A 72,089-nucleotide genomic window follows, 5' to 3' on the forward strand; every position below is an offset into this window, starting at 1 on the left:
AAAGAGGACTCTCAGTAGGACTGGCACAGCATGCTCACTGGTTTGTGACACAAGGGTGGCTTAGTGGGGGGCTTGATTCTGACACACTCCTGTTCTATTTGTGACATCCTGGCTTTGGACCGACATTGCACACTCTTTGTGTACTTAAGTGTACTCGGCTAAGACTAAGGCGATGATAGGTGGAAGGTCTGCTCTCTATTATGCAGGCTATAAATATTTGACTGAGTTATCTTTGAAATTTGGATCTGTGGTAGCATAATGGCTAAAAGCAAGAACATGCACAAAATAATCAAGATGTCAAAAGGTCACATTTCAATTGGTCAAAAGATACTTTTTGAGCTCTAGCAGGGTGAAAAAGTGGAGTACCTTTGTGAAATCCTAACTATGATACACCTTTTCTGAACCATTGTCGCGTACAGTCATAAGCAACAATCAGTGTGTAATTATATAGACAGGTACAGCTTAAGGTTTTTGGGGGGCTTTGGCCAAACGTATTATAAAGGCCCCTGCTCGGAACAGCTTTGAATTTATTTTCCAATTTCAGTTCTTTCCTGTCTTTTTTGGCCAGGTCACTGGCAGTGCACGTGCACACTCATCCACATTCTAAATGTGTTTACATCTAATATTCAGGGATAGTGATGCGTGTTTTCAATATTGTAACACAGCAGCAGCTCACTAATATTACTGCAAATAATCTCTTTGACACCGTCTCATTTCTCATATGTAAGGTCCTGTTTTAATCTAAAAAAACTTTTTGGGGGATGTTTCATTAACCATAAACACAACATTACTCTGCAAAATGTATGTAATAGAATCTCACACTTCACCCACATTAAAAATAAATTATAGGTAAACGGTATTTAAGAATTATTCAAGATCATCTAGGCAAGACTCTGTAAAACAGAGTTGGATCTATTAGGGGCCCCTTGAAAGGCTGGAGCCCTGGGCCAGAGCTCACTTTGCCCAGTCCTTAAAACGTCTCTGTATACAGACCTAGAGGTTGGTACCCCCAAGACTATGCATGTGAGGTCATATATTTGAACACAATAGAAGTAATAACAGTGTGTCCTAAAGGTGCATGAGCTAGCCAGAATAATATATCTTGTCCCCATTGATGTCGATGTAAACTTTCTACTTACTTCTGTAACCCACCATAACAAGACAGATGTCAGCTTGGGATAGAAAGCACATAAGACCATGCCAGGTGTAGGTCTTCTTACTGAGAAGGCAGCCCTTGTTTCATTTGTTGCCCATTTAAATTTCTAATTTAAGGCATGAGCTAATAGCCAAACATAGAGCATCCTGACAATAAACGCATCTTCTTTATATGCCCCCCTCATGTTAAGCAGGGATTTTGGATCATATTCCTTGCCCATTTCGCCCCACTAAATGTACTTTGAAGACCTTTTTGTGGTCAGACTGGGGACCACCTCGAAGGTAAAACAGAGACAGCCTTCATCTGTGCTAATCACTGATTTTCTTTTCCCTTCTTTCTCCATCCCAGACACATAATGAAGGCTAAGCGACAGGGACTGACTGCCTAGGGAATCAGAAAGCTAGATGAACAGGTCCAAGCATGGGGCCTTCTCACTCATGAGAAATACACCCATCTAATGAAATATTACAATCAACTTTGTAAATGATGTTTATCAACTTATTGACCAAGAGTGTGATTGCATGATAACAGGTAGGAGATTGAAGTCTGCTAGTAGAGCAAGTCTTTTTTTAATTCTATAGGTGTGATTCGTTTAGATGAATGAGTAGGATAGGCGCTGCCAGAGATGCCAAGCCCATGATTGCATTCAATTAACCCGGTTTGCTTTGATGCAACCAAGCCCAGAAATTCAAACAGATAAAAGGGCCGCGTCTATGGCTTAACAACAGAGGGGTTCAGTCTCCTTCAGTCTTTCCTCTGTCCCTGCACTTGCTTAAGGTTTCTTTCCACTCTACATCCCTTACAAATCAGCCATCATGAGCATGAGGCAGACCTCTCGTGGAGTTGGGAAAAACTATAGCGCCGCTTCTGTTGGAGGTGGTGGTGCAGGTGGTGCAGGGAAAATGAGCTACTCCTCTGCTTCTCACTCTGGAGCTGCTAGCGTCGGCAGCAGAAGCCTCTACAGCCTCGGTGGGAAAAAAAGGATCTCCATCCCCACAGGCAGCCATGCTATTCGTGGCAACCTGCTCGGTTTTGGTGCTGGTGCTGCCAAAGGGGGGGATCTTGGATTCCCAACGTGCCCTCCTGGTGGGATCCAGCAGGTCACTGTCAACCAAAGCCTCCTGGAACCACTCAACCTAGAGATTGACCCCTCCATCTCAAAGGTGCGCACAGAGGAGCGCGAGCAGATCAAGTCCCTGAACAACAAATTTGCCTCCTTCATTGACAAGGTAAGCTCCCAACTTTAATACCCTATCTTTGAAATGTTGAGCCCTTTGTAGACATACTGATGGGAGAGTGCTGTATTCCTCTCACTTCATCGCTTAAAATAATCTTAGAGCCCTGGACATATTATTTACAGCACTGAATGCAAGTTGCTGTTGGTTCATGCACCTTTTCAGTTCTGTAACTCGTATCGATCACATTAGTAAATCGCCTTTTTCTTCTTCTTAAGGTTCGATTCTTAGAACAACAGAACCAGGTGCTCGAGACCAAATGGCGCTATTTGCAGCAGCAAGAAAAAAGTGGTAGCAAGAGGGACATCATTGAACCCATGTTTGAGGCTTACATCAACGGCCTCAGAAGAAATGCAGATCATTTGGTCAATAGCAAAGTCCGTTTGGATAGCGACTTGAAGCAGATGCAGGATATGGTGGAAGATTACAAGAAAAAGTACGTAAAACAGCATTTGCCAAGTGAGACCCTACCTAGTGTCACCGATTAAACGTAAATGAGACCTATATAAACATTATTTCTATTTATTGTATGTTTACAAACCAAGGAACTTAAAACAATCTCCAAATAGAAGTTAAAATGTGTGTGAGCAAGTCAGTAGGCGCATGTGGTACAATACTGTGAGGCGGTGAGGCGCTTCTTGACTGAGACAGGGATAGACGGACAATAGAAAACGTATGTCTTCACTGTGGCACAGGTTGGTCACCCTAGATGGTATGTCAACATATTTACTGTAGCATTTAATTACTGATCAATATATATTATATTTCTAATACAAATTGCAAACCTTAATTGGCCATTTCTCATGAATAGCCCTTATTTATACAGCTCCCTCATTGTTATGTCTTGTTTGAGAACACTGCTGTCTCCAATACTTTTTGCTACCAATTGTTTAAACAATACATAAAGTGAGCATGAAGCGAGCTTTAGATGCATCTAGATGACTGTAACTCCTTCACCTCATGCTATTGGCTATTTGGTGTTACATTCTGCCTTCCAGGAAGTGCTTTCACTGACATTCACGACGGTCTGTTTCATACCTGAAAAGTAAACCTAGTCATCACACTGTTTGTAATATTTAGTTACTTTTGAGTCTACCAGATATTCTCTACATATACTGTTGGTTTTACGGTCAGACAATCATTGTATGCTGTGTAGATTTTACAGTCTGATCATCCCGATCTAATCTTTATAAATAGTCCAGATTGTTTAAATCGTATCTCCTGAGCCCATCTTCAAAGCCACCTTTGCCACAACGCTGTATTATAGGAGCGTGCTCACGGATTTAGGGGTTGGGCTTGTTTTGGGAATAAGAAACAGTATCTGGAGACTAAAACGACTTTCAGTATATAGAACCTAAGGTTTAATTAGAGCCCTTGCAAAGGCAGAGCAATGAATATATTACTTGCCTGCTTCTTAAACTCAAACATTGGACTTTTATATAAAAAACATCTACCTTGTGTAAGTGAAGGAGCTTCAGCGTGTTCTGCAAGAGTGCCCGAGGCAAGCATGGTACAGAGTTAGTGCCACAGATCATGCAGGCGTGGAAGTAGGCATGCTTCGCTCTCTGACCATCTTCAAGTCTTAGCTACTGTTTTTACCACTTACCTCCCTCTTCCTCATCCCGACAGGTACGAAACTGAAATCAACAAGCGAACAACGGCAGAGAACAATTTTGTGGTGCTCAAGAAGGTAAGCAATACATGCACAAGTGATGGGGTATGCTTCTTACGAAGCACACGAAGAGAAGCATGCAGAGCACAAGCCTGACAAAATAATAATAAACCTGGAGGAACATGAAATAGAGTCCAAGAGAAGAGACCATTTACAATAACCTTTCATATTCCCTTCGCAGGATGTGGACGCGGCCTACATGAAGAAGGTGGATCTGGAGGCCAAGGTGGACTCCTTGAGTTCAGAGATCCAATTCCTCGAGTCCATCTATGAGGCGGTAAGCTCTCTTATGTTGCATTACAACCTTCAGATATGCGGTTAACCTCCCACAACCAAGATACTAGATTGCCAAGACTCCTGACTGAGATTGGATTGACAGACGTCGCAACTCTCACTTTGAGTATTGATTTTAGATTGACAGGGTTTCTAAATGCACAATATCACTACTGACTGAGCTCCGACCAGTTGAAGTTCTAGGTTTCATCATATTGCTCTATTTCTTTTATTTTGGGTGGGTTCCAGGTTGCAGCATCTTTCTTTTTCCACACTCTTGGCATGAGTCCTAGGCTCTGTATCCCTACTCTGAACTCCCTTTGGCAGGAGGGCAAGCTCCAGTAATTCTAGCCAAGCCTCACTAATTAGTCTCTTTTTGGTTCTCATTTTCCTCTACTAAGGTTGCCTAGATAGCTACCCTACATCAGATATACATTTCTGGAATACACATTTCTGTGCCGAATTTTCACTGAGCAGAGTTCAGTCAGGGCCGCAAATGACTGGAGTTGGCTTCCAGTACAATGTTTCCTCTTTCAGTGTTTCTGCACTGAGTTTCGAATGGCTGAAGATTTGACTCCCATAAACCTGTGCTGTATAAACCTGTACCGAGCTTCCTGTGACAAGAGCCCATTTCCTGCATTCCAGTACTTCTGTACTGCTGTTCTGTCGGCAGGTGTTCTAGTTTCAGCCCAGCTGTACTGCGCTTCAGACAATAGTCCTGGCTCCAGTATTCACCTGCTGAGGGTTTGTTGACATAAGTCCTGCTCCCATAGGAATGTACTCAATTTCCAGTGACAAGAATCCAGTCACCTTTGTATTTGTTTATTTATTTATTTGAGAGTTATCTACAGCGCTCAGTCACTCTGGACTATGTGGGCGCTGCACGCATAGAACAACAATTCAATGTAGCAGTAGAAGTAACAATAACAACATTTAAAACAAGGAACATGACTCTAAAAAGTATCAGGGAGTGGGACCTAATACTGAAGGAGATCTAGCAGGCTTCATCTGGAGAGGAGAGGAACCACAAATATACATCACATTGAGCTTGCACTCAGTGGAGTCTTACCTCCTGTATTTCTGTACTGAGCTTCTGTACCAGGAATCATGTCTACAGCATTTGTGTACTGAGCTTACACATCTTGCATCCAGTATTGCTGTATCGCTCTTCCCGTAATAGGAATGCTCTCTGCAGTACTCCTGTAGAGTGTCTCCATTGCACACCCTGGCTCCAGTATACCTGTATCAAACTTCTATGTGCAGATATCTTGGATCCACTACTTCTGTACTTCCTAAGTCCTGAGCTCTTGTTCCCAGGAGTCTTGGCCCCAAAAATCCTATAATGAGTTTCTGTCGACAGTCCGGGCTCCAGTGTTCCTGCACTGAGGTTCTCTCGAATCAAATCCTGGTCACCATAACCCTGCACTGAGCTTGCTGTGACAAGAATGCATTCACCTGTACTCCTGGATAGATTTCCCATTCACAGGAGTCCTGTCTCCAGTACTTCTGTACTGAGCATGCAATGGCAGGAAACCATGCATTTCTATACTGATCTTCCACTCACAGGGCCTTTTGCACCATGTTTCTTCATCATGTTTCTGTCGATAGTTCTAGACCCAGTACTTTTGTACTATACAGTACTTCTGTACTGAATTGCTGTACGCAGAGTACATTCCCCAATTGTCGGTATCGTTCTGTCACTGAAATTGGTTTTGGATACCACTACCACCTGAACCAAGTTGGTGGCTTCAGGCATTGTGAACACATCCCTGTGCTGTATATCAGCTTGAACCATTATTTATTTAGATGTGAATTGAACTCAGATGTTTAGCAGTATGGCTGAGGTTGTCTATGTTGCTCAATGGGAACGTATAATGTTAGATGGGATTACACATAGATGGGTGCAGTGGTACTAGAAATCCTGGCATAGACGGTGAAGCATACACCATAATAAACATTGAGTTGGAATGACATCTTCATTTGATTTGCAGCAAATGGCCGAATTGCAATCACATATGTCAGACACGTCGGTCATCCTCTCAATGGATAACAACCGACAGCTGGACTTGAATGGCCTCCTGGCAGAAGTCAAAACTCAATACGAAGAGATTGCGAACAGGAGCAAACAAGAAGCGGAGCGTGAATTTGCAAACAAGGTATGAGACCTGGAAATAACAAAGTACGCTTACCCTACACTGTGGACCAATGATCAAGTATTTAGGACGCTCCCTAAATGAGAACAAATGTCACTTCATTAATTGTCATTGTCTTTCAAGGCAGAAGAGACATTCAGTTGACACAGGATAAAGGTAGAGGGTAGAGAGAAATTATATATTGGGAGTATGTGCCACAAAACCTAGGTTATGTATGTTTACACTACCTAAAACATCTCAGCCGTGGGATGGATCATAGGAAGCATGTCAATTGAAAAAGAGTGAGGAGACCTTACAAGCTGATGTAGTACAACTTTTCTCTTTTTAATTTTTAGCTTGTATTTTCCTGTGGTGTTTCCGAATCTGCACTTGGGGAGATCTAGAGATCTTGGGTTCCTTTCAAAAATTTGAAGTAGGTGAGGTTTTCCTTTGGCTCATTCCAATTTCATCTTGTTTATGACCCTCTAGTTCCAGAAGCTCAAGGAGGTGGCTGGACAACATGGTGATAGTCTGAAACACACCAAGAACGAGATCTCAGACCTGACCCGGCAAATACAGAGGCTGAAGGTTGAAATTGACAGTGTGAAAAAACAGGTATGGCATGGAATTTTAAAAACACTGGTCTACCTCTAATGCACATATTTTCAGGTTGGGCATCTGCAGACCTACTTTCTGAAGAGAAATTCTCATTAAGATAATATAAAAGAGCGACAAATCTCTACTAACCTTTGAAACACACCACAAGATCTCTCTTTTAGCTGACATGAAGCATTTTGATTTTTTCTTTCTTTCTGTAGACTACCCCTTCAGATGCGCATCTTTCACTTCTCACGTGATAAGCGCATGGTTAATTACTTTCTCTGCTCTGTTGCACTGGTTCTTACAATCTCAGCTGCTCAGACACAATTCTTTTTTCACTTAAACATGCATTGCATTGCATTGGGCATCACAGTAAGTCAATGATTTTTTTCTCAAACCGTCAGTTTCCTAGGCATGTTAGATACAATGAAAAGTGCAAAATTGCCCATAAGTTAACTACATGAGCAATGATGTTTCTAAATACTTGAACAAGATTTTCCTATTGCTTAGCTTGAAAACAGATATCTCTCAGGACATTAAGCACATCTCACCATGGCTATGTTTTCCGTTTCACAGATCGCAAGTCTGCAAAGTGCTATTGCAGAGGCAGAGGATCGTGGAGAGCTTGCCCTGAAAGATGCCAGGCAAAAGCTGGGTGGACTTGAGGCCGCTCTACAGAAGGCCAAGGAGGAGATGGCTCGCCAACTGAAGGAGTACCAGGAGCTGATGAATCTCAAGATGGGCTTGGATGTAGAAATTGCCACCTACAGGTCCCTGTTGGAGTGCGAAGAGAGCAGGTGAGTGCACAGATTGGAGTCACACGGGTACGCAAAGAAACAATCTAGTCCAATCCATGTAAGCACCCACTGCACATTAATGTGGAATTCAGTGTGTGAACCAGGTTTGTGAAACCCTCCCACTGTTGTCCTTTTTAGTAGGATTTTCAAAATAACAGAGTTGATGATTCTTTGCATACAGACTAGCCGGCAGCAGGGAATGTGATCAGGCAGCGGACTGTGCAGTACAGTGCGCCCTCGCTTCTGATAATTTTCAGACCCATATACAATGAACAAAGATTAGGTCTACAGCCAGACCATTCTATTCTGCACTTGATGCTGCACTCAAATTGAGGGCCCTTCCAGCATCTGCCCAGTGAATGCAGTAATAAGGGAAGGAGCAGCTACACAGAGGCACAATTGTAATGATGCAGTCCTTATAATGGCGGTCTTCGAAAAGGTGTCATATTCACAGAATAATATAAATCCAGAGAATCTTTGGCAGTCTAATCCAAAAGTAGTGAAGCCTTTAGGCCACACCCTCCAATGAATAAGCTTTACACCATGTCTGAAGAACGAGATTTGGTCTATGAGGCAATCAGTGCCCTTAGTAGCACTACAGCCATTGTAAATTTGTGGACAAATCTTTAGATGAAAGGAAAAAGGGATGCGGACAGACAGTACATTGTCACAGTGATTTCATTCCGATGCAAGATTATGTATAGTATTTGTCCCAAAAGTAAATTTCAGCCAGTATTTGGTAATTCAGAATTAGAGTGAATAGTAGTATTCATTTCCGAGTGAAAGGAGAAGGAGAAAGCATTATGGTGCACATTTGTGCTAAACAGAAAGGAATGGCAACTTTTTGCATAGGTACCTGAAGATATGAAACCATGGCCTTAATTTCTGTGCATTGGTGTGTGTATGCCTGACGTAATACAGCAATAGTCGAACACTATTTCTGCTTGCTGTTCCTGAGTGATCTTCTTATAAGTGAGAAAAACTAGAGCTGCAGTACCCTTAAACTAACTCTACTTTCTTTATTTTTCAGAATGTCTGGCGAGATTCAAAATTCTGTTAGCATCTGTAAGTGCATTTCACTATTGTTTGCACCTGTACCTCTATTCATATCCTTAAACTTGTGTCATGTTTGTTATGGTTGCAAATGCTAGAGCTCACCAGCTGATGAAAGAAGCTTGGATGGGGAATTGTATCCGCCTGCCCTTCAGCAGCTTCGTTTGACCATGGCTCTGCTTTCAGTGCAATGGTGTCCCATATAGCAAATCTTTCTATGTATAGAAATCGTGTTCACTTATTGTTTGAGCAAGGCATTGATATGTTCTCTAGAACCGATACCAGGGATCTCGAATATAGGATCAGACTCAGCATCAAGTTATCCTATTTGTTAATTCCCCGTTTTTAACCTGCAGCCAATGTCTAGGAAGGAGCCTTTATCCCTAAAGTTGTGACAGTCGATTGTGCAAGTGCCAGAGGAGCGTAGGCATTTAGGGGCATATTATCAAGGATGGCGTTAAAATTATCGCCGCTTTAGCGGTACGGAACTGCCGCTAAAGCGGCGAAAATGGGCTTGATAATATGCCCTTCAGAATTCCAATAGAAGTCCATGTTCTGGTGTCAAAATGGGCTTCTATTGGAATTCCCTGCGGCATATTATCAAGCCCATTATTGCCGCTTTAGCGGCAGTTTCCTACTGCTAAAGCGGCGTTAATTTTAACGCCGTCCTTGATAATATGCCCCCAAATTTGTAGATATGAAATAAAGCCAGCGCTCTCAAGATGTTGTTCTCTTTTAATAGAGGAGTTAATTTCAGACGGTTAACTGTGACTTGTTTTTCACTACAGCGGTAGTCAGCAGTGCTCACAATCCCACTCCAGGGGGTACCAGTGGACAAAGCTATGGACAAGGAGCCGGTGAACAAAGCCATGGACAAGGAGCCGGTGGACAAAGCCATGGACAAGGAGCCGGTGGATACAGCAAGCAGAGTCATAGCTCAGTGGCCGTGGCCTCAACAACCTCGACCTCCAAGAAGAAGTTTTATTAAGTCAGAAGGTTGCCAGACCCCACGTGAAAGAAGAGCTTTCCTGCCGTCTGACTGCAGCACTGATCCCCTGGAGTCCATCCAGCCCACCTCTCTTCCATATCTCCCTCATCAAAAAAGACTTTACTTGCAGACCTCAAGCTGCCAGTATCTGTGTTATCCCACGGTCATGCAAAGTATTTACACAAGCTAGTCCACCAAGCAGATATACATTCCTACTGACTTAACACCTCACCTGGGGGTCAGAAGTGGAGATAATCTTTATGTTGAGAAACTGCCAAGTGGTATTTGAGGGAAGGAGAGGGGGGGATTGCAGTGGGCTAACCCTTCCATCCCTGAGCTGTTATTCTTACATTTCCCTTTGCTGGTGGAGCCATGATGCCTTTAGGCTCTATGCCACAGAATTAGTTATTGCTGCACTTCTGTCTTTCCTTGAGCGTCTTCGCACTCTTTACACCAGGGAATCTTGTGCTCACCTGTTGCTCTACCTGCTGTATGTCAAGATCATAGTGGTGAAAGGACCCATTTAACAGCCACTTAGGAAGAATTTTTAGGATTGTCCATTGACAAAGAAACCAAAGGCCAAAATATATAATTGATTTGCCTTCCGTGGGGTGTAAAGTGCCAAAGACGGAAGAAAGATCTGGTCCTCTCTTCTTGAGTGATAGACCTTAAAATTCTGTTAAACTTTGTTATTTTCTTTCTAATAATATGAATTTATAGGATATGCACTTCATCCCCACAATCTACATTTAGACAACGGTTCATGATTCCTACATGTAACACTTGTGTAACTTCAATTTCTGAGTGTACCAGACCGGTGGGCTCCCTGGTGTCCTATGTGCATAGAAACTTCCTGGTATTGCTGGTTGTCGGTGCTCAGGGCTGGGAGCTCCCAACTCTCTTGTGTCTCTTATTAAACTGCTTGTCAAATTCAACCTGTGTTTTTAGTCTTTGTGTTTCAACTCTTGGTTTCGCTAATAGGGCAAAAGCAGCAATTGGAAAGTAGCAGAATCTGTGATGCACTGATAAAGCAAACTTATAAGAAATGTAACTTAGTCCTTCTCGTAGGGGGCCAACACCACCACCAGCAGTATAATACATTGACTTGTTGACAATGAGTATGGGAAAGGTGGAATACAAGCACTTCAAATAGATCAATGAATATCCAAAATAAGGCACCCCTCAAAAGTCCACACTTTTACCAGCTTGTTCGATAACTACTAAGAAAAGAGTTTACCTGACGGAGCCAAAGGTGTTGGAGATACGGCCACACTTTCCACCAGCCTCCTCCTGAGCGAAAGGGGTGTAGTTAAGGTCTGTTACTGAGTCGTTCATTTATAACACCTACCTATGGAGGCATGGTATGCTTTTGCTAAAGTTCACAACACTGTGGCATAATACGGTTCTGAAGGAATAGGACAAAGCTATTTCACAACTGTTCCCACTGAAGCGCTCCTTAACATATGCACCAATCTTGATAAGTTTTCTCTTGTCACCCATTATTCTCTCTTCAATTCTCAGTTTGAGCCATTTAAATCTTATCATGGCTGCAGCAAAAGTGGCATACTCACACTGTGTGAAGTGCAAACAACCAGTGATAACACATTGTAGTACATAAGAGTCTAAGACAATCTCACACAGAATGCACACAGCCTTCAACAGACTCTAGTTGACACAAAAAAGCATCATATAGCTTTCAAGAAACTACAGTGTTTTGGGCAGGAATGGCGAATCACCACACCCAGCCCTTATCTGAATGTCTCAAGTTTAGGAATCATTTTTCTGTAAAAATGTCTAGCATACTTCTCTCCCAGTGCTGATAGTCTGCACTTTGGACGCGACCGGGGGTAAGGGAGGGTAGAATCTGTTTTTGTGTATACAGTAGGGGTGTGGTACAAGGCAGTGTGCAAACATTTCCACACGCACAGCCAGGGCCAGCTCTTGGGCGGTGCGATCGGTGCCACTGCACTGGGTGCTGACTTGGGGTGGGGGCTCTATTTTAGTGTTTTAAAAGCACCAGATGCTACATTCCTTGTCCCAGCAATGTTCAAGCATCAATAAAAATGTCACGATACCTCCAGTGATTAATTTTCTTTGTGGGGAGAGACCGGAGCCTTGTCTGGTAGAGGACGTTTTGACTCATCATAGAGCAGAAGGCTAATTTGCCTGATGCAAAGAACGGGTCCCATGGAGATCACAAAGTGCATACACTTTGAATAGGTCAATGGGTTATTGCTTTTGTCAGAGTGATCCTTTTGGTACTTGCAGTTTTAAAGTTAAAATCCTAATATAGAGCAGTGTCTCAATTACTTACCAGTAATTGCATTGCTCTGAGTCCTACTCCCTCGCTTCCATTACTTACGCATTGAGGCATCCCTGCCTCACCAGACACCCATACCACATTATTTATCACACAGGGACTATAAGTAGCCCCCACCCCCCTCAAACTTCCTGTAATACCACATAGACCGAAACCATACCAAAAGGTTGGCCTTGACTACCAGGGAGGGAGGGAGGGATGTAAGGAATGGAAGCGAGGGAGTAGGACTCAGTTAATGCAATTACCGGTAAGTAATTGAGACATTACCTCCTCATCCCTCCCTCGCTTCCATTCCTTACGCATTGAGATGTACAAAGCCAAACAGGACAACCAAAGAAGGTATGCAAAAACAGGCTTATCAAAAGAAACACAGACAACAAGGAAAACCACTATACAGGAACCATAGCGGAAAGAACCTTGTACCCAAAAACATCAGCACGGTCAAGCTCCCGGGCAATCCAGTAACGAGAGGCAAAGGACAACGGCAAAGCCCAGGTGGCAGCCCGGCAAAACTCAGAAACGGAAGCCCCTTGGACCTTCGCACAGGACGCCGCCATGGACCGAGTGGAGCAACCCTGTACCCCCAAAGGAGAAAGGTGCCCCACCACCGTGCACGCCAAAGAAATCAGAGACCGAACCCAACGACTCAAAGAAGGAGTCGAAGGACGCAAACCCCGACACATAGGCCCAAAAGTAACAAAAAGCAAATCAGAGAGACGGAAAGGAGCGACCCGCTTCAAATAGACCAGGAGAGCCCTCCGAACATCCAGAGAGTGCAGCCGCAACCCAGACTCTGATGACGGGGAATCAAAACAAAAAGGAAGGAAGGACCAACTCCCGATCCCCACGGAACCGGGAAACCACCTTAGGACGAAAGGAAAGTACTGGTCTCAAAAAGATCCTGACCTCAAAAACCCGATAAAAAGGGAGTTTGGAAGAGAGAGCACCCAGCTCACCCAGGCGGCAAGCAGAGGAAATGGCCACCAAAAGAAGGTCATGAAGGATAAAAGGTGCAGGGCCACAGAAAGCAAGGGCTCAAAGGGATGGAACATCAAAGCATCCAAGACCAGAGACAGATCCCAGGTGGGAAAAAGCCACCGAAGGGTAGGAAGAACACAACCCAAACCCTCAAAAAGGCGATCAACCAACCCATCAGGATCCGAGAAAGTGTCCCAAGACCTCGAAACGCCTGAATCGCACCTCACTGCAAACGAAGGGAAGAAACCAGCAAGCCCAAGGCAGCACCATCCCGGAGAAACAGCATCACCTCAAACAAAGAAGAGGAAGCAGGGACCAAACCCTTGTCACGACACCACCGACTGAAAGAACGCCAGTGCCTCAGGTAAGACTTGTCGGGTGACGGGTGCCTAGCCGCCAGCAGAGTAGAGGTCATGCCAGCCGGAACCCCTTTACGTACCAGACCCGAGCGTCCAACCACCAGGCCGTCAAGCGCATCCTGGCCAGAACATCCCGCAGCAACACCGGGAATAACAAAGGGGATGGAGACAGAGGCAGCAACGACTCCACCCCCGACCCCATCTCCACCAGGAGAGGAAACCAGGAGGCACGAGGCCAAGCCAGAGCCACCAGAACCACCAGAGCCCCCAAGGATCGGACCCTCAGAAGGAAGCGGAGAAGAAGGGGGAAGGGAGGAAAAGCATACAGAAGCCCGCAAGGCCAAGTGCAGGAGAAAGCATCCACCACCCAGGCCGAACCCACCCGACTGCGGGAGACAAACCAGACCACCTTGGCATCGCCCACACATGCAAAGAGATCCACCACCGGAACACCCCATCGCACCGTCAGTACCACAAACAACTCCTGATGGAGGCACAAATCCACAGAGGACGGGATGGTCCTGCCAAGAGCATCCGCCAGGGAATTGGACACCTCCCGAAAATGAACAGCAGAGAGCACCACCAGATGAGACTCCGTCCAACTGAACAACTGCAACGCCACCAGAGCCAGAGATGAGGACCTGATCCCCCCCGCCAGTGCACGTAAGTCATGGCAGCGGCATTGTCCGTCCCGACAAGAACAACGGAGCCCAGCAGAAACCGAGAAATGGCCAACAGAGCCAACGGACCGCCTCCAACTGCCTCCAAATCGATGACTTCCTGCCCTGTGAGGTTGACCAGAAGCCCCAGGTCTGAAGAATCCCCAGCCAGGCCCCCCACCCCGAGAGGCTGGCATCCTTGGTGACCACCACGGGAGCCGGAGGAGAGAGAGAGAGAGACCCCTCACAGCAGATGATCCCGAACCATCCACCAACACAGAGCCATCCTGAACTGAGGGGACACCGGAATCGGAGAAGAGAGGGGGAGGCAACAGGGAGACCAATGTGCCAGAACATTAGCCAACAGTGTGTGCAAATGAAACTGGGCCCATGGAACCAGAAAGACCGCCCCCCTGCACCCGGAGCCAACGAGCCGCCACCTAAACCAGACTGGACAGAAGAGACAGGATGCGAGATTGAAACTAGACCACCCGAACCTCGGGTAGAGTGACCATCCCCAAATCTGTCCGAAACCGAGCCCCAGTGAAGAGACAATCTTGGGAAGGAACAAGAAACGACTTCTCCACATCGATAAGGAAGCCGTGCCCCCTCAAAACGGCCAGAACCATCCCCGGGTGACCCAATTGGAATGAGGGAGCATGAACCAACCAAATGTCCAGGCAAGGATGGAGGAAGAACCCCCGGGCGGGGACCAAGGCCACCAATGGAGCCAGAAGCATGGTGAAGACCCGCAGAGCGGACTTCAGTCCGAAAGGCAAAACCGCAAACCGGAAGAGTGAGTCGCCAATTGCAAAAATTCTGATGCACCCGAGCCACTGGAACAGGAAGATAGGCGTCCTGCAGAGCGAAAGACGCCATGAAGGCCAGGTCCCCACCAATGGAAGCATGGACTGCCAAGTCACCATTTCGAAGTGAACGGTCCGAACCCAACCATTCACCCTCTTGAGGACCAGAACCGGCCGGAAACCCTGACAAGTTCTGGACCAGAAATAAAATGGAATAACAACCCTGACCCCACTTCCCAAGGGGGACCAGTACGAATGCCTTCCGAGCCAGAAGATCCCGAACCCCCTCCAGAATAGCCTTCCGCGTTGCCGGGGACCTAGGGAGAGGCACACGTATGGAGTCCCAACTTTGTGTAACAGCGACAAAGTTGATAGGACAACCTCTCCTGACAATATTCAGCGCCCAGCGATCCCACACATCCAGCCACCAAGCATCTAGGAAAAACAACAGCCTCACACCCACAGGCCAAGAGGCCACGTCGCCGCCGTTGTCAGGACAACCGCGTGAAGGCAACCGACAGACCCTTGGGACCCACCACGGCAGATGCCTTTTTGGACAGGAACGTACGCCAACGACCTGAAAAGGATTGAAGGACCACCGGGAAGCCTGGAAGAAGAAGCAGAGAAAAGAGTCAGAATCCAGAAGTGGAGAGAGAGAGAAGCCGACGACTTGCCCTGGCAAGGCAGAGCAAGCCCACGGTCCTCGAAGGCATCCGTGATCCAACAGTCCAACTGCACACCAAAAAGCATCAAGCCAACAAATGGGATCTCAAGGAGAGAGGACTCCACCGAAGAATCTGCCTTCCAGTCACACATCCACAGGGACCCAGGAGCCAGGACCAAGGAACCAGAAGCCACGGCAGAAGAACAAAGCACATCCGAGGAGACGTCAGCCAGGAGTAGGGCCTGCTGCACCATGTGGACAAGCAAGCCTGAGCAGTCCGTCACCCCTTGAATAACAGTGGCAAGCCATCCAAAGACAGACAACAACAACTGCGCCGCAGAAGACGAATAAATGCCAGCCATAACAGAGTGAAGAAGAGAGACCCCCCCTCCACTAGGGAGTACAGTTATTGCCGTAACCCTCATGATCTTGCTTCCATGAAAGGGCATAGCGAGAACGGTGGGCCTAACACACAGCGGAAATACATCTTCGACCCCTCAGGAGCAGAGAAAGATGAAAACCCCAAGCAGTCCCTAAAGGGTCAGAGAATCGCAGGAACCCCTTCCCGATGAACAAACTGCCCGGAAGAGGTTGAAGGCCTGGCAGCTCCCGAGGAAGAAGAGCCCTCAGAGAGCTAGTCCACCTGACCCACCGCCGAACGAGAAGACTACCACTTAGCAAGGACCCTGGCTCACGGAACGCGAGCCACAGCAGCCTCAAACATGTCCAGTACCCCTGAAGACTGCGTCCGGAAGTACGCTTCGCCAGAACGAAACAACTTCACCAGAAGCACAGCAGAGCCATGGACCGAGTAGAAGATTTAAACAGGGAGCTGAATAACAGGGAGGTACAGAAATGAGGCAAAGCGGATTAAAGAACATAATCCAAGCAGCAAACCCACAATAAAGGATAAAAAACGGCCTCACAAGAGGCCCTTACTGTAATCAGGACCAGAAACAGCCAGCCGAGGATCCCTGCTGTCCCCACCACTGCCGCTTCCCCTTCCAGCCTCCAACCCGTAAAGACAGCCCCAGCCACACAGGACCGGTGACTCCGTCAGCTGGACCCTGCCCGTTCCGCCGTCAAGAGCGCACCGCTACTCCAGACGCGGCGAGGAAAGGCATCGCGCTGCCCAGGCCAGCATCGCCTGGCCCCGTAGGCAGAGAACAACGAGGGAGAGGACCTCCCACGAAGAATCCAAACGAAGAAATCCATTAGAAGAAGACCGCAGCACCTCAAACGGCCAGTGGTTGGTATGCGCGTGTCAACAGGTGAGACAAGAAGAAAACAGGAGGCTTGAGGGGGCTACTTATAGTCCCCGTGTGATAAATCAGGTGGTATGGGTGTCTGGTGAGGCAGGGGTGCCTCAATGCGTAAGTAATGGAAGCGAGGGAGGGACGTGGAGGTAATGAGCTATTAACTGTCCTCAAAAAGCTTCCTGAAAGCAAACTGCAAGGAATATATTACAGCTACATGTTTTTTGCCCAGTCTTTCCTTATCCTTATATTGCAAGAAGGGTTTATTTGGGTAGGAATCAATTCTTATTATCAAAGAAAATCCCTAACAATGGCGTTACATTTTAAATTCTGAATTTGTGCTTTACCAGACAAATGGCTCTTAAAATATACAGCCTACCAGTATGGATGACATGTGACTCCTACACCTTGTAGGACACTGTCTTATGTAACATTCTATAAACTGATTTCTACACGCATGATTGTCTCGGTGCAAGGTATGTGTGATGTAAAGTGTTCTGACACCTTAAATTAGTATGAGTGGCGCTATAAAACTAAATGAATCCAAGAGACAGTGGTTATGGAGACTTGTGAGCATTGTCAAATGGTGGTAGCGAGGGAATCCATGGCAAGGTGGTCATGGGGGGGCGCCAACAAACATTGTCGCACAGGGCGCCACCAGTACTAAAGCCAGCGCTGCGCACAGCCATCAACATGTCCACTACAAACTTACTCTGCTGCCCAAGCAACCAACGTGAATTTTACTTCTTAGTGCAACAAACGATGCAGTCACCGGAAGCGCGGTGAATTGGAGGACACCATTCGCCACTATGTCTTAGAAACATCGAGTTCTGACATAGGGTTTGTCTCACAATAGACTTAAGGCACCGATTCACACCGTAACAGAAAAAGATGTGAAACATTTGTAAACATTGTTTGCGGTGCGTGGTGCATTATTGTTTAAAATTAAAGATTGCTTCAGAAAACGTGTTCTTGATGGTCGATGGTGAAGAAAACATAAAAATGGAAGTTCCAAGGCTGAAATCGCTATAAAAAAAACACCACAATTACTGGATGTTTGAAAAGTATTGCTGAGAAAATCAGGGCGAGTCTAGAGAGTGCAGATGGTCCCAAATTATTTACAGCAGCTGGAAAAAAACAGAAAGCATTCGACCTGCTCAGAGCATATGGTAGCTCTTTAGAAATATCTCTCTTAAATGTAGTGTGCGCAGAGAGGTGTAAGAGCAGCTTTTCACTTGTGCATATTACGTCTTGCATAAGAAATGTTAATTAGTTTATGTCTCACAAAGTAATTAGTGCCTTATTATTCCACCTTCTTACGAGACTCTTCTCCTTACAACAGTTTGAAGGTTTGAAGGCATAAACATATGGAGAGAGTCCAACATAGTGCAAAGTGTCTGCCGCCACCAACCTGAAAGTCTGGAAAGCGGATAAGGAGTGCACCCACCAGGGGAACTGTGTTTACCAGTGTGCAGTGCCTGCTAAGCCGGACTGAGAGCCGAAACCAGCCCTGGCAAACTGCTCGGGCAGCACCACCCCGGACGATTTTGTTACAGGGGGCCGATATTGCCGGCCTCCGGTGACAAAAACGGGCTCCCAGGGATCCAAAACCAGCCCCCACCCTGGCGGCCCACCGGGGAAACGCCGGGTGCCCACTACGGCCAGTCCGGCCCTGACAACAGCTGTCTTCTCAGCATGCGAACCTTTAGGCCCAGAGGGTTATCGCTCAGTGCCGGGGTGGTAGTATCCAGGGCCGGGCTGGGGAACAGAGGCAGCTGGTGACATTTAAATAGTGTTGGGGTAAGCAAAGCGAATATTTGACCAATTGACAGTCACTGTGAGAAACCAGCAATGCTTTTAAGGTCAACGCCAAAGCTCTCCAACGTGGAGAGCTCTAGAGTGGAGGCTGAAGGCAAATGGGTGTTAAAATTAAAAATAAAATGGTCATTTACCCAGTGCACTGATTGTGTTGCTTCTGGTCCTAGGGGTTCTTCTCCAGTCTGTCCAAGTGCCGAGTCTCAAAGTCAACTCCCTTAACCAATACAAATGCTGCTCTTGTGCTGTTAATATTAACCAGCAGGTGAGAATTGCCAGGATTGGTTGGAGCGGGCTGGCTCGGTGCCCCGTCAGACACCTTGGACCTGTGTCTGCTGTCTAACACTGATCAGACAGGAGATCTTTAAAATGCGCATGTCAGGCTGGTCGTCGCAAGACCCTTCAAAATCTATCTATTTGGATCTAAGGATGCAAGAGAGGTAGATGACCAACCTGATGGTTTTCTGAGCAGAGGCTGACATGGAAACATACATTTTACCACACAGCTTGTACGGCGCAATGCAATGTTGCTCATGTTCACAAAGGATCCCTAATGGTCCTGTCACGCAGGCTGCACATAGGTATGAACATTAAAAGGTCTTAGTTCTGGCTAGTGCAGAACACGGCCTTTTTCATACCACGGCTGTGTTCTTAATATTTCCATAACCTCTGCAGCAAGGAGAGTATCCTCAGGGGCCTCGATCTTAGTGGGTTGCTTGCAGTGGAGGTTGAGGCATTTTAGACACTAGGTGTACTAAAAGTATCTGTTAGTGCGCCATGCATTAGTACTCAGTTAAACTGGTTTCTATAGGCAACATCTATATGCTAAGTACCCTCTTCAATGTAGGCACTGTGTTATTAGCCTAGGTGAGGAAAAATGTCTCCCCGTATATAGTAGACGCCTGGAGAGATTTGAGACTGCTTGCTCAACACAGGACTTCAAAGGGATACGGAAAAATTTCGTATTGTGTACAATACTGCGGGTAAGGGGTGGGTATAAAAGCAAGGTCTAGCCACATTTTGAGTCGTGAGGCAGGAGGTGATCGAGGAACCCTTAGAGTGAGCGAACTAGACTCTTCTTGTACAGATTTGTTTTCAGCTCCTTTCAGAAGTGATGGTTCACATCTCATCTACTGTGGCAGACGCTGTTGCTTCATATATTGAGGGGCAGATTTACAAGCCCCTTGCATGACTTTTGCGCTGCAGTTGTGTCACTTGTATGACGCAAGTGCGGCGCAAACAATGCGGCCTATTTACAATGTGACGCATCTAGGAAGATGCGTCACGTTGTAAAGCCCTGCGTCGCATTATACCTGCGTCAGGTATAATGTATGCAGGGTGGGCGTTCCCACGCAGGAAGGCCTCATAAAAGTAACTCAGTGAAATCTACAAGATTTCACTGCGCCACTTTTAGGACGCCACTGCGTCAAAACCTTACGCCTGCTTCAAGCAGGCGTAAGTAGTGACGTAGTGTAGTGGGAATAGGCCTCAGCATGCTGTGCTGGAGTTGCGTTGTGCTTGGGACACAACTCCAGCAATGCGTGACTTTTCCGCCAACAGATGCGTCAGAATTTCTGACGCATCTGTCAATCCTTGCGCCATAGTGCGCCGTATTGTAAATACGGCGGAGCAGATTTACAAGCCCCGTACGCCACATTTGTGCCGCCGTTGCTTCACTTTTGTGGCACAGCAGTGGTGCAAAGTCAGTGCCATGCTGCGGGGTATTTGCAACGTGACGCATCTAGGGAGATGCGTCACGTTGTAAAGCCCTGCGCCACTTGTGGGCGTTCCGGCACAGGGGGTGCGTTCCGGCGCAGGAACGCCTCCTAAAAGTGGCTGAGTGAAATCTACAAGATTTCACTCAGTCACTTTTACGGCCATGCTGCGTCAAAACCCTGCCCCTGCTTGAAGCAGGCGTAAGGATTGACACAGCATGTTAGGCATCAGGGCACCCTAAGCCTTGCTGGAGCTGTGTCGCGCTTGCAACGCGACTCCAGCAATGCGTCCCCTTTACGGCAGCAGATGCGTCACGCATCTGTCTATTCTTGCCCCATGGTGCGCCGCATTGTAAATGCGTCGCATCCATGGTGGCGCAAGAGGTGTCTGCCGTGATGCAAAATAACTGGCGCATCCCTGCTGATATGCAGGGATGCGCCAGTTATTGTAAATCTGCCCCGGCGCATCGATGGTGGCGCAAGGGTTTCTAAGTGTGGCGCAGGGAAAGTGACGCATCTGCACAGATACGTCACTTTCTCAGTGTCTAGCTATCACAATAGTGGACCCAATTCCAAGCAGAACATGTGAAAGATTGCAATAAAACGGAATAGATGCATTTGGGTTCAGGGAAAAAAAGTGGCAACTATTGTAATACTGTCAGGAAAAGATTACATATTTTTACTTGACTTTCTTTAATCGTGTTGAACAGAAAACTGAGACAGTGCTTACACCGTCGCATCAGCTACTGAATTGTGAACTGAGGCATTAGACTGCAAGCAGCAAGTGAATGATCTGAGCTTTTGCAGAACGCTCTGGCACAAGGCGAGAGAGAGTTCCAATGGAGGCCACAGAAACAGGAGCTTTGGAGCAAGGGATGGCTGAGGTTGTCTATACTATGCTTAAATAAACCACAGAGGATACCCTTTTGGATAATCTAATGTCATATTACACTGGCGAGGAGCAGAAGTACCAGGATTATAACATGTAACCTCAACATTACCTTATTTTCTTTCCCAGGAGGAGAATACAACTAGTGAATCTGGCCCATTGCTCTGGTCTTCAAGCAGAATAGAGTTTCTCTTGCAGCCAAAGCCAGGCGCAGTTACTAAAAGATGTAGTGCTCTTGTGGAGAATAAACTTTTTATAGAAAACTTACATTTTCAAATGTGCTGTCCTGGACCATACGTACATACTATACACAACTTTTCAAATGCATTGTGAGGTCTACACCACAGAGCAAACTGTGGGGAAGAGCAGCTTGGAAATGATGAGTAGGCACATTGCGCACACAATAGATTTTTGATGGGATCGACAGTCTGAATTCATTAGACTCTCATCGCATCTTTCAAAACACTCATCCGAGTCTTGGAACATCATGGTTGCATGAGAAGGCTTGAAGACCATCCACAACACAATTTGCAACAGAGAGCACTATTTAATAAACAATTGGCTCTCTGTTTCCATCCAGCCCACTGGAAGCATTAGCATGTTGAAGCTTGTCCATGCTAGCATTCTTACCTCATCTACGGATGTGCTTAGTTTGTAAAAGATAAGTGCCAGGGCGCTCTTCAGGTGCTCAGCACATTTTCCCCTAATGCTGCCAATGATAGTAACAATACAACTTCTAACCTTCACACTCCAACAAGTGTGACAATTCCGACTATTGCAGGCCCCAAAAGCTATTAGAATGGATTGGATAGCAGGTACTAGTCATTTTAATGTATATGGAATTAATAATTAACTGTTGTTGTGGTCATCTCTAAATTAGCCACGCCACGCCACCTTGTGCTAGACTGTTACAAGCACCGGTGTTGAAAATTAAGGGCCTGTGCGAGCACTGGGAACCACTGGCTCAAATTAAGCACTGATCTACAGTAGTTTGTTGTAATGCGTTGCACAGCAGTAAAAGAAGACCCCCATTTTGGACTGGGAAAAGTAGCACTGAAGTCAGAGTGGCTAGATAGAGCAGTATAAGCTTGTTCAATTGAACAAAGGATGAACAAAAGTTTGTGGTCTGAGATTAATACAAAGAATACTCTTGAGAACTTCTTCTTTAATTAGAGATCCAGTTTTGGTCATTAATACAATTTGGTAAACACATTGTTTATTTGTACATTTTTTGCAAACGTTGATATATGACAAAGATTAGCGTCACTAGTTACCAGAGGGTCTTGAGATAATTTCACCTGAAACGTTTTATGCAACTAACTTAAATTTGTTTCAGGATCGTGTGGGCAGCATGGGCATCGTTTGAGATACTGGATAAAAGAACTCTAGATCATTTTGTTAGAGGTTTTTGGGGGTGTATTTCTTTGAGTGCCGCTCGTTCTAATTTTCCCAAGAATTCAGAATGTTAATTCACCACCCTCTTTTTGTCTAGTCCTAGAGAACCAATCTTACAATGGGGTGAATGAAATAAAGTATTCAGCCACTATGGTAGGATTTGTGTACATCTTTGAACACTGGCAAAAAAAAACTTGTCATTGAAGCATAGTTTGGGGCCAGAGGGCAGAAGATATTTAAACATCTTCCACACAGCAGATGAAGCACTTCATTTGCAGTATCTTTCCAAGGTGAGTGCAGTATTAGAATTGTATTATTTGTGAACTGTATGCAGAAGGTTGGTGAAAAGGTTGAAGAATACATACCAGAATAAAAGTAACTTGCTTCAAAATGTAATTGTGGCACTAGCAGTGAAAACGTTTGAGCGCTCAGTTAATGTTAGGATGCAGTGTGGAGACAGAGGTGGAATATGTAACCATTGCCAAGACATGCAAACAAATTACAGTGTGTGTGCAAGAGATAAGTAAAAAATGCTCAAAGCTCCAAAAGAATTAGTAACAAGGTGCATGAGGTGAAAACAAGGATATTGGAAACAGAAAATGTGGGAGACATTTTAAAATTTCAAGGACTGTATTATAGAGGTGAAAAGACAAGAGGGAGACAGCTGGATATAAATAAACATGGGTTTATTTAACAGTGTCCTTACACAATCGCCCACTGGTGAGAAACACACAGCACGTCCCTTGTCCACCACCAGCTCAGCTCCATCTGACCCCCCAACATTCCACATTCCCTTAACTAAACCACAAGCTTCTACAATAATTAAACATACAACGTGCCATAAACTCAAAACTAAAAGAAGAAAAAGGGGATCAAGAAAATAAGGTAAAATGCATGAGCATATTATGCTCAATAACTAAGTTATTCTACTACATAATCCTCACAAAAGTACAATATGCTCAATAACCAAGGGGTTTATATGATGACGGACGCACTTCAAATGCAAAAGCATATTATGCTCAATAACTAAGTTATTCTACTACATAATCCTCACAAAAGTACAATATGCTCAATAACCAAGGTGTTTATATGATGGCGGACGCACTTCAGTCTGTCCGCCACCGTTGCGGTAGTGGGACTGGTGACCTACCCACTAACCACATTAGAATGCGACCGCCACAGCGGCAGTTGCATTGCCTATTTACTGTATTGGGGTGGGGATGCGGTTAGCAGACCCCACCGCAATACAAAAAAAAACGGCACTTGCATATCTCTGCACTACGTGGCAAGCACCATGCGGTGCCTGCCACATGGTGCAGGGTTATGTAGGGGGGGCACCATAGTGCCCTTGCAAAAGGCCCAGGTATTAAGGAGGGACAGCTATGTGCCCCCAAATATGTTTCCGCCAGCTGTTTCGTGGCCAGATGATCGCGCAAAACGCCCGGCGAAAAGGGATATCATTATCTTGAAGGTGGTGCCTGACAGGCACAGCCCCAATGCTGGGCAATGCAGCTGCTGCTATAGGCGGTCTGAAAATGTCCGCCTGCCGGAACTGTGGCAGGCGGTCTTTCCGACCTCCACGTTTCCGACCGCCATTGTAATCCGGCGGGTTGAAAACCGCAGTACGATGACAGAGGGCCCGCCACCGACAGGCTGTCAGTGGTGGGGCCTCCGTCATCGGAAGTACCCCCTAAGTTATTCTAACACATAATCCTCAAATTTCATAGGCATTTTGACAACTCTTTTAACCTGACATGAGTCAGTCTGATCTTTTGGAACATCAACACTTTCCTGAGAAAGATCCTCACACAGATCAGAAGAAAACTCCACCCCCTCAGGATCCCTCTGAGAACAACTCTTCTCTACATGTCCTTCTTTTACACTGAAGAATAAATCTTCCTCTTTCGAGACATCAAACATTTGCTCCTGTCCTGGTTTTAAAACCACAATGGAACTTTTATTCCACCAACTTTTCTCTCATAGTAAAACTGCACTTTCATTTGCTCTCTCTACGAGAACAGAACCAGATAGTTCAGATAGTCTCTTCCGATGCAAACCTGGTTTAACAATACGCACCCTTTCTCCCACACTGACATTCTTGTTTTTGACCCTATACATATCATGATACTCTGTGTTTACTGCATGTGCTTTTGTCAAGTTTCCTCTAGCCAACTCCACAACTTCTTCCATCTTTTTATGTTTTCTGGTATCTCAAAAAGAAGGAGTCAACAAAAGTGCAACTTTCCCTTCTCCTCATCAAAAAATAAAGAGTCACTCCTGTTGCAGAATGTGACGTGCTATGATACCACCACAATTTTTCCTTCAAAAAATCAAAAACATTCTTGTTACTGCTGCAAGCTACTGAAATGCCTTCCTTTATAAATCTATTTGCCTTTTCCATTTGACCATTTGCCCTAGGGCAATATAAAGGGCCTCTCTGAGTACTAACACCACACTTTGTAAGAAACGGTACCATTTTAGATTAAACAAATTGTACCCCATTGTCTGATATGAGCACTTTAGGAAAACCCTCAGGTCGAAAATTCCTTTCCAAAAATGTATTCACCTCATCAGTGGTGGGATTGACTACAAATGTGTGATATATTCATTTGGAAAAACAATTAATAATAACAATTAGAAATCTACTATGCTTTCCAAGAATGTCATAGGGGCCTGAAGATCAATAGAAACCTTTTCCCATGAACCCAGAGAACACTTCTGAGGATTGACTGGCTCACATGTTACCTTCAAATGTTTATCTGAACTCACACAAACTCTACATGCATCAATAAATCTTTCAACACACGCATCCATCCCTAGTCACCAATAATGCTGCCTACGAAGTTTCTTAATGCCAGTTACACCAGAATGTCCCATGTGAGCTAACTCAATGAGTTTCCTTCTAAGGCCAACTTGTGGAACAAACAAATCATGCCTTAAAATAATATCATTCTCCAAACTTAATTCACCTAGGCGAAACTTTGAATTGCAGGGTCAACACTTCTACTAGGTGGCCAACCATAAACAACACAATGTTTGACCTTTCACATCAGTTCATCTTCTTTAGAACATTCCAGCCACTTAGACTCTAAAATGGCTCCATCACATCTATTCAGCACATCCACCACAGCTACTACACATTCATGCTGATCCAGAATATTCTCTACCAAAACATCCTCAGGGGGCAACCTTGACAGACAATAAGCAACAATGTTCTAACCACCAGAAATATGCTGAATAACAAAATTAAACTCTTCCAATTTTGCAATAGTGGAGTGGTGTGGCTCACTGGTTAGAAGTGGCAGACCCGGAAGCAGAGGTCGGTCAGGGACCAGGGTTTGATTCCCGACGCGGCAGAGTCTTGGGCCAAGGTCAGCGGACTCGATAATTCTCGCCTCGGTGCCTACTCTAATCATGGATCACACTCAGCAACTCTGGGCAATAGCTTGCTTAATCTCCACTAACGGCCCCATCAGTGCCGGGGATGCTTGGTCTTCACCTTGGAGCTGCCCAGTAAGGGACCATCTCACAGGGAAAGCCAGGATGGGTTCCCCAGCAGTACACAGCGCCGGGACACTCTGCTTGAGTAGCTGAGCGCTCAATAAAACACCAGATAACATAACATAACATAACAAATAAGCCTAATAAGTTTTGAAGATGCTTTTCCTGACCTAACTCCATTCATCATATAATCCAATAGTTTGTGATCAGTGAACAATACAAACGGCTTTCTCCATAAAAAAAATTAAACTTCTCCAAAGCCCACACACCGGCTAAAGCCTCTCTCTCGATAGTACTATAATGCTGCTACGCACCCCTGACTGCTCTAGAAATAAAAGAAATGACTCTTTCCTTGCCATCAACCAACTGAATAAACACAGCCCCCAAACCTATGGAACTAGCATCCACCGTAAAATATGATTTCCCACTAGGATCAAAGGTGTTCAGAGCAGGAGCTTGTACAATCAACCCTTTCACTCGCTCAAAAGCCTCATCATGCTCCTCATTCCATTTAAAAGGAACCCCTTTTCTCAAAAGACTTCTCAACGGTTCAACCACTACCGTATATCCATGTACAAACCTGGAATGGCATTCCCCAAGTCCTACAATGGATCTCAAGGAGTCTTTGTTGTTTGATTGCATTACTAAGAGTTTCAACAAGTTCTTTTTTTGGAGAAATAACCTCACTAGAAATCGTATGACCTTAAGAGTCTATCTCTCTCACAAAAAAATTGCAATTGTCTTTAATTACAGTCTTGTCCCTGTGCACTAACATTCCTAGAACCTTGTCTAACAAATCATCATGTTCTTCAATAGTTTTGGCAAAATCTAGTATATTATCCTGGAACGCTTGTACTCCACTCACTCCCATAAACAACACATCAATAAGTTTCTGAAAAACATCAGCTGCCGTGGCTAAACCAAACGGCATCCTCAAAAAACTATACACCCCAAATGGAGTCACAAATGCAGTTAGATCTTTGGATGCACCATCCAATGTAACCTGATGATATGCAGACTTGAGGTCAATAACAGATAAATACTTGGCACCATTACCAGCTGCCAATAACTCTTGGATACATGACAGTGGGTGACTGTCAAACACAATGTTTTTATTTAACAACCTTATCAATACAGAGCTGCAAATCACTATATTTTTTTCAAGCAATAACAATAGCGAAACTCCGCTCAGAGCTATCAGTCATTTCCACAATTCTCTCAGCACACAACATATCCATATGATCCTTCAGTTTTTGCCAAACACTTAAAGGTACCATCCTAACCTTATGTTGAACTGGCATTGCAACCTTTGTAAGTTTAACTTGGTGAGTAAAACCTTTCACGTGACCTACTATATCCAAAAATACTGCCTCATGGTTTATTCCTCTTTTGGAATAAGCACCAGTAGTTCTTAACCTAGATTGCAATGGGTTGTTATTATAATGGAAGTAACGCAACTGTGGAAGTGATTTCCATAGGAATTGATGAACTGTGCCCTGTACATTAGATTATATTTTTATTTTAATTTATTTTTATGTGGTGCAAGTTTTTAATTATTATCTATTTATAAATGACAATCTATGAATCTAATCCTTTTGTGCAGACTGGAAAATGATTTATCTTTCTTTGTACACTTTGATGGTTCAGAATAACAACAGAATAAAGTTATTATTATTAATATTATTATTATTACTGCCTCATGTTTAGAAATGATCTGGTGAAAATTTGATACTTGAACATCAATACTACGCAAGGTCAACTCCCTCAAGACAATGGGTTTATCAGTCCTTGGACATAAAATCACCCCTAGTTTTCCCAAATCAAACCATCCACAATGTCCTTGCCATTGACTGCAACATACATTTTCGTAAAAATTGTATGCCCCTGAAACTCTAAACTATCCTAAAGAAGCCTAACATGGTGATATCAAAATATCTGAGCGTGTTTTAGGATGACATCAAGTTTATACAACTTCATTCCTTGCCACTTTTTGTTTAAAATGATCACAGATACAATGGTGACTGGTGAGCCTGAATCAGCCATTACTTCAAATTCAACTGCCCTTAATATGTACACTTTCCAAAGGTGCTCTAAAACCACCACTCAACATGTTTACATGAAACAAAAAACGAGGATCATAAAAGGTAGTATCAAATTTTCCAAACTATCATTGACCCCAGTAACAGTACTGACACTCACAGGCATACCTGACTTTCTAACTCTGCATATGCTTTGAAAGTATCCAAATGTATTGCACTTGTTACATCTCCTTTTAGTCGCAGGACAATCACTACTGTTACTGAGATGCATTTTTGACCCACATCTATAACAATAGAATTTACTCCTCTTATTCTCACCTTTCTCATCCCCTGGCTTAAACACAGTCTTATCTGCTTGTACAACGCACACAGGTGCACTAGCAGTACCTGCCGAAGTGACAGTTAATGCTTCTGACGATAGAAGAGATCTTTCAATCCCTTTGGCTATGTCCAGAACCTCATCAAGAGTGGGATTGTGACATGCTACTACTCTCTACTGAATCTTTTTCGATTCACAATTGAACACAAATTAATCCCTGATAGAGATGTCCACGGTAGCTCCAAATTCGCAATTCGCAGCTAGCACTCTCAGAGCTGTAACAAACTCTTCCACTGATTCTTCTCCAGGATGCTTTATTTTAAAAAATACATTTCTACCAATCATGACATTTGGTGCACCTAGAAACTTTCTCAAGTCTCGCTACTGCTTCCTTGAACATATTCCACCCATCACCTTGACCTTCTGCTGGCAATATTGGCTTCAAATTCTCAAAAATCTAAATGGCAGCATTGCCTAGCAACTAAATATTAGGACTAATTTTCTCTTCGGTTTAAAACTTACACCATCAATAGCAACAATGTAATTTTGAAATGTTTTAAACCCTTTCTTCCATGCCAAAACTGGCTTTCCAGGTACTGCTAAAAATAAAGATGGTTGATTGTACATTTGAGTATTTGCCATATTAAACAAACCACCAAGTTCCCTCCCAAAAATATGTTTAAATTATAAGAATATTTGCCAAAAGTACTGATATACTATTATATCAAAGTGAGAATGTATCTTGTTTTGACATTATCCCAATGTGTGCGTGTCACAGAAATTACTTCTTGACACACTGTATGCACAGAAGAAGAGAGTTACACCAAGCAAACAGAAAAGGTGTCCGAACCGTTGACTTGCTGAGAAAAGGTGTGCGAATCACCGACTCACCGACTTGCACTTGCTGAAGTAATCAGCTGATCCTGTTGTTATGGCCAAGATGACAACAACGCTGATACCGCTAAACTTCAACTAAGATGGCAACCTCCTATGTAATTGGCTTGCAGCAGTAACACACTAAAGTAATAATGCGCTCTAGACTCCAGCCAATATAGATACCACGTAAAACGTGATGACGGCACAAGCGTAGTACCGGAACAAAGATTCCTAGCCATGCATGCAGCTCACAGTCAGACAAGAAGACGAATGAGGTGTCTACTTGCTGTCACACTCCACACCGTCAACCACATGTGCCTCCTGTGACTGTTGACCGACTTCAAAAGATCTTGAAAGTTGTCAACAAATCACACTCCAAACGGCACCACAACCACAAATCCATGGTAAATAAAGTAACTTTAACTGATGCGATTCAGGGGTGAATGCCCAAAGTATACTCAACAGCTCCACAAAATGACTCCTGCAATGTACACTGTCTATTACTCTAGAGTAGTAGTTACTCACAGTGGGCAGACACTGAGACAAACACTCGTTGCCATTGAAAAGACGAGAGGGAGCCAGCTAGATCTAAATAAATATGGGTTTATTTAACAGTGTTGTTACAATGGCCCACGGACGAGAAACACACAGCACGTCCTTAGTCTACCACCAGCTCCGCTCAATCTGATCTCCCAACATTCCACATTCCCTTAACAAAACCACACCATGATTTGACAAGCTATACCATAAGATGCCATAGACAAAGTTCTAAATTAATTAACATATAACGGGAGGGTGTTAAGCTATCTGTAACTTATGTGGCAAGAAATGACACTATGATGTGCAGTAGGTCTGAACGTAATATAAAGAAGGTGCAAGAGGTAAACTGTGATACAGATGACACGGGTGTGGATGTGGTATTATAAATGATTGGTTAGAGTATGAATGGTACAATTGAGGAAGTGCAAATTGAAAATACTTACATAAATGTTGTTTGATTCAGGTGTAAAGATTACCTTAATTCCCAGGGATGTTATTAAGGAAGAGTTAAATAAGTTAAATTGTACAGGCCTGCTACAGACATCAAGTGTTTAATGGAAATCCCATCAAATTACTATGACAGTTTGTAGGTTGAATTCAATTTAAAGGAACATATGCACCTTGGTAAATGTAGGTTCCAATAAAGGGTGACTCATTAATTAGCTGGTTTCATGAGAGAGCTTTAATGGTTTATTTAGATCTTAAAACAGTACCAACAGTCCGACTAAGAGAACAGTCAGGAATTAATCATGCTGGGATAGAAAGGTCTGACTATGAGAAAGAGTTCAAAGAAGCATTTAAGTAAGATTTGGGATATCCTAAAGATTATATTCATGTAACCAAGCTAAAGGAAGAACCACAACTAAATGCAGGGAAAGTCAGGAATGTACCCAGTAAAGTGAAAGAATCTATGGCCAAAGAGCTTAAAAAGCTGAAGAGGAAGTGGAGGTGACAGAGTGATTGTCACCTGTTGCATTAGCACGCATGGCCAACAGGGAGGCTAGGTTGTGCATGGATTTCTGCGATATGAAACAAATGTTGTGTGGTGGATAATTATCCTTTACTGAGTATAACTGAAATGCTGTCCATGATCAATCGGGCCAAACATTTTTCATCATTAGACCTGACTTAAGTTTATCATTAGGTGAAGCTGCACCACAATCACAAGAATTAATGTCCTTCAATAAGCTGTTTGGTGCAGCAGGTTCAATTTAATGGCTACAGATATCTGAGGCATAAGATCATGTTGGTAGTTATTGGACCTAGGAAGAAGTTAATCAGAGCTATACGTGACCTGCCCAGCCCAACCAGCAAGGATGAAGTGGTCATCTTTTGGGGTCCAGGTGAATATTACAGCAAATTCATTCCCAATTTCACAGAGAAATGTTAGGGTATAAGGTGATTGCTGATGGTAGGAAACGAAGCTTATTTGGACCTATGATTGTGAGGATGAATTCAAAGCCTTAAAACTTAATGCAGAGAAGGCTCCAAATTTGCAGAGGCTTGAACAAGTTGACAAGTGAACTAGTAGCTGTAGCAGACTATAAACATTTGACTGAGTTATCTTTGAAATTTGGATCTGTGGTAGCATAATGGCTAAAAGCAAGAACATGCACAAAATAATCAAGATGTCAAAAGGTCACATTTCAATTGGTCAAAAGATACTTTTTGAGCTCTAGCAGGGTGAAAAAGTGGAGTACCTTTGTGAAATCCTAACTATGATACAGCATTCTGAACCATTGTCGAGTACAGTCATAAGCAACAATCAGTGTGTAATTATATAGACAGGTACAGCTTAAGAATTTTGGGGACCTTTGGCCAAACGTATTTTGAAGGCCCCAGCTCGGGACAGCTTTGAATTTATTTTCCAATTTCAGTTCTTTCCTGTCGTTTTTTGGCCAGGTCACTGGCAGTGCACATGCACGCTCATCCACATTCTAAATGTGTTTACATCTAATATTCAGGAATAGTGATGCGTGTTTTCAATATTGTAACACAGCAGCAGCTCACTAATATTACTGCAAATAATCTCTTTGACACCGTCTTATTTCTCATATGTGAGGTCCTGTTTTAATCTAAAAAAGTTTTTGGGGGATGTTTCATTAACCATAAACACAACATTACTCTGCAAAATGTATGTAATAGAATCTCACACTTCACCCACATTAAAAATAAATTAGAGGCAAACATTATTTAAAATAATCTCTTTAAGAATTATTCAAGATCATCTTGGCAAGACTCTGTAAAACAGAGTTGGATCTATTAGGGGCCCCTTGAAAGGCTGGAGCCCTGGGCCAGAGCTCACTTTGCCCAGTCCTTAAAATGTCTCTGTATACAGACCTAGAGGTTGGTACCCCCAAGACTATGCACGTGAGGTCATATATTTGAACAAAATAGAAGTAATAACAGTGTGACCTAAAGGTGCATGAGCTAGCCAGAATAATATATCTTGTCCCCATTGATGTCGATGTAAACTTTCTACTTACTTCTGTAACCCACTATAACAAGACAGATGTCAGCTTGGGATAGAAAGCACATAAGACCATGCCAGGTGTAGGTCTTCTTACTGAGAAGGCAGCCCTTGTTTCATTTGTTGACCATTTTCTAATTTAAGGCATGAGCTAATATCCAAACATAGAGCATCCTGACAATAAACGCATCTTCTTTATATGGTCCCCTCATGTTAAGCAGGGATTTTGGATCATATTCCTTGCCCATTTCGCCTTACTAAATGTACTTTGAAGACTTTTTTGTGGTTAGACTGGGGACCACCTCGAAGGTAAAACAGAGACAGCCTTCATCTGTGCTAATCACTGATTTTCTGTTCCCTTCTTTCTCCATCCCAGACACATAATGAAGGCTAAGCGACAGGGACTGACTGCCTAGGGATTCAGAAAGCTAGATGACCAGGTCAAAGCATGGGGCCTTCTCACTCATGAGAAACACACCCATCTAATGAAATATTACAATCAACTTTGTAAATGATGTTTATCAACTTATTGACAAAGAGTGTGATTGCATGATAACAGGTAGGAGATTGAAGTCTGCTAGTAGATCAAGTCTTTTTTTAATTCTATAGGTGTGATTCGTTTAGATGAATGAGTAGGATAGGCGCTGCCAGAGATGCCAAGCCCATGATTGCATTCAATTAACCGTGTTTGCTCTGATGCAACCAAGCCCAGAAATTCAAACAGATAAAAGGGCCGCGTCTGTGGCTTATCAACAGAGGGGTTCAGTCTCCTTCAGTCTTTCCTCTGTTCCTGCACTCGCTTAAGGTTTCTTTCCACTCTACATCCCTTACAAATCGGCCATCATGAGCATGAGGCAGACCTCTCGTGGAGTTGGGAAAAACTATAGCGCCGCTTCTGTTGGAGGTGGTGGTGCAGGTGGTGCAGGGAAAATGAGCTACTCCTCTGCTTCTCACTCTGGAGCTGCTAGCGTCGGCAGCAGAAGCCTCTACAGCCTCGGTGGGAAAAAAAGGATCTCCATCCCCACAGGCAGCCATGCTATTCGTGGCAATCTGCTCGGTTTTGGTGCTGGTGCTGCCAAAGGGGGGGATCTTGGATTCCCAACGTGCCCTCCTGGTGGGATCCAGCAGGTCACTGTCAACCAAAGCCTCCTGGAACCACTCAACCTGGAGATTGACCCCTCCATCTCAAAGGTGCGCACAGAGGAGCGCGAGCAGATCAAGTCCCTGAACAACAAATTTGCCTCCTTCATTGACAAGGTAAGCTCCCAACTTTAATACCCTATCTTTGAAATGTTGAGCCCTTTGTAGACATACTGATGGGAGAGTGCTGTATTCCTCTCACTTCATCGCTGAAAATAATCTTAGAGCCCTGGACACATTATTTACAGCACTAAATGCAAGGTGCTGTTGGTTCATGCACCTTTTCAGTTCTGTAACTCGTATCGATCACATTAGTAAATCGCATTTTTCTTCTTCTTAAGGTTCGATTCTTAGAACAACAGAACCAGGTGCTCGAGACCAAATGGCGCTATTTGCAGCAGCAAGAAAAAAGTGGTAGCAAGAGGGACATCATTGAACCCATGTTTGAGGCTTACATCAACGGCCTCAGAAGAAATGCAGATAATTTGGTCAATAGCAAAGTCCGTTTGGATAGCGACTTGAAGCAGATGCAGGATATGGTGGAAGATTACAAGAAAAAGTACGTAAAGCAGCATTTGCCAAGTGAGACCCTACCTAGTGTCACCGATTAAACGTAAATGAGACCTATATAAACATTATTTCTATTTGTTGTATGTTTACAAACCAAGGAACTTAAAACAATCTCCAAATAGAAGTTAAAATGTGTGTGAGCAAGTCAGTTGGCGCATGTGGTACAATACTGTGAGGCGGTGAGGCGCTTCTTGACTGAGACAGGGATAGACGGACAATAGAAAATGTATGTCTTCACTGTGGCACAGGTTGGTCACCCTAGATGGTATGTCAACATATTTACTGTAGCATTTAATTACTGATCAATATATATTATATTTCTAATACAAATTGCAAACCTTAATTGGCCATTTCTCATGAATAGCCCTTATTTATACAGCTCTCTCATTGTTATGTCTTGTTTGAGAACACTGCTGTCTCCAATACTTCTTGCTACCAATTCTTTAAACAATACATAAAGTGAGCATGAAGCGAGCTTTAGATGCATCTAGATGACTGTAACTCCTTCACCTCATGCTATTGGCTATTTGGTGTTACATTTTGCCTTCCAGGAAGTGCTTTCAATGACATTCACGACGGTCTGTTTCATACCTGAAAAGTAAACCTAGTCATCACACTGTTTGTAACATTTAGTTACTTTTGAGTCTACCAGAAATTCTCTACATATACTGTTGGTTTTACGGTCAGACAATCATTGTATGCTGTGTAGATTTTACAGTCTGATAATCCCGATCTAATCTTTATAAATAGTCCAGATTGTTTAAATCGTATCTCCTGAGCCCATCTTCAAAGCCACCTTTGCCACAACGCTGTATTATAGGAGCGTGCTCACGGATTTAGGGGTTGGGCTTGTTTTGGGAGTAAGAAACAGTATCTGGAGACTAAAACGACTTTCAGTATATAGAACCTAAGGTCTAATTAGAGCCCTTGCGAAGGCAGAGCAACAAATGTATTACTTGCCTGCTTCCTAAACTCAAACATTGGACTTTTATATAAAATAAATCTACCTTGTGTAAGTGAAGGAGCTTCAGCGTGTTCTGCAAGAGTGCCCGAGGCAAGCATGGTACAGAGTTAGTGCCACAGATCATGCAGGCGTGGAAGTAGGCATGCTTCGCTTTCTGACCATCTTCAAGTCTTAGCTACCGTTTTCACCACTGACCTCCCTCTTCCTCATCCCGACAGGTACGAAACTGAAATCAACAAGCGAACAACGGCAGAGAACAATTTTGTGGTGCTCAAGAAGGTAAGCAATACATGCACAAGTGATGGGGGATGCTTCTTACGAAGCACACGAAGAGAAGCATGCAGAGCACAAGCCTGACAAAATAATAATAAACCTGGAGGAACATGAAATAGAGTCCAAGAGAAGAGACCATTTACAATAACCTTTCATATTCCCTTCGCAGGATGTGGACGCGGCCTACATGAAGAAGGTGGATCTGGAGGCCAAGGTGGACTCCTTGAGTTCAGAGATCCAATTCCTCGAGTCCGTCTATGAGGCGGTAAGCTCTCTTATGTTGCATTACAACCTTCAGATTTGCTGTTAACCTCCCACAACCAAGATACTAGATTGCCAAGACTCCTGACTGCGATTGGATTGACAGAAGTTGCAACTCTCACATTTGAGTATTGAGTTAAGATTGACAGGGTTTCTAAATGCACAATATCACTACCGACTGAGCTACGACCAGTTGAAGTTCTAGGTTTCATCATATTGCTATATTTCTTTTATTTTGGGTGGGTTCCAGGTTGCAGCATCTTTCTTTTTCCACACTCTTGGCATAAGTCCTAGGCTCTGTATCCCTACTCTGAACTCACTTTGGCAGGAGGGCAAGCTCCAGCAATTCTAGCCAAGCCTCACTAATAAGTCTCTTTTTGGTTCCCATTTTCCTCTACTAAGGTTGCCTAGATAGCTACCCTACATCAGATATACATTTCTGGAATCCACATTTCTGTGCCGAATTTTCACTGAGCAGAGTTCAGTCAGGGCCGCAAATGACTGGAGTTGGCTTCCAGTACAATGTGTCCTCTTTCAGTGTTTCTGCGCTGAGTTTCGATTGGCTGAAGCTTTGACTCCCATAAACCTGTGCTGTATAAACCTGTACCGAGCTTCCTGTGACAAGAGCCCATCTCCTGCATTCCAGTACTTCTGTACTGCTGTTCTGTCGGCAGGTGTTCTAGTTTCAGCCCAGCTGTACTGCGCTTCAGACAATAGTCCTGGATCCAGTATTCACCTGCTGAGGGTTTGTTGACATAAGTCCTGCTCCCATAGGAATGTACTCAATTTCCAGTGACAAGAATCCAGTCACCTTTGTACTTATTTGTTTATTTATTTGAGAGTTATCTATAGCGCTCAGTCACTCTGGACTATGTGGGCGCTGCACGCATAGAACAACGATTCAATGTAGCAGTAGAAGTAACAATAACAACATATAAAACAAGGAACATGACACTAAAAAGTATCAGGGAGTGGGACGTAATACTGAAGAGATCTAGCAGGCTTCATCTGGAGAGGAGAGGAACCACAAATATACATCACATTGAGCTTGCAGTGGAGTCTTACCTCCTGTATTTCTGTACTGAGCTTCTGTACCAGGAATCATGTCTACAGCATTTGTGTACTGAGCTTACACATTTTGCATCCAGTATTGCTGTATCGCTCTTCCCGTCATAGGATTGCTCTTTGCAGTACTCCTTTAGAGTGTTTCCATTGCACACCCTGACTCCAGTATACCTGTATCAAACTTCTATGTGCAGATATCTTGGATCCAGTGCTTCTGTACTTCCTCAGTCCTGAGCTCTTGTTCCCAGGAGTCTTGGCCCCAAAAATCCTATAATGAGTTTCGGGCTCCAGTGTTCCTGCACTGAGGTTCCCTCGAATCAAATCCTGGTCACCATATCCCTGCACTGAGCTTGCTGTGACAAGAATGCATTCACCTGTACTCCTGGATAGATTTCCCTTTCACAGGAATCCTGTCTCCAGTACTTCTGTACTGAGCATGCAATGGCAGGAAACCATGCATTTCTATACTGATCTTCAACTCACAGGGCCTTTTGCGCCGTGTTTCTTGACCATGTTTCTGTCGATAGTTCTAGACCCAGCACTTTTGTACTATACAGTACTTCTGTACTCAATTGCTGTACGCAGAGTACATTCCCCAATTGTCAGTATCGTTCTGGAGACTGTCACTGAAATTGGTTTTTGATACCACTACCATTTGAACCAAGTTGGTGGCTTCAGGCATTGTGAACACATCCCTACGCTGTATATCAGCTTGAACCATTATTTATTTAGATAGGAATGAACTCAGATGTTTTGCAGTATGGCTGAGGTTGTCTATGTTGCTCAATGGGAAGGAATAATGTTAGATGGGATTACACATAGATGGGTGCAGTGGTACTAGAAATCCTAGCATAGACGGTGAAGCATACACGCTAATAAACATTGAGTTGGAATGACATCTTCATTTGATTTGCAGCAAATGGCCGAATTGCAATCACATATGTCAGACACGTCTGTCATCCTCTCAATGGATAACAACCGGCAGCTGGACTTGAATGGCCTCCTGGCAGAAGTCAAAACTCAATACGAAGAGATTGCGAACAGGAGCAAACAAGAAGCTGAGCGTGAATTTGCCAACAAGGTATGAGACCTGGAATTAACAAAGTACGCTTACTCGACACTGTGGACCAATGATCGACTATTTAGGACACTCCCTAAATGAGAACAAATGTCACTTCATTAATTGTCATTGTCTTTCAAGGCAGAAGAGACATTCAGTTGACACAGGATAAAGGTAGAGGGTAGAGAGAAATTATATATTGGGAGTATGTGCCACAAAACCTAGGTTATGTATGTTTACACTACCTAAAACATCTGAGCCGTGGGATGGATCATAGCATGCATGTCAATTGAAAAAGAGTGAGGAGACCTTACAAGCTGACGTAGTACAACTTTTCTCTTTTTAATTTTTAGCTTGTATTTTCCTGTGGTGTTTTCGAATCTGCTCTTGGGGAGATCTAGAGATCTTGAGTTCCTTTCAAAAATTTGAAGTAGGTGAGGTTTTCCTTTGGCTCATTCCAATTTCATCTTGTTTATGACCCTCTAGTTCCAGAATCTCAAGGAGGTGGCTGGACAACATGGCGATAGTCTGAAACACACCAAGAATGAGATCTCAGACCTGACCCGGCAAATACAGAGGCTGAAGGTTGAAATTGACAGTGTGAAAAAACAGGTATGACATGGAATTTTAAAAACACTGGCCTACCTGTGTGCACAACAAAACCACTAATGCACATATTTACAGGTTGGGCATCTGCAGACCTACTTTCTGAAGAGAAATGCTCATTAAGATAATATAAAAGAGCGACAAATCTCTACTTACCTTTGAAACACACCACAAGATCTCTCTTTTTGCTGACATGAAGCATTTTAATTTTTTCTTTTTTCTGTAGTCTACCCCTTCAGATGCGCATCTTTCACTTCTCACGTGATAAGCGCATGGTTAATTACTTTCTCTGCTCTGTTGCACTGGTTCTTACAATCTCAGCTGCTCCGCGACAATTCTTTTTTCACTAAAACATGCATTGCATTGGGCATCACAGTAAGTCAATGATTTTTTTCTCAAACCGTCAGTTTCCTAGGCATGTTAGATACAATGAAAAGTGCAAAATTGCCCATAAGTTAAATACATGATCAATGATGTTTCTAAATACTTGAACAAGATGTTCCTATTGCTTAGCTTGAAAACAGATATCTCTCAGGACATTAAGCACATCTCACCATGGCTATGTTTTCCGTTTCCCAGATTGCAAGTCTGCAAAGTGCTATCGCAGAGGCAGAGGATCGTGGAGAGCTTGCCCTGAAAGATGCCAGGCAAAAGCTGGCTGAACTTGAGGCCGCTCTACAGAAGGCCAAGGAGGAGATGGCTCGCCAACTGAAGGAGTACCAGGAGCTGATGAATCTCAAGATGGGCTTGGATGTAGAAATTGCCACCTACAGGTCCCTGTTGGAGTGCGAAGAGAGCAGGTGAGTGCACAGCTTGGAGTCACACGGGTACGCAAAGAAACAATCTAGTCCAATCCATGTAAGCACCCACTGCACATTAATGTGGAATTCAGTGTGTGAACCAGGTTTGTGAAACCCTCCCACTGTTGTCCTTTTTAGTAGGATTTTCAAAATAACAGAGTTGATGATTCTTTGCATACAGACTAGCCGGCAGCAGGGAATGTGATCAGGCAGCGGACTGTGCAGTACAGTGCGCCCTCGCTTCTGATAAATTTCAGCCCCATATACAATGAACAAAGATTAGGTCTACAGCCAGACCATTCTATTCTGCACTCGAATTGAGGGCCCTTCCAGCATCTGCCCAGTGAATGCAGTAATAAGGGAAGGAGCAGCTACACAGAGGCACAATTGTAATGATGCAGTCCTTATAGTGGCGGTCTTCGAGAAGGTGTCACAGTCACAGAATAATATAAATCCAGAGAATCTTTGGCAGTCTAATCCAAAAGTAGTGAAGCCTATAGGCCACACCCTCCAATGAATAAGCTTTACACTGTGTCTGAAGGATGAGATTTGGTCTATGAGGCAATCAGTACCCTTAGTAGCACTACAGCCATTGTAAATTTGTAAACAAATCTTTAGATGAAAGGAAAAAGGGATGCGGACAGACAGTACATTGTCACAGTGATTTCATTCCGATGCAAGATTATGTATAGTATTTGTCCCAAAAGTAAATTTCAGCCAGTATTTGGTAATTTAGAATTAGAGTGAATAGTAGTATTCATTTCCGAGTGAAAGGAGAAGGAGAAAGCATTATGGTGCACATTTGTGCTAAACAGAAAGGAATGGCAACTTTTTGTATAGGTACCTGAAGATATGAAACCATGGCCTTAATTTCTGTGCATTGGTGTGTGTATGCCTGACGTAATACAGCAATAGTCGAACACTATTTCTGCTTGCTGTTCCTGAGTGATCTTCTTATAAGTGAGAACAATTAGAGCTGCAGTGCCCTTAAACTAACACTATTTTCTTTATTTTTCAGAATGTCTGGCGAGATTCAAAATTCTGTTAGCATCTGTAAGTGCATTTCACTATTGTTTGCACCTGTACCTATATTCATATCCTTAAACTTGTGTCATGTTTGTTATGGTTGCAAATGCTAGAGCTCACCAGCTGATGAAAGAAGCTTGGATGGGGAATTGTATCCGCCTGCCCTTCAGCAGCTTTGTTTGACCATGGCTCTGCTTTCAGTGCAATGGTTTCCCATATAGCAAATCTTTCTATGTATAGAAATTGTGTTCACTTATTGTTTGAGCAAGGCATTGATGTGTTCTCTAGAACAGATACCAGGGATCTCGAATATAGGATCAGACTCTGCACCGAGTTATCCTATTTGTTAATTCCCCGTTTTTAACCTGAAGCCAATGTCTAGGAAGGAGCCTTTATCCCTAAAGTTGTGACAGTCGATTGTGCAAGTGCCAGAGGAGCGTAGGCATTTAGCGGCATATTATCAAGGATGGCGTTAAAATTATCGCCGCTTTAGCGATAGGAAACTGCCGCTAAAGCGGCGATAATGGGCTTGATAATATGCCCTTCAGAATTCCAATAGAAGTCCATGTTCTGGTGTCAACATGGGCTTCTATTGGAATTCTCTGCGGCATATTATCAAGCCCATTATTGCCGCTTTAGCGGCAGTTTCCCGCTGCTAAAGCGGCGATAATTTTAACGCCGTCCTTGATAATATGCCCCCAAATTTGTAGATATGAAATAAAGCCAGTGCTCTCAAGATGTTGTTCTCTTTTAATAGAGGAGTTCATTTCAGACGGTTAACTGTGACCTGTTTTTCACTACAGCAGTAGTCAGCAGTGTTCACAATCCCACTCCAGGAGGTACCAGTGGACAAAGCTATGGACAAGGAGCCGGTGGACAAAGCTATGGACAAGGAGCCGGTAGACAAAGCCATGGACAAGGAGCCGGTGGATACAGCAAGCAGAGTCATAGCTCATTGGCCGTGGCCTCAACAACCTCGACCTCCAAGAAGAAGTTTTATTAAGTCAGAAGGTTGCCAGACCCCACGTGAAAGAAGAGCTTTCCTGCCGTCTGACTGCAGCACTGACCCCCTGGAGTCCATCCAGCCCACCTCTCTTCCATATCTCCCTCATCAAAAAAGACTTTACCTGCAGACCTCAAGCTGCCAGTATCTGTGTTATCCCACGGTCAGACAAAGAATTTACACAAGCTAGTCCACCAAGCAGATATACATTCCTACTGACTTAACACCTCACCTGGGGGTCAGAAGTGGAGATAATCTTTATGTTGAGAAACTGCCAAGTGGTATTTAAGGGAAGGAGAGGGGGTGATTGCAGTGTGCTAACCCTTCCATCCCTGAGCTGTTATTCTTACATTTCCCTTTTCGGTGGAGCCATGATGCCTTTAGGCTCTATGCCACAGAATTAGTTATTGCTGCACTTCTGTCTTTCCTTGAGCGTCTTCGCACTCTTTACAGCAGGGAATCTTGTGCTCACCTGTTGCTCTACCTGCTGTATGTCAAGATCATAGTGGTGAAAGGACCCATTTAAGAGCCACTTAGGAAGAATTTTTTAGGATTGTCCATTGACAAAGAAACCAAAGGCCAAAATATATAATTGATTTGCCTTCCGTGGGGTGTAAAGTGCCAAAGACGAAAGAAAGATCTGGTCCTCTCTTCTTGAGTGATAGACCTTAAAATTCTGTTAAACTTTGTTATTTTCTTTCTAATAATATGAATTTATAGGATAGGCACTTCATCCCCACAATCTACATTTAGACAACGGTTCATGATTTCTACATGTAACACTTGTGTAACTTCAATTTCTGAGTGTACCAGACCGGTAGGCTCCCTGGTGTCCTATGTACATAGAAACTTCCTGGTATTGCTGGTTGTCGGTGCTCAGGGCTGGGATCTCCCAACTCTCTTGTGTCTCTTATTAAACTGCTTGTCAAATTCAACCTGTGTTTTTAGTCTTTGTGTTTCAACTCTTGGTTTCGCTAATAGAGCAAAAGCAACAATTGGAAAGTAGCAGAATCTGTGATGCACTGATAAAGTAAACTTATAAGAAATGTAACTTAGTCCTTCTCGTAGGGGGCCTGTCAAAACATCACCACCAGCAGTATAATACATTGACTTGTTGACAATGAGTATAGGAAAGGTGGAATACAAGCACTTCAAATAGATCAATGAATATCCAGAATAAGGCACCCCTCAAAAGTCCACACTTTTACCAGCTTGTTCGATAACTACTAAGAAAAGAGTTTACCTGACGGAGCCGAAGGTGTTGGAGATACGGCCACACTTTCCACCAGCCTCCTCCTGAGCGAAAGGGCTGTAATTAAGGTCTGTTACTGAGCCGTTCATCTATAACACCTACCTATGGAGGCATGGTATGCTTTTGCTAAAGTTCACAACACTGTGGCATAATACGGTTCTGAAGGAATAGGACAAAGCTATTTCACAACTGTTCCCACTGAAGCGCTCCTTAACATATGCACCAATCTTGATAAGTTTTCTTTTGTCACCCATTATTCTCTATTCAATTCTCAGTTTGAGCCATTTAAATCTTATCATGGCTGCAGCAAAAGTGGCATACTCACACTGTGTGAAGTGCAAACAACCAGTGATAACACATTGTAGTACATAAGAGTCTAAGACAATCTCACACAGAATGCACACAGCCTTCAACAGACTCTAGTTGACACAAAAAAGCATCACATAGCTTTCAAGAAACTACAGTGTTTTGGGCAGGAATGGCGAATCACCACACCCAACCCTTATCTGAATGTCTCAAGTTTAGGAATCATTTTTCTGTAAAAATGTCTAGGAAACTTCTCTCCCAGTGCTGACAGTCTGCACTTTGGACACGACGGGGGGTAAGGGAGGGTAGAATCTGTTTCTGTGTATACAGTAGGGGTGTGGTATAAGGCAGTGTGCAAACATTTCCACACGTACAGCCAATGCCAGCTCTAGGGCGGTGCGATCGGTGCCACTGCGCCGGGTGCTGACTTGGGGTGGGGGCTCCATTTTATTGTTTTTAAAGCACCAGATGCTACGTTTCTTGTCCCAGCAATGTTAAAGAATCAATAAAAATGTCACAATAACTCCAGTGATTAATTTTCTTTGTGGAGAGAGACCGGAGCCTTGTCTGGTAGAGGACGTTTTGACTCATCATAGAGCAGAAGGCTAATTTGCCTGATGCAAAGAACTGGTCCCATGGAGATCACAAAGTGCAGATACTATGAATAGGTCAATGGGTTATTGCTTTTGTCGGAGAGATCCTTTTGTAACTTGCGGATTTAAAGTTAAAATCCTAATATAGAGCAGTGTCTCAATTATTTACCGGTAAAAGCATTACTTTGAGTCCTACTCCCTCACTTCCATTACTTACGCTATGAGGCACCCCTGCCTCACCAGACACCCATATCACATGATTTATCACACGGGGACTATAAGTAGCCCCCACCCCCCTCAAACCTCCTGTAATACCACATAGACCGAAACCATACCAAAAGGTTGGCCTGAACAACCAGGGAGGGAGGGATGTAAGTAATGGAAGCGAGGGAGTAGGACTCAGAGTAATGCAATTACCGGTAAGTAATTGAGACATTACCTCCTCGTCCCTTCCTCGTTTCCATTCCTTACGCATTGAGATGTACAAAGCCAAACAGGACAACCAAAAAAGGTATTAAAAACACGCTTATCAAAAGAATCACAGACAACAAGGAAAACCACTATACAGGAACCATAGCGGAAAGAACCTTGTACCCAAAAACATCAGCACGGTCAAGCTCCTGGCCAATCCAGCAACGAGAGGCGAAGCCCAGGCGGCAGCCCAGGAAAACTCAGAAATGGAAGCCCCTTGGACCTCCGCACACGCACCGCCATGGACCGAGTGGAACAACCCTGAACCCCCAAAGGAGAAAGTGCCCCACCAGAGTGCACGCCAAAGAAATCAGAGACCGAACACAACGACTCAAAGAAGTAGAAGGACGCAAACCACGACACACAGGCCCAAAAGTAACAAAAAGCGAATCAGAGAGACAGAAAGGAGCGACCCGCTCAAAAAAGACCAGGAGAGACCTCCGAACATCCAAAGAGTGCAGCCGCACCCCAGACTCTGATGACGGGGAATCAAAACAAAAAGGAAGGAAGGACCAACTCCTGACCCCTACGGAACCGGGAAACCACCTCAGAACGAAAGGAAAGTACCGGTCTCAAAAAGATCCTGACCTCAAAATCCCGATAAAAAGGAAGTTTGGAAGAGAGAGCACCCAGCTCACCCAGGTGGCGAGCAGAGGAAATGGCCGCCAAAAAGAAGGTCATGAAGGACAAAAGGTGCAGGGCCACAGAAAGCAAGGGCTCAAATGGAGGGAACATCAAAGCGTCCAAGACCAGATACAGATCCCAGGGGGGAAAAAGCCACCGAGGGGTAGGAAGAATACAACCTAAACCCTCAAAAAAGTGACCAACCAACCCATCAGAATCCGAGAGAGTGTCCCAAGAGCTCGAAATGCCTGAATCGCAGCCCTCTGCAAACGAAGGGAAGAAACCAGAAAGCCCAAGGCAGCACCCTCCGGGAGAAACAGCATCACCTCAAACAAAGAAAAGGAAGCAGGGACCAAACCCTTGTCACGACACCACCGACTGAAAGAACGCCAATGCCTCAGGTAAGACTTGTCAGGCGACTGGTGCCTAGCTGCCAGCAGAGTAAAGGTCAAGCCAGCCGGACCCCCTTTACGTAGCAGACCCAAGCGTCCAACCACAAGGCCCCAAGCGCATCCTGGCCAGACCATCCCGCAGCAACACCGGGAATACCAAGGGGGACGGAGACAAAGACAGCAACCACTCCACCCCCGACCCCATCTCCACCAGGAGAGGAAACCAGGAGGCACAAGGCCAAGCCAGAGCCACCAGAACCACCGGAGCCCCCAAGGAACGGACCTTCAGAAGGAAGCGTAGAAGAAGGAGGAAGGGAGGAAACGCATACAGAAGCCTGTGAGACCAAGGGCAGGAGAAAGCATCCACCACCCAGGCCGAACCCTCCCGACTGCGGGAGACAAACCGGGCCACCTTGGCATCGCCCACACATGCAAAGAGATCCACCACCGGAACACCCCATCACACCGTCAGTACCACAAACAACTCCTGACGGAGGCAGAAATCCACAGAGGACGGGATGCTCCTGCTGAGAGCATCCTCCGGGGAATTGGACGACCCCCAAAAATTAACAGCTGAGAGCGCCACCAGATGACACTCTGCCCAACTGAACAACTGCAACGCCACCAGAGCCGGAGATGAGGACCTGATCCCCTCCTGCCAGTGCACGTAAGCCATGGCAGCGATGTTGTCCATCCCGACAAGAATAACGGAACCCAGCAGAAACCGAGAGATGGCCAACAGAGCCAACAGACCGCCTCCAACTCCCTCCAAATCAATGACTTCCTGCCCTGTGAGGTTGACCAGAAGCCCCTGGTCCGATGAAGCCCCAGCCAGGCCCCCCACCCCGAGAGGCTGGCATCCATGGTGACCACCACGGGAGCCGGAGGAGAGAGAGAGACCTCTCACAGCAGATGATCCCGAACCATCCCCCAACACAGAGCCGTCCTGAACTGAGGGGACACCGGAATGGGAGAAGAGAGGGGGAGGCAACGGGGAGACCAATGCGCCAGAACATGAGCCAACAGCGTGTGCAAATAAAACCGGGCCCATGCCCCCCCTACACTCGGAGCCAATGAGCCGTCACCTGAACCGGACCGGACAGAAGAGACAGGATGCGAGATTGAAACTAGACCACCCGAGCCCCGGGCAGAGTGACCATCCCCAAATCTGTCCGAAACCAAGCCCCAACGAAGAGACAATCTAGGAACAGAACAAGGAACGACTTCCCCACATCGATAAGAAAGCCGTGCCCCCTCAAAACGGCCAGTGCCACCCCCGTGGGACCCAATTAGAATGAGGGAGCATGAACCAACCAAACATCCAGGCAAGGATGGAGGAAGAACCCCTGAACGGGGACCAAGGCCACCAACAGAGCCAGAAGCATGGTGAAGACAGGCGGAGCGGACCTCAGCCCGAAAGGCAAAACCGCAAACCGTAAGAGTGAGTCACCAATCGCAAAAATTCTGATGCACCCGAGCCACTGGAACAGGAAGATAGGCATCCTGCAGAGCGATAGACGCCATGAAGTCCAGGACCCCCACCAATGGAAGAATGGACTGCAAAGTCACCATTTCAAACTGAACGGTCTGAACCCAACCATTCATCCTCTTGAGGACCAGAACCGGCTGGAACCCCCGACAACTTCTGGACAGAAACAAAATGGAATAACAACCCTGACCCTGCTTCCCAAGGGGGACCGGTACAAACGCCGTCTGAGCCAGAAGATCCAGAACCCCCTCCAGAATAGCCTTCCGCGTCGCCGGGGACCTAGGGACAGGCGCACGGATGGAGTCCCAACCGGGTGGAACAGCGACAAAGTTGATAGGACAACCTCTCCCGACAATATTCAACGCCCAGCGATCCCACACATCCAGGCACCAAGCATCTAGGAAAAACAACAGCCTCACACCCACAGACCAAGAGGCCACGTCGCCCCCATTGTCAGGACGACCGTGTGAAGGCAACCAACAGACCCTTGGGACCCGCCGCGGCAGACGCCTTTTTGGGGAGGAACTTATGCCAACGACCTGAAAAGGATTGGAGGACCACCGGGAAGACCGGTTGAAGAAGACGAGAAAAGAATCAGAATTCAGAAGTGGCAAGAGAGAGAAGCAGACGACGGTCCTCGAAGGCATCCGTGTTCCAACAGTCCAACTGCACACCAAAAAGCATCAAGCCAACAAATGGGATCTCAAGGAGAGAGGACTCCACCGAAGAATCCGCCTTCCGGTCATGCATCCACAGGGACCAGGAGTCAGGACCAAGGAACCAAAAGCCATGGCAGAAGAACGAAGCACATCCAGAGAGACGTCAGCCAGGAGTAGGGCATGCTGCACCATGTGGACAAGCAAGCCTGAGCAGTCTGTCACCCCTTGAATAGCCGTGGCAAGCCACCCAAAGACAGACACCAATGACTGCGCCGCAGAAGACGAATAAATGCCAGTCATGACAGAGTGAGGAAGATAGACCTCCCCCTCCACTAGGTAGTACAGTTACTGCCGGAATCCCCCTGATCATGTGTCCATGAAAGGACATAGCGAGAACGGGGGGCCTAACTCACAGCGGAAATACGTCTTCGACCCCTCAGGAGCAAAGAAAGGCAAAAACCCCAAGCATTCCCAAAAGGGTCGGAGAATCACAGGAACCTCTTCCTGACGAACAAACTGCCCGGAAGAGGTAGAAGGCCTGGCAGCTCCCGAAGAAGAAGAGCCCTCAGAGGGCGAGTCCACCTGACCACCGCAGAACGAGAAGACTAGCGCTTAGCAGGGACCCTGGCTCACAGAGCACGAGCCACAGCAGCCTCAAACATGTCCAGTGCCCCAAAAGACTGCATCCGGAAGTACGCTTCGCCAGAACGAAACAACCACCAGAAGCACAGCAGAGCCATGGACCGAGTAGAAGATATAACAGGGAGCTGAATAACAGTGAGGTACAGAAATTAGGCAAAGCGGATTAAAAAACATAACCCAAGCAGCAAACCCACAATAAAGGATAAAAAACGGCCGCACAAGAGGCCCTTACTGTAATCAGGACCAGAAATAGCCAGCCGAGGATCCCTGCCGTCCCCACCGCTGTTGCTTCCCCTTCCGGCCTCCAACCCGGAAAGACAGCCCCAGCCACAAAGGACCGGTGACTCCGTCAGCCGGACCCCGCCCGATCCGCCGTCGAGAGCGCAGCGCTACTCCAGATGCGGAAAGGGAAGGCATTGCGCTGCCCAGGCCAGCACCGCCAGGCCCCGTAGGCAGAGAACAACGAGGGAGAGGACCTCCCATGAAGAATCCAAACAAAGAAATCCAGAAGAAGAAGACCGCAGCACCTCAAACGGCCAGCGTGTGGTACGCGCGTCTCAACAGGCGAGACAAGAAGAAAACAGGCGGTTTGAGGAGGGTGGGGGCTACTTATAGTCCCCGTGTGATAAATCACATTGTATGGGTCTCTGGTGAGGCAGGGATGCCTCAATGCGTAAATAATGGAAGCGAGGGAGGGACGAGGAGGTAATGAGCTATAAACTGTCCTCAAAAAGCTTCCTGAAAGCAAACTGCAAGGAATATATTACAGCTACATGTTTTTTGCCCAGTCTTTCCTTATCCTAATATTGCAAAAAGGGTTTCTTTGGGTAGGAATCAATTCTTATTATCAAGAAAATCCCTAACAATGGTGTTACATATTAAATTCTGAATTTGTGCATTTCCAGACCAAGGGCTCTTCAACTATACAGCCTACCAGTGTGGATGGCATGTGACTCCTACACCTTGTAGGCCTCTGTCTTATGTAACATTCCTATAAACTGATTTCTACACGCATGATTGTCTCGGTGCAAGGTATGTGTGATGTAAAGTGTTCTGACACCTTAAATTAGTATGAGTGGCGCTATAAAACTAAATGAATCTAAAAGACAGTGGTTATGGAGACTTTGCTGCCCAAGCAACCAACGTGAATTTTACTTCTTAGAGCAACTAACGATGCAGTCACCGGAAGCGCGGTGAATTGGAGGACACCATTCGCCACTATGTCTTAGAAACATCGAGTTCTGACATAGGGTTTGCATCACAATAGACTAAAGGCGCCAATTCACACCGTAACAGAAAAAGATGTGAAACATTTGTACACATTGTTTTGCGGTGCGTGTTGCATTCTTGTTTAGAAGTAAAGATTGCTTTAGAAAATGTGTTCTTGATGGTTGATGGTGAGGAAAACATAAAAATGGAAGTTCCAAAGCTGAAATCACTATAAATAACCCACCACAATTACTGGATGTTTGAAAAGTATTGTTGAGAAAATCAGGGAGAGTGCAGATGGTCCCAAATTATTTACAGCAGCTGGAAAAAAAAAGAAAGCATTCGACCTGCTCAGAGCATATGGTAGCTCTTTAGAAATATCTCTCTTAAATGTAGTGTGCGCAGAGAGGTGTAAGAGCAGCGTTTCACTTGTGCATATTACGTCTTGCATAAGAAATGTTAATTAGTTTATGTCTCACAATGTAATTAGTGCCTTCTTACGAGACTCTTCTCCTTACAACAGTTTGAAGGTTTGAAGGCATAAACATATGGAGAGAGTCCAACATAGTGCAAAGTGTCTGCTGCCACCAACCTGAAAGTCTGGAAAGCGGATAAGGAGTGCACCCACCAGGGGAACTGTGTTTACCAGTGTGCAGTGCCTGCTAAGCAGCCTCAAAAGCTGGAAATGCTGCATGTCATGAGAACGGGATTGTTTCTCCAAGTGAAAACCGGGGACACAACAGCCAGGGCCGGACTGAGAGCCGAAACCAGCCCTGGCAAACTGCTCGGGCGCCCCTGACGATTTTGTTACAGGGGGGCGATATTGCCGGCCTCCGGTGACAAAAATGGATACCAAGGGGTCTAAAACCAGCCCCCACCCTGGCGGCCCACCGGGGAAACGCCGGGTGCCCGCTACGGCCAGTCCGGCCCTGACAACAGCTGTCTTCTCAGCATGCGAACCTTTAGGTCCAGAGGGTTAATAGTGTTGGGGTAAGCAAAGCGAATATTTGACCAATTGACAGTCACTGTGAGAAACCAGAAATGCTTTTAAGGTCAACGCCAAAGCTCTCAAACGTGGAGAGCTCTAGAGTGGAGGCTGAAGGCAGTGCACTTTTTTCACTGAGCCTGTCAGTGGGTCAAAAGGGTGTTAAAATTAAAAATAAAATGTTCATTTACCCACTGCACTGATTGTGTTGCTTCCGGTCCTAGGGGTTCTTCTCCAGTCTGTCCAAGTACCGAGTCTCAAAGTCAACTACCTTAACCAATACAAATGCTGCTCTTGTGCTGTTAATATTAACCAGCATGTGAGAATTGCCAGGATTGGTTGGAGCGGGCTGGCTCGGTGCCCCTTCAGACACCTTGGACCTGTGTCTTCTGTCTAACACAGATCAGACAGGAGATCTTTAAAATGCGCATGTCAGGCTGGTCGTCGCAAGACCCTTCAAAATCTATCTGTTTGGATCTAAGGATGCAAGAGAGGTAGATGACCAACCTGATGGTTTTCTGAGCAGAGGCTGACATAGAAGCATACATTTTACTATACAGCTTGTACGGCGCAAAGCAACGTTGCTCATGTTCACAAAAGTTCCCTAATGGTCCTGTCACGCATCCTCTTCCGGCTGCACATAGTTATGAACATTAAAAGGTCTTAGTTCTGGCTAGTGCAGAACACGGCCTTTTTCATACCATGGCTGTGTTCTTAATATTTCCATAACCTCTACAGCAAGGAGAGTATCCTCAGGGGCCTCGATCTTAGTGGGTTCTTTGCAGTGGAGGTTGAGCCATTTTAGACACCAGGTGTACTAAAATTATTGGTTAGTGCCCAATGCATTAGTACTCAGGTAAACCGGTTTCTATAGGCAACATCTATATCCTGAGTACCCTCTTCAATGCAGGCACTGTGTTACTAGCCTAGGTGGGGAAAAATGGCTCCCCATACATAGTAGACGCCTGGAGAGATTTGAGACTGCTTGCTCAACACAGGACTTCAAAGGGATATGGAACACTTTCAGATTGTGTACAATACTGCGGGTAAGGGGTGGGTATAAAAGCAAGGTCTAGCCACATTTTGAGTCGTGAGGCAGGAGGTGATCGAGGAACCCTTAGAGTGAGCGAACTAGACTTTTCTTGTAGAGATTTGTTTTCAGCTCCTTTCATAAGTGATGGTTCACATCTCATCTGCTGTGGCAGATGCTGTTGCTTCATATATTGAGGGGCAGATTTACAAGCCCCTTGCGTGACTTTTGCGCTGCAGTTGAGTCACTATTTTGATGCAACTGTGGCGCAAATGATGCGGCCTATTAACGTGACGCATCTAGGAAGATGTGTCATGTTGTAGAGCCCTGCGTCACATTATACCTGCGTCAGGTATAATGTATGCAGGGTGGGCGTTCCCACGCAGGAAGGCCTCATAAAAGTGACTCAGTGAAATCTACAAGATTTCACTGTGCCACTTTTAGGACGCCACTGCATCAAAACCTTACGCCTGCTTCAAGCAGGCGTAAGTAGTGACGCAGTGTTGTGGGAATAGGCCTCAACACGCATTGCTGAAGTTGCGTCGTGCTTGCGACACGACTCCAGCAATGCGTGACTTTTCCGCCACAGTGCGCCGTATTGTAAATACGGCAGGGCAGATTTACAAGCCCCGTATGCCACATTTGCGCCGCCGTTGCTTCCCTTTTGTGACGCAGCGGCGGCGCAAAGCCAGTGCCATGCTGCGGGGTATTTACAACATGACGCATCTAGGGAGATGCGTCACGTTGTAAAGCCCTGCGCCACTTGTGGGCGTTCCGGCGCAGGGGGGGCGTTCCGGCGCAGGAACGCCTCCTAAAAGTGGCTGAGGGAACTCTACAAGATTTCACTCAGTCACTTTTACGGCCATGCTGCGTCAAAACCCTGCGCCTGCTTGAAGCAGGCGTAAGGATTGACGCAGCGTGTAAGGCATAGGGGCACCCCAAGCCTTGCTGGAGCTGCGTCGCGCCTGCGACGTGACTCCAGCAATTCGTCACCTTTACGGCAGCAGACCCGTCGCGCATCTGTCTATTCTTGCCTCATGGTGCGCTGCATTGTAAATTCCATGGTGGCGCAAGAGGTGTCTGCCGTGACGCAAAATAACTGGCTCATCCCTGCTGATATGCAAGGATGCGCCAGTTATTGTAAATCTGCCACGGCGCATCGATGGTGGCGCAAGGGTTTCTAAGTGTGGTGCAGGGAAAGTGACGCATCTGTACAGATGCGTCACTTTCTTGTAAATCTACCCCTCAGTGTCTAGCTATCACAATAGTGGACCCCATTCCAAACAGAACATGTGAAATATTAGAATAAAATGGAATAGATGCATTTGGGTTCAGGAAAAAAAGTGGCAGCTATTTTAATACTGTCAGGAAAAGATTACATGTTTTTACTTGACTTTCTTTAATCGTGTTGAACAGAAAACTGAGACAGTGCTTACACCGTCGCATCAGCTACTGAATTGTGAAGTGACGCAATAGACTCCAAGCAGCAAGTGAATGATCTGAGCTTTTGCAGAACGCTCTGGCACAAGGCGAGAGAGAGTTCCAATGGAGGCCACAGAAACAGGAGCTTTGGAGCAAGGGATGACTGAGGTTGTCTATACTATGCTTAAATAAACCACAGAGGATACCCTTTTGGATAATCTAATGTCATATTACAATGGCGAGGAGCGGAAGTACCAGGATTATAACATGTAACCTCAACATTACCTTATTTTCTTTCCCAGGAGGAGAATACAACTAGTGAATCTGGCCCATTGCTCTGGTCTTCAAGCAGGAGAGAGTTTCTCTTGCAGCCAAAGCCAGGCGCAGTTACTAAAAGATGTAGTGCTCTTGTGGAGAATAAACTTTTTATAGAAAACTTACATTTTCAAATGTGCTGTCCTGGACCATACGTACATACTATACACAACTTTTCATATGCATTGTGCGGTCTACACCACATAGCAAACTGTGGGGAAGAGCAGCTTGGAAATGTACATTGCACATTGCGCACACTCTAGATTTTTGATGGAATCGACAGTCTGAATTCATTAGACTCTCATCGCATCTTTCAAAACACTCATCCGAGTCTTGGAACATCATGGTTGCATGAGAAGGCTTGAAGACCATCCACAACACCATTTGCAACAGAGAGCTCTAATTAATAAACAATTGGCTCTCTGTTTCCATCCAGCCCACTGGAAGCATTAGCATGTTGAAGCTTGTCCATGCTAGCATTCTTACCTCATCTACGGATGTGCTTAGTTTGTAAAAGATAAGTGCCAGGGCGCTCTTCAGGTGCTCAGCACATTTTTCCCTAATGCTGCCAATGATAGTAACAATACAACTTCTAACCTTCACACTCCAACAAGTGTGACAATTCAGACTATTGCAGGCCCCAAAAGCTATTAGAATGGATTGGATAGCAGGTACTAGTCATTTTAATGTATATGGAATTAATAATTAACTGTTGTTGTGGTCATCTCTAAATTAGCCAAGCCACGCCACCTTGTGCTAGACTGTTACAAGCACCGGTGTTGACAATTAAGGGCCTGTGCGAGCACTGGGAACCACTGGCTCAAATTAAGCACTGATCTACGGTAGTTTGTTGTAATGCGTTGCACAGCAGTTAAAGAAGACCCCCATTTTGGACTGGGAAAAGTAGCACTGAAGTCAGAGTGGCTAGATAGAGCAGTATACACTTGTTCAATTGAACAAAAGATGAACAAAAGTTTGTGGTCTGAGATTAATAGAAAGAATACTCTTGAGAACTTCTTCTTTAATTAGAGAACGAGTTTTGGTCATTAACACAATTTGCTAAACACATTGTTTATTTGTACAGTTTTTGCAAACGTTGATATGTGACAAAGATTAGCGTCACTAGTTACCAGAGGTTCTTGAGATAATTTCACCTGAAACGTTTTATGCAACTAACTTAACTTTGCTTCAGAATCGTGTGGGCAGCATGGGCATCGTTTGAGATACTGGATAAAAGAACTCTGGATCATTTTGTTTAGGTTTAGAGGTTTTGAGGTGTGTATTTCTTTGAGTGCCCCTCGTTCTAATTTTCCCAAGAATTCAGAATGTTAATTCACCACCCTCTTTTTGTCTAGTCCTAGAGAACCATTCTTACAATGGGGTGAATGAAATAAAGTATTCAGCCACTATGGTAGGATTTGTGTACATCTTTGAACACTGGCAAAAAAAAAACTTGTCATTGAAGCATAGTTTGGGGCCAGAGGGCAGAAGATATTTAAACATCTTCCACACAGCAGATGAAGCACTTCATTTGCATTGTCTTTCCAAGGTGAGTGCAGTATTAGAATTGTATTATTTGTGAACTGTATGCAGAAGGTTGGTGAAAAGGTTGAAGAATACATACCAGAATAAAGGTAACTTGCTTCAAAATGTAATTGTGGCACTAGCAGTGAAAACGTTTGAGCGCTCAGTTAATGTTAGGATGCAGTGTGGAGACAGAGGTGGAATATGTAACCAAACAAATTACAGTGTGTGTGCAAGACATAAGTAAAAAATGCTCAAAGCTCCAAAAGAATTAGTAACAAGGTGCATGAGGTGAAAACAAGGATATTGGAAACAAAAATGTGGCAGACATTTAAAAATTTCAAGGACTGTATTATAGAGGTGAAAAGACAAGAGGGAGACAGCTGGATATAAATAAACATGGGTTTATTTAACAGTGTCCTCACACAATCGCCCACTGGTGAGAAACACACAGCACGTCCCTTGTCCACCACCAGCTCAGCTCCATCTGACCCCCCAACATTCCACATTCCCTTAACTAAACCTCAAGCTTCTACAATAATTAAACATACAACGTGCCATAAACTCAAAACTAAAAGAAGAAAAAGGGGATCAAGAAAATAAGGTAAAATGCATAAGCATATTATGCTCAATAACTACGTTATTCTACTACATAATCCTCACAAAAGTACAATATGCTCAATAACCAAGGGGTTTATATGATGACGGACGCACTTCAAATGCAAAAGCATATTATGCTCAATAACGAAGTTATTCTACTACATAATCCTCACAAAAGTACAATATGCTCAATAACCAAGGGGTTTATATGATGGCGGACGCACTTCAGTCTGTCCGCCACCGTTGCGGTAGTGGGACTGGTGGCCTACCCACTAACCACATTAGAATGCGACCGCCACAGCGGCAGTTGCATTGCCTATTTACTGTATTGGGGTGGGGATGCGGTTAGCAGACCCCACCGCAATACGAAAAAAAAGGGATATCATTATCTTGAAGGTGGTGCCTGACAGGCACAGCCCCAATGCTGGGCAATGCAGCTGCTGCTATAGGCGGTCTGAAAATGTCCGCCTGTCGGAACTGTGGCGGGTGGTCTTTCCGACCTCCACGTTTCCGACCGCCATTGTAATCTGGCGGGTTGAAAACCGCAGTACGATGACAGAGGGCCCGCCACCGACAGGCTGTCGGTGGTGGGGCCTCCGTCATCGGAAGTACCCCCTAAGTTATTCTAACACATAATCCTCAAATTTCATAGGCATTTTGACAACTCTTTTAACCTGACATGAGTCAGTCTGATCTTTTGGAACATCAACACTTTCCTGAGAAAGATCCTCACACAGATCAGAAGAAAACTCCACCCCCTCAGGATCCCTCTGAGAACAACTCTTCTCTACATGTCCTTCTTTTACACTGAAGAATAAATCTTCCTCTTTCGAGACATCAAACATTTGCTCCTGTCCTGGTTTTAAAACCACAATGGAACTTTTATTCCACCAACTTTTCTCTCATAGTAAAACTGCACTTTCATTTGCTCTTTCTACCAGAACAGAACCAGATAGTTCAGATAGTCTCTTCCGATGCAAACCTGGTTTAACAATACGCACCCTATATCCCACACTGACATTCTTGTTTTTGACCCTATACATATCATGATACTCTGTGCTTACTGCATGTGCTTTTGTCAAGTTTCCTCTAGCCAACTCCACAACTTCTTCCATCTTTTTATGTTTTCTGGTATCTCAAAAAGAAGGAGTCAACAAAGTGCAACTTTCCCTTCTCCTCATCAAAAAATAAGGAGCCACTCCTGTTGCAGAATGTGACGTGCTATGATACCACCACAATTTTTACTTCAAAAAATCAAAAACATTCTTGTTACTGCTGCAAGTTACTGAAATGCCTTCCTTTATAAATCTATTTGCCCTTTCCACTTGACCATTTGCCCTAGGGCAATATAAAGGGCCTCTCTGAGTACTAACACCACACTTTATAAGAAACGGTACCATTTTAGATTAAACAAATTGTACCCCATTGTCTGATATGAGCACTTTAGGAAAACCCTCAGGTCGAAAATTCCTTTACAAAAATGTATTCACCTCATCAGTGGTGGGATTGACTACAAATGTGTGATATATTCATTTGGAAAAACAATTAATAATAACAATTAGAAATCTACTATGCTTCCCACGAATGTCATAGGGGCCTGAAGATCAATAGAAACCTTTTCCCATGAACCCAGAGAACACTTCTGAGGATTGACTGGCTCACATGTTACCTTCTAATGTTTATCTGAACTCACACAAACTCTACATGCATCAATAAATCTTTCAACACACGCATCCATCCCTAGTCACCAATAATGCTGCCTAAGAAGTTTCTTAATGCCAGTTACACCAGAATGTCCAATGTGAGCTAACTCAATGAGTTTCCTTCTAAGGCCAACTTGTGAAACAAACAAATCATGCCTTATAATAATATCATTCTACAAACTTAATTCACCTAGGCGAAACTTTGAATTGCAGGGTCAACACTTCTACTAGGTGGCCAACCATAAACAACACAATGTTTGACCTTTCACATCAGTTCATCTTCTTTAGAACTTTCCAGCCACTTAGACTCTAAAATGGCTCCATCACATCTATTCAGCACATCCACCACAGCTACTACACATTCATGCTGATCCAGAATATTCTCTACCAAAACATCCTTAGGGGGCAACCTTGACAGACAATAAGTAACAATGTTCTAACCACCAGAAATATGCTGAATAACAAAATTAAACTCTTCCAATTTTGCCAGAAGCCTAAAAAGTTTTGAAGATGCTTTTCCTGACCTAACTCCATTCATCATATAATCCAATAGTTTGTGATCAGTGAACAATACAAACGGCTTTCTCCATAAAAAAATGTAAACTTCTCCAAAGCCCACACACCGGCTAAAGCCTCTCTCTCGATAGTACTATAATGCTGCTACGCACCCCTGACTGCTCTAGAAATAAAAGAAATGACTCTTTCCTTGCCATCAACTAACTGAATAAACACAGCCCCCAAACCTATGGAACTAGCATCCACCGTAAAATATGATTTCCAACTAGGATCAAAGGTGTTCAGAGCAGGAGCTTGTACAATCAACCCTTTCACTCGCTCAAAAGCCTCATCATGCTCCTCATTCCATTTAAAAGGAACCCCTTTTCTCAGAAGACTTCTCAACGGTTTAACCACTACCGCATATCCATGTACAAACCTGGAATGGCATTCCCCAAGTCCTACAATGGATCTCAAGGAGTCTTTGTTGTATGGTTTGATTGCATTACTAAGAGTTTCAACAAGTTCTTTTTTTGGAGAAATAACCTCACTAGAAATCGTATGACCTTAAGAGTCTATCTCTCTCACAAAAAAATTGCATTTGTCTTTAATTACAGTCTTGTCCCTGTGCACTAACGTTCCTAGAACCTTGTCTAACAAATCATCATGTTCTTCAATAGTTTTGGCAAAATCTAGTATATTATCCTGGAACGCTTGTACTTCACTCACTCCCATAAACAACACATCAATAAGTTTCTGAAATACATCAGCTGCCGTGGCTAAACCAAACGGCATTCTCAAAAAACTATACACCCCAAATGGAGTCACAAATGCAGTTAGATCTTTGGATGCACCATCCAATGTAACCTGATGATATGCGGACTTGAGGTCAATAACAGATAAATACTTGGCACCATTACCAGCTGCCAATAACTCTTGGATACATGACAGTGGGTGACTGTCAAACACAATGTTTTTATTTAACAACCTTATCAATACAGAGCTGCAAATCACTATATTCTTTTCAAGCAATAACAATAGCGAAACTCCGCTCAGAGCTATCAGTCATTTCCACAATTCTCTCAGCACACAACATATCCATATGATCCTTCAGTTTTTGCCAAACACTTAAAGGTACCATCCTAACCTTATGTTGAACTGGCATTGCAACCTTTGTTAGTTTAACTTGGTGAGTAAAACCTTTCACGTGACCTACTATATCCAAAAATACTGCCTCATGGTTTATTCCTCTTTTGGAATAAGCGCCAGAAGTTCTTAACCTAGATTGCAATGGGTTGTTATTATAATGGAAGTAACGCAACTTTGGAAGTGATTTCCATAGGAATTGATGAACTGTGCCCTGTACATTAGATTATATTTTTATTTTAATATATTTTTATGTGGTGCAAGTTTTTAATTATTATCTATTTATAAATGACAATCTATGAATCTAATCATTTTGTGAAGACTGGAAAATGATTTATCTTGCTTTGTACACTTTGATGGTTCAGAATAACAACCGAATAAAGTTATTATTATTATTATTATTTTTATTATTATTACTGCCTCATGCTTAGAAATGATCTGGTGAAAATTTGATACTTGAACATCAATACTACGCAAGGTCAACTCCCTCAAGACAATGGGTTTATCAGTCCTTGGACATAAAATCACCCCTAGTTTTCCCAAATCAAACCATCCACAATGTCCTTGCCATTGACTGCAACATACATTTTCGTAAAAATTGTATGCCCCTGAAACTCTAAACTATCCTGAAAAGCCTAACTTGGTGAAATCAAAATGTCTGAGCGCGTTTTAGGATGACATCAATTTTATACAACTTGATTCCTTGCCACTTTTTGTTTAAAATGATCACAGATACAATGGTGACTGGTGAGCCTGAATCAGCCATCACTTCATATTCAACTGCCCCAATATGTACACTTTCCAAAGGTGCTCTAAAACCACCACTCAACATGTTTACATGAAACAAAAAACGAGGATCATAAAAGGTAGTATCAAATTTTCCAAACTATCATTGACCCCAGTAACAGTACTGACACTCACAGTCATACCTGACTTTCTAACTCTGCATATGCTTTGAAAGTATCCAAATTTATTGCACTTGTTGCATCTCCTTTAAGTCGCAGGACAATCACTACTGTTACTGAGATGCATTTTTGACCCACATCTATAACAATAGAATTTACTCCTCTTATTCTCACCTTTCTCATCCCCTGGCTTAAACACAGTCGTATCTGCTTGTACAACGCACACAGGTGCACTAGCAGTACCAGCCGAAGTGACAGTTAATGCTTCTGACGATAGAATAGATCTTTCAATCCCTTTGGCTATGTCCAGAACCTCATCAAGAGTGGGATTGTGCTGCAGGGCCGGGTGCGTGGGGCGGGAGCAGGATGAGCTAACCCGGCCCAGGCACTTCGGGGGAAGGGGGTACTCCGGAGGGGGAAGGACACGGAAGCCGACTCCCCTCCTGCCCCCAGAACCAGTGACTTTGGGACGCTCCAGCACAGAAGCAGGCCCTGACATCGGGGCGCTGGATAGGCGGCCTGGGATCCGGGTACGTCCCTGGGAGCGGGCTGGTCGGGCCCATGCGTAGGCTACGGTGCTCACAGGCCAGCATCTTGAAGTACCGGCTGCAGGTGACTTGGGGCCTCAGATCAGCTGGCGACCGATTGAGTGCTGGACAGAGGTGACTAAATACCGGAGGTCCCCCCACACAGTCCTACCTGATCCTTGAAGAGGCGCGATCCGGACAGCCACGCCGCAGCGGCAGTGGGCGGCGACGGTGCTTCACACGGCACGACGAACAGAGTGGAGAGGGCGCCTACAGGACTACGGCCCCCCGGCACCAGTGACGGCGAGGAGGGGAGGGAAAACCGAAAGGCCGAGCGCCGACTTTGCTTCATTTTATGCAACTAACTTAACTTTGCTTCAGAATCGTGTGGGCAGCATGGGCATCGTTTGAGATACTGGATAAAAGAACTCTAGATCATTTTGTTTAGGTTTAGAGGTTTTGAGGTGTGTATTTCTTTGAGTGCCCCTCGTTCTAATTTTCCCAAGAATTCAGAATGTTAATTCACCACCCTCTTTTTGTCTAGTCCTAGAGAACCATTCTTACAATGGGGTGAATGAAATAAAGTATTCAGCCACTATGGTAGGATTTGTGTACATCTTTGAACACTGGCAAAAAAAACTTGTCATTGAAGCATAGTTTGGGGCCAGAGGGCAGAAGATATTTAAACATCTTCCACACAGCAGATGAAGCACTTCATTTGCATTATCTTTCCAAGGTGAGTGCAGTATTAGAATTGTATTATTTGTGAACTGTATGCAGAAGGTTGGTAAAAAGGTTGAAGAATACATACCAGAATAAAGGTAACTTGCTTCAAAATGTAATTTTGGCACTAGCAGTGAAAACGTTTGAGCGCTCAGTTAATGTTAGGATGCAGTGTGGAGACAGAGGTGGAATATGTAACCATTGCCAAGACATGCAAACAAATTACAGTGTGTGTGCAAGAGATAAGTAAAAAATGCTCAAAGCTCCAAAAGAATTAGTAACAAGGTGCATGAGGTGAAAACAAGGATATTGGAAACAGAAAATGTGGGAGACATTTTAAAATTTCAAGGACTGTATTATAGAGGTGAAAAGACAAGAGGGAGACAGCTGGACATAAATAAACATGGGTTTATTTAACAGTGTCCTTACACAATCGCCCACTGGTGAGAAACACACAGCACGTCCCTTGTCCACCACCAGCTCAGCTCCATCTGACCCCCCAACATTCCACATTTCCTTAAGTAAACCTCAAGCTTCTACAATAATTAAACATACAACGTGCCATAAACTCAAAACTAAAAGAAGAAAAAGGGGATCAAGAAAATAAGGTAAACTGCATAAGCATATTATGCTCAATAACTAAGTTATTCTACTACATAATCCTCACAAAAGTACAATATGCTCAATAACCAAGGGGTTTATATGATGACGGACGCACTTCAAATGCAAAAGCATATTATGCTCAATAACGAAGTTATTCTACTACATAATCCTCACAAAAGTACAATATGCTCAATAACCAAGGGGTTTATATGATGGCGGACGCACTTCAGTCTGTCCGCCACCGTTGCGGTAGTGGGACTGGTGGCCTACCCACTAACCACATTAGAATGCGACCGCCACAGCGGCAGTTGCATTGCCTATTTACTGTATTGGGGTGGGGATGCGGTTAGCAGACCCCACCGCAATACGAAAAAAACCAGCACTTGCATATCTCGGCACTACGTGCCAAGCACCATGCGGTGCCTGCCACATGGTGCAGGGTTATGTAGGGGGGGCACCATAGTGCCCTTGCCCAAGGCCCAGGTATTAAGGGGGGCCAGCTATGTGCCCCCAAATATGTTTCCGCCAGCTGTTTCGTGGCCGGATGATCGCGCAAAACGCCCGGCGAAAAGGGATATTATTATCTTGAAGGTGGTGCCTGACAGGCACAGCCCCAATGCTGGGCAATGCAGCTGCTGCTATAGGTGGTCTGAAAATGTCCGCCTGTCGGAACTGTGGCGGGCGGTCTTTCCGACCTCCACGTTTCCCACCACCATTGTAATCTGGCGGGTTGAAAACCGCTGTACGTTGACAGAGGGCCCGCCACCGACAGGCTGTCGGTGGTGGGACCTCCGTCATCGGAATGACCCCCTAAGTTATTCTAACACATAATCCTCAAATTTCATAGGCATTTTGACAACTCTTTTAACCTGACATGAGTCAGTCTGATCTTTTGGAACATCAACACTTTCCTGAGAAAGATCCTCACACAGATCAGAAGAACACTCCACCCCCTCAGGATCCCTCTGAGAACAACTCTTCTCTACATGTCCTTATTTTACACTGAAGAATAAATCTTCCTCTTTCGAGACATCAAACATTTGCTCCTGTCCTGGTTTTAAAACCACAATGGAACTTTTTTCCTCAAAAAACTATACACCCCAAATGGAGTCACAAATGCTGTTAGATCTTTGGATGCACCATCCAATGTAACCTGATGATATGCGGACTTGAGGTCAATAACAGATAAATACTTGGCACCATTACCAGCTGCCAATAACTCTTGGATACATGACAGTGGGTGACTGTCAAACACCATGTTTTTATTTAACAACCTTATCAATACAGAGCTGCAAATCACTATATTTTTTTCAAGCAATAACAATAGCGAAACTCCGCTCAGAGCTATCAGTCATTTCCACAATTCTCTCAGCACACAACATATCCATATGATCCTTCAGTTTTTGCCAAACACTTAAAGGTACCATCCTAACCTTATGTTGAACTGGCATTGCAACCTTTGTAAGTTTAACTTGGTGAGTAAAACCTTTCACGTGACCTACTATATCCAAAAATACTGCCTCATGGTTGATTCCTCTTTTGGAATAAGCGCCAGAAGTTCTTAACCTAGATTGCAATGGGTTGTTATTATAATGGAAGTAACGCAACTGTGGAAGTGATTTCCATAGGAATTGATGAACTGTGCCCTGTACATTAGATTATATTTTTATTTTAATATATTTTTATGTGGTACAAGTTTTGAATTATTATCTATTTATAAATGACAATCTATGAATCTAATCCTTTTGTGCAGATTGGAAAAAGATTTATCTTTCTTTGTGCACTTTGATGGTTCAGAATAACAACCAAATAAAGTTATTATTATTATTATTATTACTGCCTCATGTTTAGAAATGATCTGGTGAAAATTTGATACTTGAACATCAATACTACGCAAGGTCAACTCCCTCAAGACAATGGGTTTATCAGTCCTTGGACATAAAATCACCCCTAGTTTTCCCAAATCAAACCATCCACAATGTCCTTGCCATTGACTGCAACATACATTTTCGTAAAAATTGTATGCCCCTGAAACTCTAAACTATCCTAAAGAAGCCTAACATGGTGACATCAAAATGTCTGAGCGCGTTTTAGGATGACATCAATTTTATACAGCTTCATTCCTTGCCACTTTTTGTTTAAAATGATCACAGATACAATGGTGACTGGTGAGCCTGAATCAGCCATTACTTCAAATTCAACTGCCCCAATATGTACACTTTCCAAAGGTGCTCTAAAACCACCACTCAACATGTTTACATGAAACAAAAAACGAGGATCATAAAAGGTAGTATCAAATTTTCCAAACTATCATTGACCCCAGTAACAGTACTGACACTCACAGTCATACCTGACTTTCTAACTCTGCATATGCTTTGAAAGTATCCAAATTTATTGCACTTGTTGCATCTCCTTTAAGTCGCAGGACAATCACTACTGTTACTGAGATGCATTTTTGACCCACATCTATAACAATAGAATTTACTCCTCTTATTCTCACCTTTCTCATCCCCTGGCTTAAACACAGTCTTATCTGCTTGTACAACGCACACAGGTGCACTAGCAGTACCAGCCGAAGTGACAGTTAATGCTTCTGACGATAGAATAGATCTTTCAATCCCTTTGGCTATGTCCAGAACCTCATCAAGAGTGGGATTGTGCTGCAGGGCCGGGTGCGTGGAGCGGGGGGAGGATGAGCTAACCCGGCCCAGACACTTCGGGGGAAGGGGGTACTCCGGAGGGGGAAGGACACGGAAGCCGACTCCCCCCCCGCCCCCAGAACCAGTGACTTTGGGACGCTCCAGCACAGAAGCAGGCCCTGACATCGGGGCGCTGGATAGGCGGCCTGGGATCCGGGTACGTCCCTGGGAGCGGGCTGGTCGGGCACATGCGTAGGCTACGGTGCTCACAGGCCAGCATCTTGAAGCACCGGCTGCAGGTGACTTGGGGCCTCAGATCAGCTGGCGACCGATTGAGTGCTGGACAGAGGTGACTAAATACCGGAGGTCCCCCCACACAGTCCTACCTGATCCTTGAAGAGGCGCGATCCGGACAGCCACGCCGCAGCGGCAGTGGGCGGCGACGGTGCTTCACACGGCACGACGAACAGAGTGGAGAGGGCGCCTACAGGACTACGGCCCCCCGGCACCAGTGACGGCGAGGAGGGGAGGGAAAACTGAAAGGCCGAGCGCCGACTTTGCTTCATTTTATGCAACTAACTTAACTTTGCTTCAGAATCGTGTGGGCAGCATGGGCATCGTTTGAGATACTGGATAAAAGAACTCTAGATCATTTTGTTTAGGTTTAGAGGTTTTGAGGTGTGTATTTCTTTGAGTGCCCCTCGTTCTAATTTTCCCAAGAATTCAGAATGTTAATTCACCACCCTCTTTTTGTCTAGTCCTAGAGAACCATTCTTACAATGGGGTGAATGAAATAAAGTATTCAGCCACTATGGTAGGATTTGTGTACATCTTTGAACACTGGCAAAAAAAACTTGTCATTGAAGCATAGTTTGGGGCCAGAGGGCAGAAGATATTTAAACATCTTCCACACAGCAGATGAAGCACTTCATTTGCATTATCTTTCCAAGGTGAGTGCAGTATTAGAATTGTATTATTTGTGAACTGTATGCAGAAGGTTGGTAAAAAGGTTGAAGAATACATACCAGAATAAAGGTAACTTGCTTCAAAATGTAATTGTGGCACTAGCAGTGAAAACGTTTGAGCGCTCAGTTAATGTTAGGATGCAGTGTGGAGACAGAGGTGGAATATGTAACCATTGCCAAGACATGCAAACAAATTACAGTGTGTGTGCAAGAGATAAGTAAAAAATGCTCAAAGCTCCAAAAGAATTAGTAACAAGGTGCATGAGGTGAAAACAAGGATATTGGAAACAGAAAATGTGGGAGACATTTTAAAATTTCAAGGACTGTATTATAGAGGTGAAAAGACAAGAGGGAGACAGCTGGACATAAATAAACATGGGTTTATTTAACAGTGTCCTTACACAATCGCCCACTGGTGAGAAACACACAGCACATCCCTTGTCCACCACCAGCTCAGCTCCATCTGACCCCCCAACATTCCACATTCCCTTAACTAAACCTCAAGCTTCTACAATAATTAAACATACAACGTGCCATAAACTCAAAACTAAAAGAAGAAAAAGGGGATCAAGAAAATAAGGTAAACTGCATAAGCATATTATGCTCAATAACTAAGTTATTCTACTACATAATCCTCACAAAAGTACAATATGCTCAATAACCAAGGGGTTTATATGATGACGGACGCACTTCAAATGCAAAAGCATATTATGCTCAATAACGAAGTTATTCTACTACATAATCCTCACAAAAGTACAATATGCTCAATAACCAAGGGGTTTATATGATGGCGGACGCACTTCAGTCTGTCCGCCACCGTTGCGGTAGTGGGACTGGTGGCCTACCCACTAACCACATTAGAATGCGACCGCCACAGCGGCAGTTGCATTGCCTATTTACTGTATTGGGGTGGGGATGCGGTTAGCAGACCCCACCGCAATACGAAAAAAACCAGCACTTGCATATCTCGGCACTACGTGCCAAGCACCATGCGGTGCCTGCCACATGGTGCAGGGTTATGTAGGGGGGGCACCATAGTGCCCTTGCCCAAGGCCCAGGTATTAAGGGGGGCCAGCTATGTGCCCCCAAATATGTTTCCGCCAGCTGTTTCGTGGCCGGATGATCGCGCAAAACGCCCGGCGAAAAGGGATATTATTATCTTGAAGGTGGTGCCTGACAGGCACAGCCCCAATGCTGGGCAATGCAGCTGCTGCTATAGGTGGTCTGAAAATGTCCGCCTGTCAGAACTGTGGCGGGCGGTCTTTCCGACCTCCACGTTTCCCACCACCATTGTAATCTGGCGGGTTGAAAACCGCAGTACGTTGACAGAGGGCCCGCCACCGACAGGCTGTCGGTGGTGGGGCCTCCGTCATCGGAATGACCCCCTAAGTTATTCTAACACATAATCCTCAAATTTCATAGGCATTTTGACAACTCTTTTAACCTGACATGAGTCAGTCTGATCTTTTGGAACATCAACACTTTCCTGAGAAAGATCCTCACACAGATCAGAAGAACACTCCACCCCCTCAGGATCCCTCTGAGAACAACTCTTCTCTACATGTCCTTCTTTTACACTGAAGAATAAATCTTCCTCTTTCGAGACATCAAACATTTGCTCCTGTCCTGGTTTTAAAACCACAATGGAACTTTTTTCCTCAAAAAACTATACACCCCAAATGGAGTCACAAATGCTGTTAGATCTTTGGATGCACCATCCAATGTAACCTGATGATATGCGGACTTGAGGTCAATAACAGATAAATACTTGGCACCATTACCAGCTGCCAATAACTCTTGGATACATGACAGTGGGTGACTGTCAAACACAATGTTTTTATTTAACAACCTTATCAATACAGAGCTGCAAATCACTATATTTTTTTCAAGCAATAACAATAGCGAAACTCCGCTCAGAGTTATCAGTCATTTCAACAATTCTCTCAGCACACAACATATCCATATGATCCTTCAGTTTTTGCCAAACACTTAAAGGTACCATCCTAACCTTATGTTGAACTGGCATTGCAACCTTTGTAAGTTTAACTTGGTGAGTAAAACCTTTCACGTGACCTACTATATCCAAAAATACTGCCTCATGGTTTATTCCTCTTTTGGAATAAGCGCCAGAAGTTCTTAACCTAGATTGCAATGGGTTGTTATTATAATGATAGTGATTTCCATAGGAATTGATGAACTGTGCCCTGTACATTAGATTATATTTTTATTTTAATATATTTTTATGTGGTGCAAGTTTTTAATTATTATCTATTTATAAATGACAATCTATGAATCTAATCATTTTGTGAAGACTGGAAAATGATTTATCTTGCTTTGTACTCTTTGATGGTTCAGAATAACAACCGGATAAAGTTATTATTATTATTATTATTTTTATTATTATTACTGCCTCATGTTTAGAAATGATCTGGTGAAAATTTGATACTTGAACATCAATACTACGCAAGGTCAACTCCCTCAAGACAATGGGTTTATCAGTCCTTGGACATAAAATCACCCCTAGTTTTCCCAAATCAAACCATCCACAATGTCCTTGCCATTGACTGCAACATACATTTTCGTAAAAATTGTATGCCCCTGAAACTCTAAACTATCCTAAAGAAGCCTAACATGGTGAAATCAAAATGTCTGAGCGCGTTTTAGGATGACATCAATTTTATACAACTTCATTCCTTGCCACTTTTTGTTTAAAATGATCACAGATACAATGGTGACTGGTGAGCCTGAATCAGCCATTACTTCAAATTCAACTGCCCCAATATGTACACTTTCCAAAGGTGCTTTAAAACCACCACTCAACATGTTTACATGAAACAAAAAACGAGGATCATAAAAGGTAGTATAACATTTTCCAAACTATCATTGACCCCAGTAACAGTACTGACACTCACAGGCAAACCTGACTTTCTAACTCTGCATATGGTTTGAAAGTATCCAAACTTATTGCACTTGTTACATCTCCTTTTAGTCGCAGGACAATCACTACTGTTACTGAGATGCATTTTTGACCCACATCTATAACAATAGAATTTACTCCTCTTATTCTCACCTTTATCATCCCCTGGCTTAAACACAGTCTTATCTGCTTGTACAACACACACAGGTGCACTAGCAGTACCTGCCGAAGTGACAGTTAATGCTTCTGACGATAGAATAGATCTTTCAATCCCTTTGGCTATGTCCAGAACCTCATCAAGAGTGGGATTGTGACATGCTAATACTCTCTACTGAATCTTTTTCGATTCACAATTGAACACAAATTAATCCCTGATAGAGATGTCCACTGTAGCTCCAAATTCGCAATTCGCAGCTAGCACTCTCAGAGCTGTAACAAACTCTTCCACAGATTCTTCTCCAGGATGCTTTATTTTAAAAAACACATGTCTATCAATCATGACATTTGGTGCACCTAGAAACTTTCTCAAGTCTCGCTACTGCTTCCTTGAACATATTCCACCCATCACCTTGACCTTCTGCTGGCAATATTGGCTTCAAATTCTCAAAAATCTAAATGGCAGCATTGCCTAGCAACTAAATATTAGGACTAATTTTCTCTCCGGTTTAAAACTTACACCATCAATAGCAACAATGTAATTTTGAAATGTTTTAAACCCTTTCTTCTATGCCAAAACTGGCTTTCCAGGTACTGCTAAAAATAAAGATGGTTGATTGTACATTTGAGTATTTGCCTTATTAAACAAACAACCAAGTTCCCTCCCAAAAATATGTATAAATTATAAGAATATTTGCCAAAAGTACTGATATACTATTATATCAAAGTGAGAATGTATCTTGTTTTGACATTATCCCAATGTGTGCCTGTAACAGAAATTACTTCTTGACACACCGTATGCACAGACGAAGAGAGTTACACCAAGCAAACAGAAAAGGTGTCCGAACCGTTGACTTGCTGAGAAAAGGTGTGCGAATCACCAACTCACCGACTTGCACTTGCTGAAGTAATCAGCTGATCCTGTTATTATGGCCAAGATGACAACAATGCTGATACCGCTAAACTTCAACTAAGATGGCAACCTCCTACGTAATTGGCTTGCAGCAGTAACACACTAAAGTAATAATGTGCTCTAGACTCCAGCCAATATAGATACCACGAAAAATGTGATGACGGCACAAGCGTAGTACCGGAACAAAGATCTCTAGCCATGTATGCAGCTCACAGTCAGACAAGAAGACGAATGAGGTGTCTACTTGCTGTCACACTCCACACCGTCAACCACATGTGCCTCCTGTGACTGTTGACCGACTTCAAAAGATCTTGAAAGTTGTCAACAAATCGCACTCCAAACGGCACCGCAACCACAAATCCATGGTAAATAAAGTAACTTTAACTGATGCGATTCAGGGGTGAATGCCCAAAGTATACTCAACAGCTCCACAAAATGACTCCTGCAATGTACACTGTCTATTACTCTAGAGTAGTAGTTACTCACAGTGGGCAGACACTGAGACAAACACTCGTTGCCATTGAAAAGACGAGAGGGAGCCAGCTAGATCTAAATAAATATGGGTTTATTTAACAGTGTTGTTACAATGGCCCACGGGTGAGAAACACACAGCACGTCCTTCGTCTACCACCAGCTCCGCTCAATCTGATCTCCCAACATACCACATTCCCTTAACAAAACCACACCATCATTTGACAAGCTATACCATAACATGCCATAGACAAAGTTCTAAATTAATTAACATATAACGAGAGGGTGGAAAGCTATCTGTAACTTATGTGGCAAGAAATGACACTATGAAGTGCAGTAGGTCTGAACGTAATATAAAGAATGTGCAAGAGGTAAACTGTGATACAGATGACACCGGTGTGGATGTGGTATTATAAATGATTGGTTAGAGTATGAATGGTACAATTGAGGAAGTGCAAATTGAAAATACTTACATAAATGTTGTTTGATTCAGGTGTAAAGATTACCTTAATTCCCAGGGATGTTATTAAGGAAGAGTTAAATAAGTTAAATTGTACAGGCCTGCTATAGACATCAAGTGTTTAATGGAAATCCCATCAATTTACTATGACAGTTTGTAGGTTGAATTCAATTTAAAGGAACATATGCACCTTGGTAAATGTAGGTTCCAATAAAGGGTGACTCATTAATTAGCTGGTTTCATGAGAGAGCTTAAATGGTTCATTTAGATCTTAAAACAGTACCAACAGTCCGACTAAGAGAACAGTCAGGAATTAATCATGCTGGGATAGAAAGGTCTGACTATGAGAAAGAGTTCAAAGAAGCATTTAAGTAAGATTTGGGATATCCTAAAGATTATATTCATGTAACCAAGCTAAAGGAAGAACCACAACTAAATGCAGGGAAAGTCAGGAATGTACCCAGTAAAGTGAAAGAATCTATGGCCAAAGAGCTTAAAAAGCTGAAGAGGAGGTGACAGAGTGATTGTCACCTGTTGCATTAGCACGCATGGCCAACAGGGAGGCTAGGTTGTGCATGGATTTCTGCGATATGAAACAAATGTTTTGTGGTGGATAACTATCCTTTACTGAGTATAACTGAAATGCTGTCCATGATCAATCGGGCCAAACATTTTTCATCATTAGACCTGACTTAAGTTTATCATTAGGTGAAGCTGCACCACAATCACAAGAATTAATGTCCTTCAATAAGCTGTTTGGTGCAGCAGGTTCAATTTAATGGCTACAGATATCTGAGGCGTAAGATCATGTTGGTAGTTATTGGACCTAGGAAGAAGTTAATCAGAGCTATACATGACCTGCCCAGCCCAACCAGCAAGGATGAAGTGGTCATCTTTTGGGGTCCAGGTGAATATTACAGCAAATTCATTCCCAATTTCACAGAGAAATGTTAGGGTATACGGTGATTGCTGAAGGTAGGAAACGAAGCTTATTTGGACCTATGATTGTGAGGATGAATTCAAAGCCTTAAAACGTAATGCAGAGAAGGCTCCAAATTTGCAGAGGCTTGAACAAGGTGACAAGTGAACTAGGAGCTGTAGCAGGCTATAAACATTTGACTGAGTTATCTTTGAAATTTGGATCTGTGGTAGCATAATGGCTAAAAGCAAGAACATGCACAAAATAATCAAGATGTCAAAAGGTCACATTTCAATTGGTCAAAAGATACTCTTTGAGCTCTAGCAGGGTGAAAAAGTGGAGTACCTTTGTGAAATCCTAACTATGATACACCATTCTGAACCATTGTCGAGTACAGTCATAAGCAACAATCAGTGTGTAATTATATAGACAGGTACAGCTTAAGAATTTTGGGGGCCTTTGGCCAAACGTATTTTGAAGGCCCCTGCTCGGAACAGCTTTGAATTTATTTTCCAATTTCAGTTCTTTCCTGTCTTTTTTGGCCAGGTCACTGGTAGTGCACGTGCACACTCATCCACATTCTAAATGTGTTTACATCTAATATTCAGGGATAGTGATGCGTGTTTTCAATATTGTAACACAGCAGCAGCTCACTAATATTACTGCAAATAATCTCTTTGACACCGTCTCATTTCTCATATGTGAGGTCCTGTTTTAATCTAAAAAAACTTTTTGGGGGATGTTTCATTAACCATAAACACAACATTACTCTGCAAAATGTTTGTAATAGAAACTCACACTTCACCCACATTAAAAATAAATTAGAGGCAAACATTATTTAAAATAATCTCTTTAAGAATTATTCAAGATCATCTTGGCAAGACTCTGTAAAACAGAGTTGGATCTATTAGGGGCCCCTTGAAAGGCTGGAGCCCTGGGCCAGAGCTCACTTTGCCCAGTCCTTAAAACGTCTCTGTATACCGACCTAGAGGTTGGTACCCCCAAGACTATGCATGTGAGGTCATATATTTGAACAAAATAGAAGTAATAACAGTGTGTCCTAAAGGTGCATGAGCTAGCCAGAATAATATATCTTGTCCCCATTGATGTCGATGTAAACTTTCTACTTACTTCTGTAAGCCACTATAACAAGACAGATGTCAGCTTGGGATAGAAAGCACATAAGACCATGCCAGGTGTAGTTCTTCTTACTGAGAAGGCATCCCTTGTTTCATTTGTCGCCCATTTTCTAATTTAAGGCATGAGCTAATAGCCAAACATAGAGAATCCTGACAATAAACGCATCTTCTTTATATGGTCCCCTCATGTTAAGCAGGGATTTTGGATCATATTCCTTGCCCATTTCACCCTACTAAATGTACTTTGAAGACCTTTTTGAGGTCAGACTGGGGACCACCTCGAAGGTAAAACAGAGACCGCCTTCATCTGTGCTAATCACTGATTTTCTTTTCCCTTCTTTCTCCATCCCAGACACATAATGAAGGCTAAGCGACAGGGACTGACTGCCTAGGGAATCAGAAAGCTAAATGAACAGGTCCAAGCATGGGGCCTTCTCACTCATGAGAAACACACCCATCTAATGAAATATTACAATCAACTTTGTAAATGATGTTTATCAACTAATTGACAAAGAGTGTGATTGCATGATAACAGGTAGGAGATTGAAGTCTGCTAGCAGAGCAAGTCTTTTTTTAATTCTATAGGTGTGATTCGTTTAGATGAATGAGTAGGATAGGCG

At 44.0% G+C, this 72,089-nt stretch overlaps 2 protein-coding genes across 2 annotated transcripts; both read left to right on the plus strand.

Annotated features, from left to right (window-relative positions):
- The first annotated feature begins 1,875 nt into the window (after positions 1 to 1,875).
- Positions 1,876 to 10,841, plus strand: LOC146833181 (keratin, type II cytoskeletal 6A-like). The gene is made up of 9 exons (XM_085600837.1): positions 1,876 to 2,385; positions 2,610 to 2,827; positions 4,021 to 4,081; positions 4,245 to 4,340; positions 6,328 to 6,492; positions 6,958 to 7,083; positions 7,645 to 7,865; positions 8,896 to 8,930; positions 9,707 to 10,841. The coding sequence occupies exons 1-9, from the start codon at positions 1,972 to 1,974 to the stop codon at positions 9,904 to 9,906; spliced, it is 1,536 nt and encodes a 511-aa protein (XP_085456963.1). The 5' UTR covers positions 1,876 to 1,971; the 3' UTR covers positions 9,907 to 10,841.
- Positions 10,842 to 33,261: 22,420 nt separating this feature from the next.
- LOC146833182 (keratin, type II cytoskeletal 5-like) lies at positions 33,262 to 42,210 on the plus strand. Its single transcript, XM_085600838.1, has 9 exons — positions 33,262 to 33,764; positions 33,989 to 34,206; positions 35,400 to 35,460; positions 35,624 to 35,719; positions 37,697 to 37,861; positions 38,327 to 38,452; positions 39,026 to 39,246; positions 40,265 to 40,299; positions 41,076 to 42,210. The coding sequence occupies exons 1-9, from the start codon at positions 33,351 to 33,353 to the stop codon at positions 41,273 to 41,275; spliced, it is 1,536 nt and encodes a 511-aa protein (XP_085456964.1). The 5' UTR covers positions 33,262 to 33,350; the 3' UTR covers positions 41,276 to 42,210.
- The last annotated feature ends 29,879 nt before the right edge of the window (positions 42,211 to 72,089 follow it).

This window comes from Triturus cristatus, chromosome 4_2 (genome assembly GCF_964204655.1).
Source record: "Triturus cristatus chromosome 4_2, aTriCri1.1, whole genome shotgun sequence".
NCBI lineage: Eukaryota > Metazoa > Chordata > Amphibia > Caudata > Salamandridae > Triturus > Triturus cristatus.

Bases quoted from the DNA above. Each gene is read 5' to 3' on its own strand.
- LOC146833181 (XM_085600837.1), top strand. From the start codon at position 1,972: ATGAGCATGAGGCAGACCTCTCGTGGAGTTGGGAAAAACTATAGCGCC. The intron at 2,386-2,609 runs GTAAGCTCCCAA...CTTCTTCTTAAG, and splicing joins TTGCCTCCTTCATTGACAAG to GTTCGATTCTTAGAACAACA. The intron at 7,084-7,644 runs GTATGGCATGGA...TCCGTTTCACAG, and splicing joins TTGACAGTGTGAAAAAACAG to ATCGCAAGTCTGCAAAGTGC.
- LOC146833182 (XM_085600838.1), top strand. From the start codon at position 33,351: ATGAGCATGAGGCAGACCTCTCGTGGAGTTGGGAAAAACTATAGCGCC. The intron at 34,207-35,399 runs GTACGTAAAGCA...TCATCCCGACAG, and splicing joins GTGGAAGATTACAAGAAAAA to GTACGAAACTGAAATCAACA. The intron at 40,300-41,075 runs GTAAGTGCATTT...TTTTCACTACAG, and splicing joins TCAAAATTCTGTTAGCATCT to CAGTAGTCAGCAGTGTTCAC.